General features: G+C 40.0%; 1 protein-coding gene across 1 annotated transcript; it reads right to left on the minus strand.

Annotated features, from left to right (window-relative positions):
- Positions 1-15,891: 15,891 nt before the first annotated feature.
- LOC132637558 (uncharacterized) lies at positions 15,892-41,808 on the minus strand. Its single transcript, XM_060354630.1, has 4 exons — positions 41,101-41,808; positions 40,966-41,032; positions 40,559-40,872; positions 15,892-16,131 (listed from the first exon to the last, which is right to left on the minus strand). The coding sequence occupies exons 1-4, from the start codon at positions 41,806-41,808 to the stop codon at positions 15,892-15,894; spliced, it is 1,329 nt and encodes a 442-aa protein (XP_060210613.1).
- Positions 41,809-72,089: the final 30,281 nt, after the last annotated feature.

Consider the following 72,089-nt stretch of genomic DNA (forward strand, 5'->3'; position numbering starts at 1 on the left):
ACCACGAAAGTTCGGTGATCATACATTCCTGGCCAACCAAGGCTCAGTGTCACACATACCTGGCCCTACCAAGGCTCAGTGTTATCCGTACCCAACTGCAGTGGTGTGCGCGCGTTACGTAAGCATACATACATATACATCTATACACATACTACCCGGCCATACAGGCTCGGGGTTCATAGTAGCCATACATAGGCACACATACATATAGGCTCATAAGCATCTTTACTATTATCATCAATATCATCATCACTATTATCATTATTACTATTATCGTCATTCATCACATTTATCTTTATAGGCTTACTTTTCATACAGGGATTTAGTACAATTGTGGCGTATCAAAAAATCGTGAGCTTACTAGCTCGGAAGATCAATTCAGTTGGAGGATATCATAGTCTCATAGAAGATTTAGATATTTCGCCAAATAACCGTGCCTTATGAAAGAAGGGTTAGCCTTACATACCTTTTCCGTTCAACTATTCAACACTTGCGCGTTCTCCTCCAATGCTAGCGTTTCTACCTTCATTAAAGTCATACTATCATTAGAATCGATAGCTAGCATATGTGACTAAAGCTAGAGAAAATCGGACAGCATCTCCTCTATTTATACGACATTCCTCCATAACGTACATCAACTCCCAAACGTCAATAATACATTCACAATACCATAACATTAGTCATTATTCATCCACATTTCTTAGTTTACCTTTAATCACCCATATCCATGGCTATAACACACGACTGCGTCCATTTACACACATTATTCATCTCATGTTCTCAACATCATTCATAACATATTTACATCACAACACATCAAGAATCATAACTCAATTCAAACTATTTCTCAAAATGGCACTATTCCACATTCATGACCCATTTTTCCATACCTTTCTACAATCCAAGTATTTCAACTTTTAAATACCTTAAACAACATAGAAATATCATAAATCTTACCTTAGATGTCGTAGGAACAAGCCTTGGTTGATAATACTCCACTTGAGCAAAAACCCTAGTTTATCTCCAATGAGATTTCTTGACTTGAATGATCTTTAATGGGTTTCCTTACACTTGATTCACTTGGTTTATGTTGTTGATCACTAATAATCCTTGAATTCTTGTGGAATAAATGTAGAGAGATGTTTTAGAGGGAAGGGGTGTCATGTAGAAGTGAAATGAAATAAGACTTGGTCTCTTATTTTGTTATATCCCGTACCTTGCACATTCGGATATTTTAAGGTAATTGCGACAAGTTAAGGGCAAGGCTATATTTTGATCTTGTATAATACACAAGTTGTTTATGAAAATATTTGACGTGGAAATATTAAGAAAGGCTAGGGGTAAAAAGGGAAATTCGCAAGAGGGCTCATGGAAATATCGAGGAAGGCTAAGGGCAAATTTGGAATTAGGAAAATAATTTTTCATGAATTGCAAAAAAAAAAAAAAGAGTGAGCTTGAATTTATGGGCCAAGTGGCCGGCCAAATGAAGTGGGCTAAGTCCCACATGGGAGCCCAATATTAATAGATAAAAGATGATAAATATAGCACATTTCTCATTCTTCATCCTTAGAATTTTCAAGAAACATGGAGAGGAAAAACATAAGAGGCTATTCGGCCAAGAAGCAAGAAAATTGAAGGCTTCAATTTTTATCCAAAAAATTATTTTCTTCTAGCATTCCTACTAATTTGAAGGTCCTCTTTAACGTGGGATAATTGTTGGAGCAAGTAGACCACCCTTTGTTGCAAGTTCATAACTCTAGCCAAGTGAGCAATTAAGGGAAAAAGGTAAGAATTAATCTTCTTTTATATATTATGGGTGATTGTGTATGTTGTAGTATGTAGGAATGGGTGAAATTCATGAAAATAAAAGGATGTATGTTGTGGCCGTGTAGATGTGTGTTGTGTAGGAATGATGAATCAATTATTTTATCTAGTGTTTTGGTTGTTGTTGTTGTGGATTCTATGTTGATAATGAAAGTTTGATGATTCTAGTTGAAGTTGTAAGTGTTGGAGAGTTGTTTAGAAGCTAATGCGACTATAGTGTCACTTTTTGCATTTATGGAAAATAATGTTGCTAGCATGTGAATTGTTGGTGAGGTCCATGAATTTGAAAGAAGGAAATGTATTGTTGTTGTGTTTTGTTGCATTAAGAAGGTTTCGGGTGGAATGGAGTTTGGTTGGATTGTTTTGAATATTGTGCGCATTGTTTGAAATGTTCTTGAATCTTGTTTAAATGAATTTGGAATAGTATTTGAGTATGTGAGTATTGGCGCTGGTTTGATTGTATGTAGTTGAAGTGAATGTAAACGAAATGCCGTTGAATTATGTTAAAGCGTGTTACTAATGTTAGAATATGTTTCAAATTGATTGTTGGTATTGTTGGATTAATTGTTGGTATGGTTGTTGATAAATTTGGCCGATTTGAATTCTCGGGGTGGTTGTATTTACAGGGGAGGTGCTGCCGAAATTTCTGTAGACAAGTGCTAGCTTAGGATTGAATTCCTAAGTACTTTTAGCTAACGTTTGGTATTTAATGACGTTGTTGTAGATCTTGCAAAGCCAAAGACTTAAACTCGGATTAGCTTAGGAAGCGGGTAAGGTATGTGAGGCTTACCTTTCTTTCTTTTGGCATGATCCTTGTGAAACGAACAAACGATATGTATATGATTCCAAAGAAACTCCTATTCTTAGAGCCACTAGGATGGCTAATATTCTTGACTTGCATAAGCTATTTCATATGGTTTGATGCGTATCTATGATGTCCGAAGTTCTATTTGATATGTTCCCGAATGGCATTCGAGAAACAATTGATATGACTAATGTCTTGATTTTCAAATGATGGCACGTTTGATTATTCCGTTGAGTCTTTGATATATTTTGACACGTACATATAGTTCCAAAAGTTCTATGTTGATTTGATCCATGGCGATATTCGAAAGGTACTTGATATGATTATTGCTTTGATTTTCCAAAAATAGCTTCTGAAACGTTCATAGAAGGTTTTGTACTAAAACGTCCGTAACTTTTTCATACTAACTCGGAACGACTTGATACGTGGTTATGACTCTCAAGTGTCGATTTATGTACGTATCCATCGAGTCTTAAAATTTATTTGATATGCATATAGTTTCTCACTACTCTGCTCGGACATGTGTCATTACCTCTTTCACCGAGTCCCGGGCCGGTATGTATCGTGCGTATGATTCGCCGAGTCCCTTGCTTGAGGGCCGGGTTCCATATATATAAATTCCGGAGTATGATGTGTCCGGTTTCCCGGGTACCGTGTATATGTTATGGAGTATGATGTGTCCGGTTTCCCGAGTCCCTTGCTAAAGGGTCGGGTACCGTGTATATGCTATGATGTGTTATGTGTTACAGAGATGTTACGGAGATATGAAATCTTCTGGAGTATGATGTGTTATGGCGCCAAAGACAGGAGTGGCGACCATGTTCCTGTGCCCTATGCATGATTTTGATATGCATCATTTGTGTTTCAAAAGTAAGCATTTCGGTATACTGATTTGTATTCATTTTCCACATTCCTTATTTCAGTCATAATCCTAGTTATTGTGTTCCATGCTTTACATGCTCAGTACATATTTCGTACTGACCCCCTCTTTCTTCGGGGGCTACGTTTCATGCCCACAGGTACAAACATTCACGTGAGTGACCCGACAACTTAGGCCATCTAATCTGCTGCTTTGGAGTGCTCCCTTGTTCTGGAGCCTACATTTTGGTACAGACTCTTCCGTTGTATATATGTATGTATATATTCAGGGGTACGGCGGGGCCCTGTCCTGTCATATGATTCTGTTGTCTTTGTTAGAGGCCTGTAGACATGTATATGGGTCATGGGTCCTTATGGTTCAGTAATGTCTGTGTGGCTTGCGTCTAAGCGGTTCCATTTGCTATGACAGCCTTAACAGCCTGTATGTATGTATATGTTTTGGGCGATATGTTTTACGACAGCCTTGCTGGCTTCTGTGTGATATATATTTGTTATATGTGACCGCTTAAGATAGTATCTGATCTTTGTATTTATATAAGTCAGTGTACGCCGAATCTGGATTTGCCATTTGTATGCCGGTTCTGGTAAGTAGGTGTGTATGGGTGTCCAGCTCGGGCACTAGTCGCGGCCTACGGGGTTAGGTCGTGACAAAAGTGGTATCAGAGCGGTTCGTTCTCGGAAGGTCTACAGGCCGTGTCTAGTAGAGTCTTGTTTGTCGGTGTGTCGTGCACCACATCTATAAACAGGAGGCTACAGGACATTTAGGATGTTACCCTTCCTTCTTATCTTAGATCGTGCGATAGAGCTGTATTATTAGGATGATTCCTTCCTAACGAATTGTTATATTTTCAGCGATGTCTTCGACAAAAGCGACAGCCGCCTAGAAGGGCAAGTCAGCAGCAGCTGGAGAAACTAGCCAGGCCCAGAGAGTTACCAGGGCCATTGCTCAGCCTGTGCCTGAGGTTGTGCCCCCGTCAGCCGGTTCTGCTACACCGCCATTACCAGAGGGGATTGGAGCAGCAGCAGCTGCAGATCAGGGGGCGGCTCCACCGCTAGCTCCCGGGGTTCCAGTACCCGACCGAGCCTCCAGCTCCACAGCCAGGGGCGGAGGATTGGGCCATGATAGATGCGGTCCAGTTGTTGACTAGACTAGTAGCGGGGCAGGCTCGCAGACACGGACAGGGAGGTGATTATACAGACAGACATGACAGCTTAAGGGTTCGTGACTTTTTGACTTGTAACCCCCCAAAGTTCTACGGGTCAAAGCCCGAGGAGGATCCCCAGGACTTTATTCGACAGATGCAGCGTACGCTGAGATTAGTCAGGGCTTCTGAGACCGAGTCTGTCGAGCTGGCTTCATATCGGTTGCGTGATGTAGCTGTTAATTGGTATGAGTCCTGGGAGCTGTCTAGGGGTGAGGATGCTCCCCCAGCGGTGTGGGCCGAGTTTACAGAGGCTTTTCTTGGACACTTTTTGCCTCCCGAGGCGCGACGAGCTAGGGTTGACAGATTTCTACAGTTAAGACAGAAGGGCCGAAGCGTTCGAGAGTATAGCCTAGAGTTCGACTCCTTGGCTAGATATGCGCCCACCATCGTAGCTGATATGACTGATCGGGTGCATCGACATGTGATGGGGTTGGATGATTGTCTGATTGATAACTGCATGGCAATGGCCTCTCAGCCCGGAACGGATATTGCACGGGTACAGGCGTATGCCCAGGGTATGGAGGATCGACATAGAGGGCGTCAGCCCGACATAGACTATGACAGGGGCCAGCCCAAGAGGGCTAGATCAGTTGGATATTCTGGGGAGTCTCGAGGCATGCAGCCTCAGCAGCAGTATAGCAGATACCCTTCTCAGCCCGCACGGAGTACCTCCCCACAGTTTACGGGCAAGAGACCAGATAGGCCAGAGTGTTCAGGAGTAGGTCAGAGCTCCAGGGCTTCGGGTTCGCAGGTGGACAGAGGTTCCGGTCAGACGGGGCCACCCATACTTCGGTGTCCTCATTGTAGGAGGCATCACCCTAGAGAGTGTTATCGTGCCACTGGTGCTTGCTTTTCTTGTGGCCGTCAAGGCCATACTATGAGGGAGTGTCCGTATAGGGGTAGCCCAGGTGGTGCAGCTCCGCCTACTGGGTCAGTTGCTGGTTCATCTTCTTCTGTAGCTATGCGCCCTACGGGGCAGGGTATGCCGGCACCAGCAAGCCATGGTAGGGGCCGCGGCAGAGTTCCCAGTTCTAGCGGTCCTTCGAACCGCATCTATGCCTTGGCTAGTCGACAGGACCAGGAAGCGTCGCCAAACGTGGTTACAGGTATATTGTTATTCTACTCCCGAGATATATATGCTTTGATAAATCCAGGCTCTATTCTATTATATATTCCCCCCCCCCCCCCCCCCCCGGGTTGTTAGTGGAATTGGGATAAAACCCGAATTGATAGAACCGTTTGAGGTAGTCATACTTACAGATGAAAAGTTAATATTGAGGATTTAACAGGTTAACACGGTAATTGCATAGTCAAAAAGGAAAAAGGGACCCTCTTTAGGTCAGAGTGAGATACGTTACGAGGACCTTCTGGAAGTTATTAAGACCCCGACTTGCCCTAGGTTATGTGATAAAGGTCGCACAGGGAAATGAATGCGATTATACCAGCATTAACGCACCGAAATGCATTAAAGTTTCGAGGTTAAGCGTGCTAGGGTGAGAGAAATTTTGGGATGGGTGACCCCCTGGGAAGTGTACTAAAATTTCCACAAATGTAGATATAAGAGATATATAGGAAGTTAGGGTAACCTAAAGGAAATTAGAGTATGCGGAGTGGTTGGAAACCTTAAAGAGGTCGCGTAGGCTGAGGTGGATCAGACTGGTGAAGAGGAAGAAAGTGCAACATAGCTCTGGAATTAGAGTGAGTTTGAATAGCATTTGGAAATATTTTGCAAGCGAAATGGTAGTAAACATAGATGTATGCATATGACATCCCATTTATGACTGTATCGATCGATAGGTAAATTCCAGCAACCAGTGTTGTGATGTATGGAAGACACTAATTGAACGGAATTTAAGAAACAAAACAGAAGATGTAGTACAGATATTATAAGGTAAACTGATACTGGATCTACCACTAGTTAAGGTTGGAAAGTCCTAATACAACGATATTCGGGAACAGAAAGAAAGCCAGTACGTGAAGGGTAAGGAGCTTCGAAGTATCAGAAATGTCAAAGGAAGGGCATATAGGGGAGTGAAGCCTTAAGAGAGTCGACGGGCAAGCATGAGACTATTTGAGTAAAAATTCGAAGGACAGGTCTGTAAAAGGATTAAAGTGTGGTAGTATGGGACAAAAGAGGAACAAACCCAAGGGAGGTTAAAGGTAGAGAATAGGAAAAGCATATGGAAGTACGAAGGGTGCTTTAACAAGTTGACGATAGGAAACCGATTACTTATCAAAGGAAGGACCAAGATAATGAGTTGACGCAATTGACTAGAAAACCCATGATATGGAATAAGGACTCATGTAAAGATCGAGAGGTTCGATTATAAAGAAGACAAAATGAAGGATAAGAAACGGGCATGAAGGAAAGGACAACTTGGCCGAATCCTCTATTGTGGAAAGGCATAATTACAAAAGGATGAATGCGTAGCCATATCGACATAGTTGCTTCGAACATAGAGGAGCCTTCCTGGAGGGTGACTTAAGAATGGAACTGATTCGCGCATATAAAAGAATATCTTACGAACTTCAGAGCCGATGCTACAAACAACAAGAGAAGAAAGCTATTCCCTAAGAAAGATTAAGGATACTAACGGCTTGATCGAAGGAAAAGGAGAGTAGTTGGGAAGAAAGCGACTGGGAATGGTATTATTGGACACAAAAGACAGGGGTATGTCAAGATGAAAGAAGTAAGCGTCGGAAATGGATGCCCTTGTAAGTATTCCGATTAAATACGAGAACGTAGTTAGCAAGGAGATAGGAATGACAGACCCCGTGACGAAGGAACGGTATGTGATGGCCATAAAAGAGACCCCCCCCCCCCCCCCCCGAAGTGTTACGAGATCCCACAAGACCAGTTTAACATTCGAGGATGAATGTTCTAAAGGGGGGGAGGATGTTATATCCTGTACCTTGCACATTCGGATATTTTCAGGTAATTGCAACAAGTTAAGGGCAAGGCTATATTTTGATCTTGTATAATACACAAGTTGTTTATGAAAATGTTTGACGTGGAAATATTAAGAAAGGCTAGGGGTAAAAAGGGAAATTCGCAAGAGGGCTCATGGATATATCGAGGAAGGCTAAGGGCAAATTTGGAATAAGGAAAATAATTTTTCATGAATTGAAAAACAAAAAAAAAGAGTGGGCTTGAATTTATGGGCCAAGTGGCCGGCAAAATGAAGTGGGCTAAGGCGCACATGGGAGCCCAATATTAATAGATAAAAGATGATAAATATAGCACATTTCTCATTCTTCATCCTTAGAATTTTCAAGAAACTTGGAGAGGAAAAACATAAGAGGCTATTCGGCCAAGAAGCAAGAAAATTGAAGGCTTTAATTTTGATCCAAAAAATTATTTTCTTCTAGCATTCCTACTAATTTGAAGGTCCTCTTTAACGTGGGATAATTGTTGGAGCAAGTAGACCACCCTTTGTTGCAAGGTCATAACTCTAGCCAAGTGAGCAATTAAGGGGAAAAGGTAAGAATTAATCTTCTTTTATATATTATGGGTGGTTGTGTATGTTGTAGTATGTAGGAATGGGTGAAATTCATGAAAAACATGGATGTATGTTGTGGCCGTGTAGATGTGTGTTGTGTAGGAATGATGAATCAATTATTTTATCTAGTGTTTTGGTTGTTGTTGTTGTGGATTCTATGTTGATAATGAAATTTTGATGATTCTAGTTGAAGTTGTAAGTGTTGGAGAGTTGTTTAGAAGCTAATGCGACTATAGTGTCACTTTTTGCATTTATGGAAAATAATGTTGCTAGCATATGAATTATTGGTGAGGTCCATGAATTTGAAAGAAGGAAATGTATTGTTGTTGTTTTTGTTGCATTTAGAAGGTTTCGGGTGGAATGGAGTTTGGTTGGATTGTTTTGAATATTGTGCGCATTGTTTGAAATGTTCTTGAATCTTGTTTAAATGACTTTGGATTAGTATTTGAGTATGCGAGTATTGGCGTTGGTTTGATTGTATGTAGTTGAAGTGAATGTAAACGGAATGCCGTTGAATTATGTTAAAGCGGGTTACTAATGTTAGAATATGTTTCAAATTGATTGGTTGTATTGTTGGAATAATTGTTGGTATGGTTGTTGATAAATTTGGCCGAGTTGAATTCTTGGGGTGGTTGTATTTACAGGGGAGGTGCTGCCGAAATTTCTGTAGACAAGTGCTAGCTTAGGATTGAATTCCTAAGTACTTGTAGCTAACGTTTGGAATTTAATGACGTTGTTGTAGATCTTGCAAAGCCAAAGACTTAAACTCGGATTAGCGTAGGAAGTGGGCAAGGTATGTGTGGCTTACCTTTCTTTCTTTTGGCATGATCCTTGTGAAACGAACAGACGATATGTATATGATTCCAAACAAACTCCTATTCTTAGAGCCACTAGGATGGCTAATATTCTTGACTTGCATAAGATATTTCATATGGTTTGATGCATATCTATGATGTCCGAAGTTCTATTTGATATGTTCCGGAATGGCATTCGAGAAACAATTGATATGACTAATGTCTTGATTTTCAAATGATGGCACGTTTGATTATTCCGTTGAGTCTTTGATATATTTTGACACGTACATGTAGTTCCAAAAGTTCTATGTTGATTTGATCCATGGCGATATTCGAAAGGTACTTGATATGATTATTGCTTTGATTTTCCAAAAATAGCTTCTGAAACGTTCAAAGAAGGTTCTGTACTAAAACGTTTGTACCTTTTTCATACTAACTCGGATCGACTTGAAACGTGCTTATGACTCTCAAGTGTCGATTTATGTACGTATCCATCGAGTCTTAAAATTTATTTGATATGCATATAGTTTCTCACTACTCTGCTCGTGCATGTGTCATTACCTCTTTCACCGAGTTCCGGGCCGGTATGTATCGTGCGTATGGTTCGCCGAGTCCCTTGCTTGAGGGCCGGGTTCCATATATATAAATTCTGGAGTATGATGTGTCCGGTTTTCCGGGTACCGTGTATATGTTATGGAGTTTGATGTGTCCGGTTTCCCGGGTCCCTTGCTAAAGGGTCGGGTACCGTGTATATGTTATGATGTGTTATGTGTTACGGAGATGTTACGGAGATATGAAATCTTCTGGAGTATGATGTGTTATGGCGCCAAAGACAGGAGTGGCGACCATTTTCCTGTGCCCTATGCATGATTTTGATATGCATCATTTGTGTTTCAAAAGTAAGCATTTCGGTATACTGATTTGTATTCATTTTCCACATTCCTTATTTCAGTCATGATCCTAGTTATTGTGTTCCATGCTTTACATGCTCAGTACATATTTCGTACTGACCCCTTCTTTCTTCGGGGGCTGCGTTTCATGCCCGCTGGTATAAACATTCACGTGAGTGACCCGACAGCTTAGGCCATCTAATCTGCTGCTTTGGAGTGCTCCCTTGTTCTGGAGCCTACATTTTGGTACAGGCTCTTCCGTTTTATATATGTATGTATATATTCAGGGGTACGGCGGTGCCCTGTCCCGTCATATGATTCTGTTGTCTTTGTTAGAGGCCTGTAGACATGTATGTGGGTCATGGGTCGTTATGGTTCAGTAATGTCTGTGTGGCTTGCGTCTAAGCGGTTCCATTTGCTATGACAGCCTTAACGGCCTGTATGTATGTATATGTATGTATATGTTTTGGGCGATATGTTTTACGACAGCCTTGCTGGCTTCTGTGTGATATATATTTGTTATATGTGACCGCTTAAGACAGTATCTGATCTTTGTATTTATATAAGTCGGTGTACGCCGAATCTGGATTTGCCATTTGTATGCCGGTTCTGGTAAGTGGGTGTGTATGGGTGTCCAGCTCGGGCACTAGTCGCGGCCTACGGGGTTGGGTCGTGACATATTTAATGACTTAAAATCTGATTTGAAATGAACAGTAGTGGAACGTGCACAGTGGTCGTAAACCCAGTTTACGGGCCGTATTCCAGCTTACGGGCCGTATTCCGTGGTCGTATTTAAGAATATCAGAACCAGAAAGGTATGCTGGAGTCATGGTGATTTACGATCACGGTTTACGGGCCGTATTTCGATTTACGGTCCGTATTCCAAGTCGTATTTAACCATTTGAACATTTGGCAGAAAGATGAAGTTTTGGAAGTTGAAATACGACATGGCAGTTTACGCCCGTATAACACTTTACGGTTCGTATTTCATTTTACGATCAACTGGCCAAAGTGCAAATCTAGAACTTTCCACCTTTTCAGAACCTATAGTTAGTCATTATGGAGCTTAACCTATCTCTTATTGCAATTGCCTTTGGAATCTTGCTTAAGGCCATCAAATGTTATTTCTTACTCATGGAAATATCGAATACTCATACTCCTCGCTAGTCCACTCACTTGTGCAATGACGGAAGATTTTCCGAGGTGTAACACAATGCCACGTTTCTACCTTCAAGAGGATTCGCATTAACGTTAGTTAATTGACCATAAAAACGTGTTACTATTTCTAGGAAAAGTTGGGCAGCACGTCCTTTGTTTATACTACTTTTCCCATATTCTATATCAACTCCCAAACGTTCATATCAACATTCACAATATCGCAAACAACAATCATTATTTATCTACATTTATCACAATTCACCATTTCCCTTCAATTCTCCACAATTATGGTTATAGCTCATTATCACGTTTTCTCTTATATAATACTTATTCCATGGTCTAAATGTCATTTATAAAATATTCACAATCACAACTTACCAACATTCATGATTCATCCCAACCACTATTCAACAATGACACTATTCACTCATTTATGACCCATTTTCTATGTCTTTCTATAATTCAAGTGTCTTAGCCTTCCAATACCTTAAACAACATGGTATGGTGATGAAACTTACCTTGGATGATGGATGAAAAAACCTTGAATGAAAATACTCTTCTAGCACTAAAACCCTATTTCACTTCCCTTGGGTTTTCTTGAGGTAGATGAACTTTTACTAAGTTTCACACACTTGTTTTCATGGATTTGAAGTAGTTGATCTTGGTTTTCCTTTGATTTCTTGTGGATGAAGAGTGGAGAGAATATTCTAGAGGTTTCCTGACTTGTGGAGTGAAAAATGAAATGAAAATGAAATGAGAGAGGTCCCTTATATTAAATGTTGAACCTGTCCTGATCAACTTATACGGACCAACATACGGTCTGTATATTTTTCAACGACCGTATGTTTGGTCCAGTGGAGTATGCCAGTCTGGGCTGAATCTACGGTTGGACATATGGTCCGTGGATTTTATACGACCAGTATGTCTGGCCGTATAATGTCCAGCTGTCCGGGACTTGTTCTCGTCGACTCGTTTGATCTCTGATCCTTATGGAACCTTCTTGGCACTTGTTTAACACCTCAATACCAATCTAAGGGACTTTATCACTCGTCTCCAAGACATCATTATGCCATCATTAACTCGTCGCTCGTAATTCTTACCCAACACGCGACATATCCTTTACTTTCTTTGCCAAACTTCTTCCTTTACATCTAATGTCTTTGAATCTTGGTTAGGGTCGTCAAATGCTATCTCTCACTTCTCTGAATCATCGTATACCTCGTGTTCCTCAGTAGCCTATTTACTGTACATTAACGGGGAATTTTCCAAGGTGTAACACTCTCTTCATCCGACGCCACCAATAGTGCTATGTCAGGTCACGATACATCTTAGTAGCCCCCGGATGAATGGAATAGCGAGAGCTACGAGCCTCAGACAAGATCAACTGAACCAATTCACCAAAATGAGGAACGCACACGCATCGTCTAATCCTCAGAATGCCCTCAAAATCAATCAAGTCCTCCTTGGCCTCACATTTCAAAACACTATCTCGAATCTTGCTCAAATGGGCATCCTTAAACTGATGAGTCCTGATCCGATCCAATAAAGACGACCTTGCCTCTATACAAGCCAAAATCCTGCTTGGGCTTGAAATATAGAGACGAACGAAACTGTTGTCCAGAGTTTGAACCTCCATGGCCAACAGACGCTCGGAAACAATTAATCGAGCTACACTTCCCATACTCACTGGCTTGAGACTCAAGGCATCAGCTACCATATTGGTTTTCCCAGGATGATACAAAATAGAGATATCATAGTCCTTCAGGAGCTCCATCCATCGGCGCTGCCTGGAATTAAGATCTCTCTGGGTAAACACATGCTGAAGGCTACGGTGATTGGCGAAAACCTTACAATGGACATCGTACAAATAATGCCTCTAAAGCTTCAAAGCGAAGACTACGACCAACAACTCCAAATCATAGGTAGGGTAATTCTTCTCATGAACTTTTAACTGATGGGAAGCTTAAGTTATAACTCTACCCTTCTACATCCACACCGCACCCAAACCTATACGGGAGGCATCACAATAGACAGCGAAATCCTTACCTTCCACAGGTAAGGCTAGAATCGGGGTTGTAGTTAAAAGAAACTTGAGCTTTTGAAAGCTCTCCTCACAATCATTCGTCCACTAGAATGGAACAACCTTCTGAGTCAATCTGGTCAAGAATGAAGCAATGGTTGCAAAACCCTTCACAAAGCGACGGTAATAACTGGCCAAACCCACAAAACTACGAATCTCTATAACAGTATTGGGCCTCGCCCAACCCTTCACAGCCTCAATCTTCTGGGGATCAACTATAATCCCCTCCTTGGACACCACATGGCCCAAGAATGCTACAGACTCCAACCAGAACTCACACTTAGAAAATTTAGCAAACAGGCTATGTTTCTTCAACAACCCAAGAACAGTACGGAGATGGCGCTCATGCTCCTTTCTACTCTTGGAATACACCAACATGTCATCAATAAATACAATCACAAAGGAATCAAGAAATAGTCTAAAGATGTCGTTCATCAAGGTCATAAATGTAGTTGGGGCATTGGTAAGCCCAAAAGACATCACTAGAAACTCGTAGTGGCCATATCTCGTCCGAAATGATGTCTTCGGAATATCCTCCGACTTGATCTTCAACTGGAGATAGCCGCTGCAAATCAATCTTCGAAAACAACGAAGCACCCTGAAGCTCATCAAATAGATCATCAATACAAGGCATAAGGCAATTGTTTCAAATAGTGACCTTGTTCAACTGGCGGTAATCAATACACATCCTCATGGTCACATATTTATTCTTCACGAATAACACAGGAGTACCCCAAGGGGAGACGCTAGGTCTAATGAACCCTTTGCTCAACAAATCCTATAACTGCTCCTTAAGCTTCCTCAACTCAGTAGGTGCCATCCGATATGATGAAATGGAAATAGGACGAGTGCTCGGATCCACGTCGATACAAAAATCAAGGTCGCGATCGGGTGGCATACCCTGCAGATCTGATAGAAATACCTTCATGAACTCGCTCAGAATAGGAATAGACACAAGGGGTGGAGATGCAACAGTCATATCACGAAAATGCGCCAAATATGCTAAACAACCCTTACTTACTATCTTCTTCGCCCGAAGGAAGGAAATAATCTTCTTCGGGGTAGAACTAGGAGTACCTCTCCACTCAAGCCTAAGGATGCCCGGTATGGCTAAGGTGAATGTCTTGGCGTGAAAGTCCAAGATCGTATGATAGGGAGAAAGCCACGACCTACCTAATATAATATCAAAATCCACCATATCGAGAATCATCAAATCTATCCAAGTGTCAAAGCCCATAAAAGTAACCAACAGGACCGATAGACTTGATCAATAATCACTGAATCTCCGAACGGAGTAGACACATGAACAAGTATATCTATACTATCATAAGCCAAATCCCAACCAATGGCATGAAATGCAGATACATACGAACAGGTCGATCCAGGATCAAATAATACAAATGCTGCTCTATGGCGGACAGAAATGGTACCTGAAATCACAATATCTGAGGCCGCTTCCTCGGGCCTACCAAGAAATGAGTAACAATGGGCTCCACCACGCCTAGTTTGAGATCCCCCTCTCGTACTCCGAGTACCACCTCTAGCTGGTTGGGACCCACCTCTAGAACCATTGGAAGTTCCATAGCCGTACTGAGCACTGCCTCTCTGAGAAGTCCCACCTCGACCACCAGATGATACAGGAGTGCTCGGCGGCTGATAATCCCTCCTTGGTCGGGATATCTCCTAGCAAAATGCCCAACCTCTCCATACGAAAAGCAGGTAAGAGGAGTCGAATACTGAAACACGGAAGTTGAAGACTCGGATGAAGTAGCCCTGTCCACTGGTTTGGAGAACGAACTCTCCGGAGCTCTCTGCCTAGGTGGCTCACTAGAGGAAGACGGTAACGCTGAATGCACGGGACGACCGGAATATTGCTGACGTGGCCTCGAAAACTGACTAGCGCCCCTCGAACCAGAACCCCCAAAGCAACCAGTCTGATGCGGCCTCTTGTCACCACAACCAAAAGCACGGGCCTTAGTGCCCTCAACTATAGAAGCATACTCAATAATGGACTGGAAAGAAGCCCCCATAGACTCCATATGAAGACAAAGAATCTGTAGAGAGCCCACTAGTCCTCTAACAAAGCGCCTGATGCTATCGGCCTCAGTAAGGATCAACGGAGTAGAATAACAGGCAAGATAAAGGAAACGAACCACATAGGACTCCAAAGACATGCCTTTTTGCTCAAGGTGTAAAAACTGCTCCCTACATGCCTCTCTCAAAGATCAAGGCACATACTTCTCAAGGAAGGCCCGATAGAACTGAGTCCAAGTCAATGTAGGAGAACCCTCTGGTCTGCACGCCACGAAATACCTCCACCATGTCTTCGCTTCGCCGCTAAACTAGTAGGACATATAATTAACACCGTAGGTCTCCACTATCCCCATATGGTGCAGCAACTCATGCATATCAAGAACAAACTCATAGGCATCCTCAGACGAAGTACCAGAGAACCTCGGTGGCTCTAACTTTCGGAATCTCCCAACTAGATCCTGATCAGCAGTAGTCATAACAGCGCCCTCTATGGGCCTAATATCCTCACCAGGGGTGGGTATCGCATCAATGCGAGGAGCTATAGCTACGGCAGGATGTGCCGCCCGTGTAGGTCTCTGCTCAGGGGTTTACGCCCCAACCCTAGTCTGTGAACCCCTACCGGGTGTAGTAACACCGGATGCCTCCTGCTGGGCATCAAGATGAAGCAATACTCTAGCCATAGTATCATGCATGGCCTGATCAAAAGTAATCTCAGGTTGTGTCTAAGCTGGAGCCACATCTTCGGGATCAGGGGACGGAGATCTCTCTTGCCGCTGTTTTACCGCCGGAGCTCTACCCCTAGCTGGGGCAGCCTTGCGGCCTCTCGCTCTGCTGTGCCCTCTGGCTGTCGCTCGCCCTCGGGTGCTAGCCGCAGCTGCCGGCTCTGGCACCTGACCTCGGGCCATTGTAGCTCGAGTTCTCACCATATGTGAGAGAAGAGCATCTAAGGGAAATAATACAATCTAGAATACTAAAACATAAAATGTCTATGTCTCACAATAAAATAGGACATGTGATAGGAAAGTCTTCAAGGTCAGCGGATCACCATGCTAACCCTGGAAACTCGAGAGAAAACTGAAATGTCGATCAACCACGAGTCACGGAAGTGGATCCGACCTGCTACTTCGTATTCATAAAAAAATGTAGCAAGTGCAGGTCAGTACAAACAACAGTACTGGTAGGCATCATCGTCCGACTAAGCATAGCTAACACAATTCAGATAATAAAGCAGATAAGAAAACAAACCAATCAAGAATAAGATAGTATAATCTATTCCAAGTATCCGTCATCGCCTATGTAAATCATCTAATCCCAAATGCGTCAAGTCTGAATATATCCAATCCAATCCAACATCACAATACACTTACCAAGCATTTCAATCAAATCATAATGCAATGCAATGCAATAATAGTATAAATGCAATGCAATGCCATGCAAATACGGTGTACACATGTGCTCCGAACGGAAATATCATCGTCCCAGTAACACAACCCAGTGTGACTCGCAAAGTCTAAGTGCCAACCGTCTCGAATCTTTATCCAACAAACCAACGGGACCCCAAATCTTTGCCACAGGGGGTTCTCACCGGCACCACCCTAGGGGACTCATGAAGTCCATGCACTAACAACGATCTCAAAAATAACATCGGATATAGGCCATGCAATCCACGATTTCGGGATAAACATCGGACATCGGACTCTCACGTCACTCAAGTAAAAGAGTTCTCTCAAATATCAATTTATCTCATCAACGATTCCAGGATGAACATCGAACATCGGCCTCTCACGTCACTCAAGTAAAACTGAGCCCAGCTCATCAAGTGTTTTATCAATGTCATCAATATCACAACAATGTATCATGAAAATGAGAGTACGTACAATGCATGAACCACATAAATAATCATGCTCAGTATCTCAAGTACTAACAATGGGTACGCCAACAATATGTCTGAATCAAAAATACTGATAGTGGGTATGCCAATAATATGACCGAATCACAAGTACCAATAGTGGGTATGCCAACAACTTATCCAAGTAAAATACCAACAATGTGTATGCCAACTATATCATAATAAAAATTATAAACAGAATTCAATATCTACTAACTACTCGTGGCATCAAGCCGGCACAATAGAACAATCAAAGCACACATAACGGGGTGGCTAGTCCCATCACACAATAGGGCCCAACCTAAGGAAATATCCAACCCGACTTCATACCCGAAGGGTCACATGCTGTCTCTGACAATATAATCTAAATATGTGCTTCCCTATCCGAAGTCTCACCAAAGGTAAGGCATAACATACCCGGATGGCCGAACCACAACAACAACAACTCACTTCTTTGCTTTGCCCTTCCGCTGAACCTCAGAACCAAAGTAATCTAAGCATAATCGAGTTCTAGTTTAGAAACCATGAAGAATGATACTAATATTGCTACTATTCAAATTAGGTCAATTCTAGCACTAGAAATTGGGGATATGGGCCCACAAGGGCAAAACCAAAAATTCTGGAGAAAAATATCAAATTAAGCACTTGGTGATCATAACCCAACCACTAATTGTTGATTTAACTCAAGGATTAGCCCAATTTCTCTTTGCAAGAAAAACCCCCATATTGGGTATCAACCCTAACTCTTTGATTTCGAAATTCAACACTAGGAATGTAAGATATATGATTAATAAGCTTAGATTCATCAAAATCTAACATAAGCAACATCAATTTTTCATTACCAAGCCTAGACAAGGTGTTCATCAAACCCTCTTCCAACTTCCATCATTGAGGGTTTATTAAAGGGAACGGGAAATCTAACATGATTATGATTTAAGGAAGAGTAAAGGAATAAGCAAGATTTACCTCCAAGAATCTCCTCCAAATATCTCTAAGAACAGTTCCCTCAAGCTCAGATATCGAAATGGGAAATAATGAGGGTCTAAAGGCTTTTAACACTTCATTAATTTTATAAACTGCCTATCGCGTGCTTCAAAGGCACTGGGACTGCCCCAGCGGTGCCGCTTCAGCAGTCAGTCGAAGTGCTGGCAAAATGCTATACCCCGGAACTTTGGGTTGTTGAGCAGTGAGGGCACTAACGCAAGTTAAGGTGTACATCATGTCCCTACAAGTAAGAAGGTGTACTTAATAATCCTAATTAACATTCCAAAGAAGTTAGAGGCAAGGGAGAAAAGTTTGTTAAATGAAACTTCACTGTAGTTCTGCGAAAAGGGGGTTCAATGGTCGTTCTTTGTAGCGTCGGACGGGCCGACGATTCGTCGGTTGTGCCGTAGAATTGAGCTAGAGCGAAGACCATTTGACGAAGAGATCGACGCTCCGTCGATCAGCGCGACGAACCGTCCTTCTTACCGTAGAATGAGAGGAAATGACAGATTGCTCACTGGAAATTTAATGACTTCGACGATCAGATCGACACCCCGTCGATCTGATCGACGCTCCGTCGAGCGTACCGTATATCTCGGTCGGGACTGAATTCATGAATTGATATAAGGACCCCTCCTTCTTTTTATTTCATTTCATCTCACTCCTCCACATATCAAGAAACCTCTAGAACCTTCTCCATCATTCATCCACAAGTAATCAAAGGAAATCCATGATCAACTACACCAAAACCATGAAATCAAGTGTATGAAACCCATTAAAAGTTCTTCTAAGCCAAGAAAACTCAAGAGAAGAAAGTTAGGGTTTTGGTGCAAGAAGAGAAGTTCCACTCAAAGGTTGTTCATCCATCATCCAAGGTGAGTTTTATGGTATTTACATGTTATTTAAGGTGTTGAAAGTTGAAACACTTGGATTGTAGAAGGAGGTAGAAAATGGGTCATGAATGAGTAAATAGTGTCATTATTGAACAATAGTTGGGAGGAATTATGAATGTTAGTATGTTGTGATTGTGAATATGTTATTAATGACACTTAGACCACGGAATAAGTATTATGTATGAGAAAACGCTTTAATGGGCTATAACTATAATTGTGGAGAAATTGAAGGAAAATGGTGAATTGTGGTAAATGTAGACGATTGATGATTGTTGTTGCGACATTATGAATATTGTTATGAACGTTTGGGAGTTGATATAGAACGTGGGGAAAGTAGTAGGAACAAAGGAAATGCTGCCCAATTTTTCCTAGAAATAGTAAAATGTTCTTATAACCGAGTAACTAATGTTAATGCGAATCCTCATGAAGGTAGAAACGCGAGAATCGAAGGAGGACGATCAAGCGATAGAATAGTTAAACGACAAAGGTATGTAAGGCTAATCCTGTCACGACCCGACTAGGGGCCGTGACGAGTACCCGTGGCTAATCACCGAGCACCACTCATTCTATTGCTCATCATACTCAGAATACACTTCTTTAATATGCATATGCTCATAATCATAGGAAAAACTATTTTTCATTTGAGAACATAGATACTTTTATAGACATAAGCCTTTCGGCTATCAAAATAATATTATATATACAATAGTAACCTCGTGAGACCATATAACCCACACTGCGTATCTACGAGCCTCTACTAGAGTGCTAGACATAGGGACGGGACAGGACCCCGTCGTGCCGAAAATATGCATATGTACACAAAAGAATAATCAAGGCACCTCCGGAACAATGGAGTGCTCTCAAATTAGCTACTAGCTCCTACGAGTCTGGATCAAGATCACCTCCCTGTCTACTGTGTGCATGAACACAGTGTCCAAAGAAAATGGACGTCAGTACGAATATTGTACTAAGTATGAGAGGCATAAACGATAATGATACGTCAATGAAACAAAGGAAACATCAATAAGGACCATCTGTATCTAACTGTCAAATTATAAAGGAAATAAATCATGCTGTCTTACTCATACTCATCATCATATCATAAATGCATAAATGTATAAGTGTAAGCTGCCTGTCCATATAGGTACGGTGTGATAATAAGTAACCTGCATCCAGGCCTCCCGCGTCTGGGGTGTAAGCTGCCCACTATAGTAGTGTGTATGTATGTCTGCCCGTCCATATTGGTACGGTGTAATATCATCAACATATACTCATCATAATGCATGTATAATAACTCCAAGATAGCTATACTTAATTGAGGTGACATAAGGTCGTGAACCCCCGATTCCATTATGGGCATCTATAAGTATCCTGCCTCACCTTAAAGGAAATAGCATGTAAGGTGAGTGTATACAATAACTGACATCATTAACTTAATAGTATTCTACCTCACCTTGAAGGAAATATATGTATAAGGTGAGTGTATACAATAATGAGATCATTAGCTCAACGGTATTCTGCCTCACCTTGAAGGAAATAGTATATAAGGTGAGTGTGTACAACAAACAATATCATTAACTTTATAGGAACATCATATCATGAACTCTAGAATCTTTAGACTCAAGCTTATCATCATCATTATTGGGCTCGCAACATATCTCTTATCTCATATAGCTATTCATGAACGTGAACTATTAGCTTTCCGGAATGTAGGAGATTCATGGAAAAGAAAGAAGAATCATACCATCGGATTCATGCCATAGAAACAAAGGACTAGCCTCACATACATTTTGCGTTTAACTATTCTATCGCTTTCTTGTTCTCCTTCAATGCCCACGTTTCTACCTTCAAGAGAAGTCGCATGAACATTAGTTAATCGACTATGAGAATGTGTTACTATTTCTAGGGAAAATTGGGCAGCATTTCCTTTGTTTATACAAATTTTTCCCATATCATATATCAACTCCCAACATCCCTGACAACATTCACAATATCGCGAACAACAACCATCATTCGTCTACATTACCCACATTTCACCATTTCACTTCAATTTCTCCATAATCATGGTCATAGTTCATTATTGCATTTTCTCACATATAATACTTATTCCATATTCTAAATGTAATTCATAACTTATTTACAATCATAACATACCAATATTCATACTTCATCCCAAACTACTACTCAACAATGACACTATTCACTCATTCATGACCCATTTCCTATATCTTCTACAATCCATGTGTTTCAACCTTTCAAGTAACTCAATTAATATGTAAATACCATAAAACTTACCTTAGATGGTGTAGGAATAATCTTTGGGTGGAAATACTTCACTTGAGCAAAACCCTAGTTTCACTTTCCATGGAATTTCTTAACTTGGATGAACTTTGATGTGTTTCTCACACTTACCTTTGTTGATTTGATGAAGTTGATCATCAATTTCTCATGAATTCGTGTATATTGAGTTTGTGGAAGGTTCTAGAGAGCTATTGGGTCTTGGAGAGAGAAGATGAAATGAATTAAATGAACTTAGGATATTATTTTATAAATGCAAAAGCTGTCCCGACACCATTATACGGACACTTATACGGTCCGTATAAATTTATACGGTCCGTATAAGTGACCGTAAAACTTCTCCAGTGATCATCCCATTCTGTGTCGATTTCACGGCACATTATACGGTTCGTATAAATTTATACGGTCCATATAAGTGACCGTGAAATCACCCCCCTCCACAACTTCATTCTGTGACAATCCTACGGTCCATTATACGGACCGTATAACATTTTACGGACCGTATAATCGACCGTATAATTCATCCTTCCCCTGATCATTTTCTTGTCAGTTCGTTTGATCTCCAATCCTTAGGGAAACTTCTTAGCACTTGTTTATCACCTCATTAACAATCTAAGGGACGTTATAACTGTCACGACCCAACCCCGTAGGCCATGACTGGTGCCCGACATGGACACCCGTATACATACTCTTTAACTATATGTTCATTTCACATCAAACTCAATATGGGTCTTATAACGATCTCATCATGAAATAATACGCAAACCGACAAGGCTGCCATCATATAAAAATATCATAAGCAAGCCGGCAAGGCTGCCATCATATGGACGAATATCATATCACAGAACATCGTATAGACATAGCTGAATAGAACTCATACACAACCCACACATATGTCCACAGACCTCTAAGAGTATCAACAGTAACGTAACATATGACGGTATAGGGCCCCGTCGTACCCTTAGTCCACATAGGCATATAAATATATATCCGAGAAGGATTTGTACCAAATTCTGGACTCCGGAACAATGGAGTTCTCCAAATAGCAGAGGGGAAATCTTAAGCTGTCGGATCACCAAAGCGAATGTCTGCACCTGCGGGCATGAAACGCAGCCCCCCGAAGAAAGGGAGTCAGTGCGGAATATATACCGAGCATGTAAAGCATGAAATACAGAAAACGGGATCATAATTGAAATAAGAAGTACAGAAAATGAGTACAATAACCAGAATACCAAGTACTTGCTTTCGAAACATAAATCATGCATGTCAATATCATATATCATATCCGGCCCCATTATGGGACTCGGTGAACATGGTCGCCACCCCGTCTCTGGCGCCATAACACAGCATAACTTCAGAATATAATATATATCTCCGTAACACAGCATATCTCCGTAACACAGCATAACTTCATATCACAGCATAACTTCATAACACAGCATAACTTCAGAATATACATACATATATATATATATATATATTGTACCGGGCCCTTTAATGAGGGACTCGGCGAACAATACAGTGAAAGTGTGCACGATTATATACCCGGCCCGGGACTCGGTGAAAGATATATTGAGATATGCACAAGCAGAGTAGTGAGAAACTATATGCAATTCAAAACATTTTTAAAGACTCAATAGAATAGTCAACACGAACCATCGTTCGCAATTTCAAATAATAGTCATCTCATATACCTTTCGGATGTCCCTGTGGATTATATCAAAATGAATCTTTGAAATCATGTGTACACATTAATATAGATGAATCAAAACATAAGTTATGGGAATCAAAAATCAATAGCCATCCTAGTGGCTCTAGGAATAGGAGTTTCCTTTGGAATCGTATATATATCGTATATTCATTTCACAACGATCATGCCAAAAAGAAAGAAGGGTTAGCTTCACATACCTTTAGCGTTTATTCGTCACACAATATGTATACGCTGCCCACTAATACTTCAACCTATATTAAGATGCCAACAACTACGTTTAAGTTACGGGGAGATTCAAAACGTATTCTAACGTTAGTAACTCCTTTCTAGATGTTTAGGCGACGTTTACTCTTGTATCCAAACCAAGTACATATAACCAGCCCAACATCAATAATTATATGTTCAATATCAATCCGGACAGCCCACATAATATTCCAAACAGCCCACATTCACAACATGCAATAACGATTCACATACGGCTACTACATTCTCAAGTTACTTCTAATAGTTCGTAGCCTTAACGTTTGCATGTAACAACTTATAACAGCCCATCCAACATACAATACAAAGCATAATCTTAATTATCATTAATCTTCCAAGTTCAATAACAACAACGTGTCAAAACAGCCCGCACCTTACAATGCTAGATAATAGTGTACATGCGATTATGACACATCCAATTTATTCTTGTTAATCTATAGTCATATTATTTCGTCGAAACGATTCTATAACAGCCCAACCACTATGACAACATGATGTATAGTCTTAACTATAATTATTTTTTCCAACTTGATGAAAACAACAAGTCCAAAACAGTCCATTACCACAACATATCCAAAACAGTCCAACAACATGTCCAAAACAGTCCCTAAACAATGTTCGGAATTCTTGCAAACGTTTACGAACATACTAAGCAAACCACATATCATTCTTACACATTATTTCATGTCTTCTTTTCATATAATTTCAGTAGTTTATGACCAGCTATCCACACGACAAGTACAACATCAATTCATACGCAACTAAGCTACATCGTCATTTCTACAATTCTTACAACAACTCACAAACGACTTTAGTTTCAACTCCAACAATTAAACACCTTCATTCCATCATAAAATTCATGATAATAACAATCAAAATATCATGTAAAAACAGTTCACTAACTTCCTCACAAAACAGTCCACAAACGGTTTCAACATGCTTCAACATCACTTCACATAAAATCATAGATTCAATCATTTTCATACTAACATAACTTCACCTTTAACCTTCCAATTCTTTTCATTTTTTTTTTACCATGAGATCTATGATAGTAACAACCATATTTATTAAAGAAAATCAGTCTATTAATTCCACCAAAACAGTCCCTACGGCCAACTAACATTCCAACACCAACTTTCATGATTTTATGCATGCGATTCATGTTCATCAAGTTACAACCATACTTCAACTTCAACACATATAGCCCCATAACTACTATCATGTTCCAACATCAACACACATCATTTCATGTATACAACTTATATTTACTCATCTACATCACCCTTAATACAAGCAAAAGAAAGTAAGATCTTACCTTGACAACTTGACTTCTCTACTTGGCTAACGTTTGTGACTTGAGATGAAAATTGTCACGACCCAACCCCGTAGGCCGCGACTCGTGTCCGAGCAGGACACCTTACGTACCCAATAACCCCAAACCAACATATAAATTAGATACGCATATATAAAAGCCAAACGGAGTCGCAAGCTATCGTACATAAGCAGATGTAGCGCACGAAAGCCGATAAGGCCGTCACAAAATACATATTCTCAGAACATATATACACAACCCACGTATGTGTCTACAGACCTCTACAAACAATACTAACAGAAATATAAGACGGGACAGGGCCCCGTCATACCGCTGAATAAACATATACATATGTGATAGAAAAGTCTATACCAAAATATGGCTCCGGACAAAGGAGCACTCCAAAACAGCAGAGCAGATATCCTAAGCGGGTGGATCTCTGAAGTGGGTATCTGTACCTGCGCGGCATGAAAACGCAGCCCCCGAAGAAAGGGGGTCAGTACGGAATATGTACTGAGTATGTAAAGCATGAAGTACAGTAAACAAAATCATAACCGGAACAGAAAGTACAGAAAATGAGTGCAAAGTCCAGAATATCAAAATTCATACTTACATTACATAAATAGTGTATGCAGAAACATATATCAAATCCGGCCCCAATACGGGACTCGGTGAACAGAACGTGGCACCACCCCATCACTGGCGCCACAACACATCATACTTCAGAGTAGGGAATAGCTCCGTAACATATCATAACATATTAGATGGCCATATCATATCATATCATATCATATCACCAACATCAGAACATAGATGTACATGGCACATCATACTCCGGACCCATGTACATGTCATACCTGCCCCCTCACATCGAGGCACGGTGAATAATGTAGTAGAATACGCTTGATAACAAATCCTGGCCCGGGCTCAGTGAAAGAAGCATTGAGGCATCCACGAGCAGAGTAGTGAGAAACCAAATGCAGGGTAAAGTATAAAAACATTTACACAGACTCAATCAAAGAACCCAAACAACAGATCATTAGAAAGACGTCAGACGATAATCGTAGTGCATACCTTTCGGATGTCACGGTGGATTATGTCAGAACAGAACTTCCGGATTCGTGGTACATATCAAAACATTTCATAGGACTTAATGGAATATTTCAAACAGTTGTCGTTTAGGAATTAGAAGAGCAGCCAAGCGTTTGCTTTAGATATCGTTCGGAAATAATTCAATAGCATAATAGAAGTGGATTCGGAAATAGTGGGGCCCGCCTCGAGTCAACCGAGGTGGCGGGCACAAATTATGTGTAATAAACTTTATGGAGTCACTTATGAGGGTTTTAAGGTAATCAGATTTTATTTACACAAGTTCTAGGTATTTAGACAACTTTTCTAACCATTTGCAACAGAATTAGTTCAATTCCACTGAATGGAATAAGGACAAGTTTAGACGCAGGTTCCCGAAGAGTAGAGTAGTCCCCGAGGTCTAGATTCAAACCTAATACATCTAGGACATGCCAAGAGAAGGAAAGGTGGAGCTTTACATACATTTCTTGCATTTTACGCTCGCCAAACCTCAAATCCCGTTTCGTCCGAAACCTACAAATGGTCACATCTACCAAATGTTACTATAAGGCTTTTGGCATCCAATCTTGAATTAGTACTTGTCTACCGAAATTTCGGCAGCACCTCCCCTATAAATACGACACCCCGAGCATTCAACTCGGCCAAAATAATTTAACAACAACCCAACAACAACACCAACAACAACAACAATCACTACAAATCACAATATGTCACAATTAGACTTCTTTCCAACATAATGCAATAGCTTTCATTCCGACTTCGCATTTTCAAATCAATACCAACATGCTCATATTCATTACTAATCAAGATCACTACAATATAATTCGGAAACATTTCATATAATTTCTACAATATATTCACAAGATATACAAAATATACAAACTTTCCATCAAAACCATAATTCATCCGAAACTTCTAATTTTCGACATAAATATCCATAACACATTTTCATCCTCCAATTTCATTAACAATAATCATAATTCGTGCCTTAACAATTTCATTTTTCATAATTACATAAATTTACCATAAAATCACAAAACTTCCCATAACAACTTAACAACCAATCTTTCATGCTAATATGGACTAGCATCCTTCTAAATTCACCAACCAACATAACAATTCACATATAGCTATTTCATAATTTTTATTTCCGTAATGAAGTCGAAATTAATACTAACAACATCAATAGCAACATCCTCCACATTCTACAAGTTAACTACATTTATTTTCATCCAAAATTCTCTTCAAATCTCATTCCATAATTCACAATACCAACGGACGAATTTATATCGCTATTTTTCCCGTTCTAATCCGTTAAAACTTTAAATAATCTTGTTAGCAATGAAAAGGAGCCTTATCCATACCTTAAGAATTCAGCCACCACGTTATCACCCTCCTCCTTGGTTGATTTTTAGCTCAAATTGAAGACAACGCGACATACAACACTTTTGTCTTCATGGGCTTCGGGATTCGGGGCTCGGATTTTGATCAAAATTGATTTTTCTTCTTTCCAATGCTCTTTTCTCTCTCTCTCTCCAGAACTTTCTGGTCTTCTTTGTATGAATAATGAGGAGAAAGACCTGAAATTTCATTTAAAAGGGTGTGGGTAATGGGCCTAACCCGGTTGGGCCCGAGTTGGGCCTAGCCCACTGACCTTTCGACCTTAAAACGTCCATATCTCCTTGTCCCGACGACACCTGGGAACCCACGACCTATGGTTAGAAAGCTAATTCAATTATCTACAACTTCTATTTCCTGGTAATGTTCCCAATTCAAAACTTATAATACCATTTTTGCCCCTCAAAGTCAGGTCACCCAAAAACGTTTTCTTAAAAAATTTCGTTTGGAGGGCTTCCACTTTGATTTGGCCCAAGGGTCCTTCATGAGTTGTGTTTAACTTTACATATGTGATTCATATAACTTGTCACATGTTCCAAAAAAATATCGATGTGTGAGCCCCACCCCAGCAAATAATCCGACGTTCAAAAATACGGGATATAACATCCTCCCCCCCTTTAGAACATTCGTCCTCGAATGTTCAACTGGCCTCATGAGGTGTTATAATACTTCGGGACGGTCCCTCATATAGTTATACTTCAAAAGGTCTCTTTCTTTCCTTCAAAATTTTTCAAATGTTACAATTGCCATCCCCTTTTTCGTACTCACTTTCTCTCCATTCCCGAACATCGTGATACTAGGACTTTCCAGCCTTGACTAGTGGTGGGGCTAGTATCTGTCTACTTTGTAATATTTGTACCATGTCTTTCGCTTTGTTTCTCAAATTTTGTTCAGTTAATATCTTTCATACCTCGCGACACTGGCTGCTGAGGTCCACCTGCCGGTCGGTACAGTCATGAATGGGGTGTCATATGCACATTTATACCTTTGCTACCATTTCGCTTACAAAACATTTCCCAAACGCTTATTTAAACTTACTCTCATTCCCAAGCTGCATTGCGCTATCTTCTTCCTTACCGGCTTATCTTGCCTTAATCTACCCGACTTCTCGAGGGTTTCTAATCACTTCACATATTCTAATTTCTTTTAGGTTACCCCAAATTCCCATCTGTCTCTTATACTCACACTTATGAAAATTTTAGTATACTTCCCAGGGGTCACCCATCCCAGAATTTCTCTGGTCCTAGCACGCTTAACCTCGAAACTTTAGTGCATTTCGGCACGTTAACATTGACATAATTGCATCGACTTCCCCACACAACTTTTCTCACACAGTCTAGGGCAAGCCGGGGTCTTAACAATTTCTGGATAATTATCGTAGCGGGTCCCACTCCGCTCTAAAGAGGGTCTTTTATTTCTCTAACATAAGGAATTACCGAATTAGTCCTTTAAATCCTCAACATTCACCTTTTTATCCATAGAAATAGTTACCTCTCACGATCCTATTACTTCGAATCTTATCCAAATTCTATCAGTAATTAGGAGGGAAAATATACCACAAAATAGAGCCTAAACCTGTCAATGTATATATATTTCGAGAAAAGACCGATAATATACCTGCATTCGCGTCTGGTGGCGCCTCCGGGTCCTGTCGACTAGTCAAGGCAAAGATGCGATGCGAAGGGCCGCTGGAACTGGGAGCTCCGCCACGGCTTCTACCGCGGCCTACTGGTGTCGGTGTACCTTGCCCCGTGGGGCGCATAGCCACAGATGAAGATGATGAACCAACAGCTAACCCCGTAGGCTGAGCCATACCACCCGGGCCGCCCCTATACGGACAGTCTCTCACAGCGTGGCCTTGACAGCCGCACGCAAAGCAGGCACCTGTAGCACGATAGCACTCTCTAGGGTGGTGCCTCCTGCAATAAGAACATTGAGGCATAGGTGGCCTCGACTGGCCAGAACCTCTGTCCGTCCGTGAGCCCGAAATCCTGGAGCTCTGGCCTATCCCTGAATGCCCTAGGCTATCAAACCTCCTGCCTGAAAACTGTAGAGGTGTACTCGGTGCCGACTGGGAAGGATGTCTGCTGAACTGCTACTGCTGCTGCTGCTGAGGCTGCATACTCCGAAACTCTCCAGAATACCCAGTCGATCTGGCCCTCTTGGGCCGGCTCTCATCCTGACTCCTATCGGGCTGACGCCCTTTATGCCGGTCCTCCATGCCCTGGGCGTGCGCCTGTATACGGGCAATACCCATCCCGGACTGAGCGGCCATCACTAAACAACTATCGATCAAATAATCATCCAGCCCCATTATATACCGGTGCATCCTATCAGTCATAGTAGCTACCACAGCAGGTGCATACCTAGCCAATGAGTCAAACTCCAGGCTATACTCCCGGACACTCCTACCATTCTGTCTCAATAGCAAAAATCTGTCGGCCCTAGCCCGCCGTAGCTCCGGAGGCAGAAAATGGCCAAGAAAGGCCTCAGTAAACTCGTCCCATACTGCTGGGGGAGCGCCGTCACCCCTGGACAACTCCCAGGACTCATACCAGTTAGCTGCTACATCGTATAACCGGTACGAAGCCAACTCAACTGACTCAGTCGCAGAAGCCTTAATCAAGTGTAACGTGCGCCGCATCTTTCTGATAAACTCCTCTGGATCCTCCTCGGGCTTTGTCCCGAAGAACTCTGGTGGGCTACAGGTCAGGAACTCACGAGCTCTCGAACTGTCACGCCTGTCTGCACGGTCACCTCCCAATCTGTGCCTCTGAACCTACCCTGCTACCAGTCTGGTCAACAACTGGACCGCATCTCTCATAGCCCGATCCTCAGCTCCTGGCTGTGGAGCTGGAGGCTCAGGTACTGGAATCTCGGAAGCTGGCGGTGAAGCCGTCCCCCGATCCGCAGCTGCTGCAATCCCCTCTAGGTGTGGCGGTGTAGAGGAGCCCTCTGCCTGGGGCAAAATCTCAGGAATAATATATGCACGGACCCTGGTAGTCCTCTGGGCCTGGCTAGTCTCCCCCGCTGCCACTGACTTGGCCTTCTGGGCCGCCGTCGCCTTTTTCGGAGGCAAGACTGCAAATGTAACAATTCGTTAGGGAGGAATCATCCTGATAACACAGCTCTATCGCACGATCTAAGACAAGAAAGAAGGGTAACATCCTAAATGCCCTGTAGCCTCCTGTTTATAGGTGTGGTGCACAACACACCGATAAACAAGACTCTACTAGAAACGGTCTGTACACATTACGAGAACCAAACCGCTCTGATACCACTTCTGTCACGACCCAACCCCGTAGGCCGCGACTCGTGTCCGAGCAGGACACCTTACGTACCCAATAACCCCAAACCAACATATAAATTAGATACGCATATATAAAAGCCAAACGGAGTCGCAAGCTATCGCACATAAGCAGATGTAGCGCACGAAAGCCGATAAGGCCGTCACAAAATACATATTCTCAGAACATATATACACAACCCACGTATGTGTCTACAGACCTCTACAAACAATACTAACAGAAACATAACACGGGACAGGGCCCCGTCATACCCCTGAATAAACATATGTGATAGAAAAGTATATACCAAAATATGGCTCCGGACAAAGGAGCACTCCAAAACAGCAGAGCAGATATCCTAAGCGGGCGGATCTCTGAAGTGGGTATCTGTACCTGCGCGGCATGAAAACGCAGCCCCCGAAGAAAGGGGGTCAGTACGGAATATGTACTGAGTATGTAAAGCATGAAGTACAGTAAACAAAATCATAACCGGAACAGAAAGTACAGAAAATGAGTGCAAAGTCCAGAATATCAAAATTCATACTTACATTACATAAATAGTGTATGCAGAAACATATATCAAATCCGGCCCCAATACGGGACTCGGTGAACAGAACGTGGCGCCACCCCATCACTGGCGCCACAACACATCATACTTCAGAGTAGGGAATAGCTCCGTAACATATCATAACATATTAGATGGCCATATCATATCATATCATATCATATCACCAACATCAGAACATAGATGTACATGGCACATCATACTCCGGACCCATGTACATGTCATACCTGCCCCCTCACATCGAGGCACGGTGAATAATGTAGTAAAATACGCTTGATAACAAATCCTGGCCCGGACTCAGTGAAAGAAGCATTGAGGCATCCACGAGCAGAGTAGTGAGAAACCAAATGCAGGGTAAAGTATAAAAACATTTACACAGACTCAATCGAAGAACCCAAACAACAGATCATTAGAAAGACGTCAGACGATAATCGTAATGCATACCTTTCGGATGTCACGGTGGATTATGTCAGAACAGAACTTCCGGATTCGTGGTACATATCAAAACATTTCATAGGACTTAATGGAATATTTCAAACAGTTGTCGTTTAGGAATTAGAAGAGCAGCCAAGCATTTGCTTTAGATATCGTTCAGAAACAATTCAATAGCATAATAGAAGTGGATTCGGAAATAGTGGGCCCGCCTAGGGTCAACCGAGGTGGCGGGCACAAATTATGTGTAATAAACTTTATGGAGTCGCTTATGAGGGTTTTAGGGTAATCGGATTTTATTTACACAAGTTCTAGGTATTTAGACAACGTTTCTAACCATTTGCAACAGAATTAGTTCAATTCCACTGAATGGAACAAGGACAAGTTTAGACGCAGGTTCCGAAGAGTAGAGTAGTCCCCGAGGTCCAAATTCAAACCTAATACATCTAGGACATGCCAAGAGAAGGAAAGGTGGAGCTTTACATACCTTTCTTGCCTTTTACGCTCGCCAAACCTCAAATCCCGTTTCGTCCGAAACCTACAAATGGTCACATCTACCAAATGGTACTATAAGGCTTTTGGCATCCAATCTTTTATTAGTACTTGTCTACCGAAATTTCGGCAGCACCTCCCCTATAAATACGACACCCCGAGCATTCAACTCGGCCAAAATAATTTAACAACAACCCAACAACAACACCAACAACAACAACAATCACTACAAATCACAATATGTCACAATTAGACTTCTTTCCAACATAATGCAATAGCTTTCATTCCGACTTCGCATTTTCAAATCAATACCAACATGCTCATATTCATTACTAATCAAGATCACTACAATATAATTCGGAAACATTTCATATAATTTCTACAATATATTCACAAGATATACAAAATATACAAACTTTCCATCAAAACCATAATTCATCCGAAACTTCTAATTTTCGACATAAATATCAATAACACATTTTCATCCTCCAATTTCATTAACAATAATCATAATTCGTGCCTTAACAATTTCATTTTTCATAATTACATAAATTTACCATAAAATCACAAAACTTCCCATAACAACTTAACAACCAATCTTTCATGCTAATATGGACTAGCATCCTTCTAAATTCACCAACCAACATAACAATTCACATATAGCTATTTCATAATTTTTATTTCCGTAATGAAGTCGAAATTAATACTAACAACATCAATAGCAACATCCTCCACATTCTACAAGTTAACTACATTTATTTTCATCCAAAATTCTCTTCAAATCTCATTCCATAATTCACAATACCAACGGACGAATTTATATCGCTATTTTTCCCGTTCTAATCCGTTAAAACTTTAAATAATCTTGTTAGCAATGAAAAGGAGCCTTATCCATACCTTAAGAATTCAGCCACCACGTTATCACCCTCCTCCTTGGTTGATTTTTACCTCAAATTGAAGACAACGCGACATACAACACTTTTGTCTTCTTGGGCTTCGGGATTCGGGGCTCGGATTTTGATCAAAATTGATTTTTCTTCTTTCCAATGCTCTTTTCTCTCTCTCTCCAGAACTTTCTGGTCTTCTTTGTATGAATAATGAGGAGAAAGACCTGAAATGTCATTTAAAAGGGTGTGGGTAATGGGCCTAACCCGGTTGGGCCCGAGTTGGGCCTAGCCCACTGACCTTTCGACCTTAAAACGACCATATCTCCTTGTACCGACGTCAGCTGGGAACCCACGACCTATGGTTGGAAAGATAATTCAATTATATACAACTTCTATTTCTTGGTAATTTTCCAAATTCCAAATTTATAATACCGTTTTTGCCACTCAAAGTCAGGTCACCCAAAAACGTTTTCTTAAAAATATTCGTTTGGAGGGCTTCCACTTTGATTTGGCCCAAGGGTCTTTCATGAGTTGTGTTTAACTTTACATATGTGATTCATATAACTTGTCACATGTTCCAAAAAAATATCGATGTGTGTGTCACACCCCAATTCCACTAGGGTGTGATGGGCACCCGGCCCCATATCCGGAGCCGAGCGAACCCACAGACCTTTGGGACATACAAAATCTTATTAGGCTTTTAAATCAAATAAAATAAAATATATAATAAACTCTCAAAATATGCTTGTTCGATGCTTTCCGAATCAAACAGAATCTGTGATCATACATAATTTAACACATAATAAAGAATGACATATCGGCTGATGAAGCCGCATACATAACTGACGTACTATACCCACGACTCTGTCTGCAAAGCCTCTAACATCAATCCAGAAAAACATACGTATAAACTCTGACTCGGCAGCACTCCAGGAGCAAATGGAGCTTGCCAACTCTGCCGGAACATCCTCTATAATAACTTCATATCATCTGGGTGTACCTGCGCGGCATGAAACGCAGCCCCCGAAGAAAGGGTGTCAGTACGGAATGTGTACTGAGTATGTAAAGCATGAAGCATAATAAACAAAATCATAACCGGGACAGGAAGTACAGAAAATGAGTGCAATAATCAGAATATCAAAAATGCTTACTCATATAACATAGATAGTGCATGTCAAAACATATGCCATATCCGGCCCCATTATGGGACACGGTGAATAGAACGTGGTCGTCACCCCGTCACTGGCGCCACAACACAGCATAACTTCAGAGTAGGGAATATCTCCGTAACATATCATAACATATCAGATGGCCATATCATATCAGATATCAGAGTGTGCACATATCATATCATATCATCAAATGTCAGAATATATGTACATGGCACAGCATAACTCCAGAATCCATGTACATGTCATACCTGCCCCCTCGCATCGAGGCACGGCGAACAATGCAGTGGAATACGCGTGATAACATATCCTGGCCCGGGCTCAGTGAAGGAAACATTGAGGCATCCACGAATGGAGTAGTGAGAAACTAATGCAAAATAAAATATAGCACCTTTACGGAGACTCAGGAGCATAATTCAGATGACAAACCATATGACAGAAGCGGAGCAGTAATCATAGTGTATGCATTTCGGATATCACAATAGCATATGTCAAAATAAGCTTTCTATAATCATTTTCATGTTTCAAATTATATTATGGGACTTATCAAAATAATTCAAACGAATGTCATATAGTATTTAGGAGAGTAGCCAAGAGTTTCCTTTAGATTGTTACTCCAAAATAAGTCAAACGGAACAAATCAGAAGAATCCGGGAAAAGTGGGCCCACCTCTGGTCAAATGAGGTGGCGTACATAATTTACGTATGTTACACTTCATAACATCACTTATGAAAGTTTTAAGCTAGTTGGGTCCTATTTGTGCAAGTTCTAGACATTTAGGCACTTTTTCTGACTATTCGTAACATATTCAATTCAATTCTACTGAATGAAAAAGGGGTAAATTTGGACGTGGATTCCGAAGAGTAGAGTCGTCCACAAGGCTCGTATCAAAGCCTATCATACCTAGGACATGCCAAGAGAAGAATAGGTAAAGCTTTACATACCTTATTCGCTCCTTGCGCCTCTCCAAACTCAATTCCCGTTTCCTCCAAAATCTACAATTGGTCACGATTACCAAATGTTAACTATAAGACTTTAGGACTTGAATCTTAAATTAACACTTTTCTACAGAAATTTGGGCAGCATCTCCCCTGTAAATTCAACATCCCCGAGATTTTTACTCGGCCAAAATAATCAACAACAACACCCACAACAATACCAACAACATCAACAATCACTACAAAACACATTCTAACATAAATATTCTTTCCAACATAGTGCGACAACTTCCAATCTAACTTCGCACTTCCAAACCAATATCAATGTTTTTATATTTATTTACTAATCAAGATCATTCCAACACAATTAGGAAGCATTTCATATCATTCTACAAAATATGCAAAAATTCCACCAAAATCCATAATTCACCCGAAAACTCCTCAAGGTGCAACAATAACAATGACAACACATTTTCTTTCCTTCCAAATTCACAAACTACACCAACAAATTTACATGTTAACATTATTATCCATACAATATAAGAATTCATACTAATGTCACATTGACTTCTTCAACATCCCTTCAACAATTACAACTTTCTTTCAAACCATCAAATCTTTATTTTTAGTATAGAATCTACAACAACCACAATCAAGATACTAAATAACATCAATAACAACATCCTCCACATTCTACAAGTTAACTACATTTATTTTCATCCAAAATTCTCTTCAAATCTCATTCCATAATTCACAATGCCAACGGACGAATTTATATCGCTATTTTCCCGTTCTAATCCATTAAAACTTTAAATAAACTTGTTAGCAATGAAAAGGAACCTTATCCATACCTTAAGAATTCAGCCACCACGTTATCACCCTCCTCCTTGGTTGATTTTTATCTCAAATTGAAGACAACGCAGCGTACAACACTTTTCCCTTCATGGGCTTCGGGATTCGTGGCTCGGATTTTGATCAAAGTTGGTTTTTCTTCTCTCCAAAGCTCCTCTCTCTCTCTTTCCAGAATTTTCTGGTATTTTTGGTATGAAAAATGAGGATAAAGGGCTAAAATCCCACTTAAAAAGACATGGTTAATGGGCCTAACCCGGTTGGGCCCGGATTGGGCCTAGCCCACTGACCTTTCTGCCTTAAAACGTCCATATCTCCTTATCCCGATGTCACCTGGTAACCTACGACCTATGGTTGGAAAGATAATGCAATTATCTACAACTTCTATCTCTTGGTATTTTTCCAAATTCCAAACTTATAATACCGTTTGTGCCCCTCGAAGTCAGGTCACCCGAAAACATTTTCTTAAAAATATTCGTTTGGAGGGCTTCCACTTTGATTTGGCCCAAGGGTCCTTCATGAGTTGTGTTTAACATTACATATGTGATTCATATGACTTTTCCGATGTTCCAAAAAAAAATCTCGATGTGTGGGCCCCACCTCAGCAAATAATCCGACGTTCAAAAATACGGGATACAACACTATCAATGCGAGTTTAAATTATGTAGCAACAACATGATTGTCAATTTTTTGAGGAAGCATGTGTCATGCTCATGCTCTGAAAATGCGAGATATAACACTGTGGGCCCCACCCCAGCAAATAATCTGACGTTCAAAAATACGGGATATAACAAAAATGGTTCTTGTTGCTCCAAAAACTATCTTCACGTTCTAGGGACGTTCTAAAGGGTTGAAACACCTCAGAAAATAATTTTTGGATCAAGACTCAAAGGGCTCAAAAATCAGCCAAGGTGGCCGAATGCTTCTCTCTCTAGATTTAGGTTTTTCTTCCTTTGTGTTGTGTAGTTGAAATGAATGTATTTTATGATTTCCTTAGTTATTATTGGGTTCACTATAATGCCTACAAGTTGGACACAACACATGCTCCATCATGACCATGATTCACTCCATTAACGTTACACCAAAACTCAATAATTTTCTCACAACTTTCGGCCATAAGCCTCTTGGCCGAACCCCTTTGTCTCTCCCTTCTTTTTTCTTTTCAATATTTTTACAAGACAATCTCATGTGTGTTGAATGATTCATACACCACCCTTTGTCTATTGTAATCATGCCAAGATGGATGAGCAATATTTAATGTGAAGTGATCCCTCCACCATGTTATGTCCTCCTAAAATAATGTATACTTTCATAAAGTAGTGGATGCCCAAATATTCAATTGTAGGCTTCAACTTTTTCCTCCTCAAATTTTCCAGCCCTTGGCCGAATTTCACACTTGATTATAAGTGTATTTTGTTGTCCACAATATATTGAAAATGTAGTGGATGAATCAACATTTAATTGCACATTTGTATGTCTTCCATTTGCCTTATTTTAGATGACTTTGAGTCATCCTTTTTACCTTGGACATTGTTGCTCTTGTTGGCTCCTTATTGTCACAAATTTTTACTTAACACCACAATTAAGTAATTCCTAATCTCCAATAACATTTTTTATACTAAGCGAAATTTATAACCGATTAGTTCTAGTTTAGAAATTAAAAATTCGAGGTTTCTGTCTCACATCGATTCCTTCGCGAATAACTCGACGTATAAAATACGGGGTCTAACATTAACTCTTCTCCAAGGTACCATTTAATTACCGTTAACTCGTTACTCGTAATTTCTTTCCGATACACATCGTATGCCTTGCCTTCTCTCGGCAAACTTTCTTCTCTTATCTCAAATGCCTTTGAAATCGTAATTAGGGTCATCAAACGTCCTTCCTTCCTTATTAAAATATCGTATACGTCGTGCTCTTAGCTAGCCTATTCACTGTACGTTAATGCGGAATTTTTCCAAGGTGTAACATTCTTCCGCCCTTGGGAACATTCGTCCTCGATTGTTAAACTATCCGGGAATTCTACAAAAACTTTGCCAGAGTTTCTCCTGTAATATGGCACTACCATCCTGTCACAACAACCAAAAATAACAATGCCTCACAGGGCCACAACATAATAGCAACAGAATTTGGCCACACACGACCTAAAAGCATAAAAGGAAAACATACATACCTTATGATCTTGATGTTTCGTCTCAAATGTTTTCCGGGGCTAAAACAAGTTCGGACACTTGGATTTCATATTTTCTTCCGCTTCCCGAGTCATTCTTCTTGGTTGTTATTCTACCATAAGACCTTAACTGAGGCCACTTCTTTATTTTGAAGTCTCCTTACTTGCCTATCTAATGTGGCAATGGGTACCTTTTCATAGATCAACTTTTCTGTTACTTGAACATAATTTACTGGCATGATCCTAGTAGGATTTCCAACAAATTTATGAAGCATCGAGGCATGGATGGTAGATCTAACTTATAAGCCACCTTGCCTATTTTGCATACAATCTCATAAGGCCTAATGAATCGGGGACTAAACTTCCCTTTCATTCAGTGATCTTATTGCATTCGTAAGTTGTCACACCCCAGGGCTACTGTAGTAAGCGTATAGCATGCACTTATGTCATATTCAAAGTAATTATCCTATTTATCCCTAACAATAATCCCAACTCAACATTTCAACTGAATTTACCATATATTTTCCTTCAACTGACCGGGGGTATCACGTCCACACTATTCTTGTTTACCTCTTACTCCTCCTTTTAAGTACCCACTTGGTTTCATTGGCGATGTATAATTACTTGCAAGTTACATAATTGTTCTTGCGCGATTCGTGTACATACACATCCATACATATACATGTATCCATATCTGCATCCGTATTCATAATCGTACTCATTTACATATCGTATCCGTGGTCATATCTATATACATATCCTTTACATAGCATGCTCGACTACGAAGGTTCGGTCTTTCGCATACCCGACCATGACTAGGCTCGGTGATCATTCACACTCAAAAGTCTTTTATCTATCTGTAGCAACTTATCTAGTCGTGCTCTCTTCCTTCCTTTATTTTTCCCTTGATTTTCATATCTTAGGTTCTCCTATAGGAAACATTAGGTCCCTTTCTTAATTGTCGCTCATAAATTGCAATATCATTACTTACGACTTTACCTTTAGTGCCTTTGCCTCTTATTCGGGTATAACATCACCATCTTTACAATACCCCTTGATTCATTTGCTCTCAATATCACGTTTGTTCAAGGTCTTCGGGAATGGTTTCCCGTACAGTCTCAGATGCTTGCTCAATTTATGTTCGTTCATTACTAGTCATTCGACTCATTTCTACGTGACTCTCACTCTTTGTTTTAGAGTCTATATCTGTCACATCTTAGGATCCATCATTTCAATCTCTAAACTTGTATCTTCTTTATTCGCTTCTCCCCTTTAAGGGTTTACTTGTACCATTCTCAAATCTGTTGCCTCACCTTCAAATCTTGAATTCATATACCCCTCACTATACTACATCTTATTCAGGTCGTTTCTCATAGTCTATAGCTACAATAATTCATATATGAAGTCTTAACATACTCACCTTGCAGTCTTGTAACCAAATAATACAATTAATATAGCAATCTGAACAAGGATGTATTTTCACTTAGCTCATCTGGTAGTTATGAGTCAATATCTAACTCCGCTCCAATTAACAACTTTCTGCCCCATAGGGATGCTCACAATAGTAGGAGGTCTAGTTATCCATACCATCCATATAATGTCACTTGCCCTCTTCTTCAGTGCTCAAAGTTCACTTGTAACGTCATCTTTGTTTTCCAGGGTCTAAGTCTCATATGCCACTAATACCCCTCACGCCTCACATTCTTATACTCTTGTTTTGCACTCAACACTGATTTCAAGACCAATCGTAATCATATTATATTTTTCGTTGGTGATAGATTTACTCTATCGCTTTATCGTCGTACGGTAAACCCATAACTCGTGATCATCTCTTTCTTTTCAACTCTTTACTTCATGTACTTTACTCGCTCTAACTTGGTATAGGATATTCATAGGAGATACATTTTTCTTTTAGTCATAACACGACTACTTCTTAAGTGCGTGTACTTCGTATATTTCCTTTTCTCTCTATTCTCATTCTTATTCCTTTACATTCCTTCCTCCTTAATTAATCTTATTTCCTCCCCTTTTATAGTTAATCCTTTATTCTTCACATGAGGAACCCTATTCCTAACTTAGTACCGCTTTGCCTTTTAGAATATACTGCCTTTGTACAATCCATTCGTTTTGCTTTCGAGACTTCTTCTGTTCATCCTGATCATCCCCTATAACCCTTATTGTGTTGATTCTCCTCCTGATAATCATCCTATTTCGTTATTCATCTTTCTGTAGTCTTGGTCTTTTACATCCAGCTAAAGATATCACTCATACTCCTGATTATACCAATCACAACTACTGCTACTTTGCTTTTTGTTTTTTTATAAATTGTGCTCTACCAGGCCAAGCCTGTTAGAACTTTTTATTGATAAATGAATAATGTAAAAAAGCAGTCTATTACAGCATGTCTATAATATGAACTAGCTAAAATTAAAAAACTAAGAGATTGTTCTCTAGTTCTATCATGTATGCCTAAACTAGTATGTCCTATGTGATCATGTTGAGTCAGCTTTGATGATAGCCCATGTCTGTGCACACACCATATGATTATCCATATATGTAGCATCATTGTTGATGATCAAGCTGTTGAATCCTCCTTGTTCTAATCCTCAGCTGAGGCAATTGTAATTTGTGCATATTGAGAATTCTTCTTCCTTATGATGGCATGAGTATAAAGTCATGTACTTTAATCCCTGTATGATCCAAAGCCTGATTTGCTAGAAAGTCTACCAAACTATTGCCTTCTCTGAAGATATGATTAATCTGTACCTGCATTGCTCTCATATCCTGTTTGATCTGTTCAATCTGATTCCTCAGTTCCCATGGAGTGATCCATGTATCTTGTAAGATGTTTAGGAGGACAAGTGAATCAGTCTCCAATTGAACCTGTTGAAAGTTATGTTCTTTATAGAAATTCAATGCCTGTTTTATAGACTCAGTTTCGGCTTCCATGTTTGTTGCTATTCCCATTTGCTGTGCTTCGGCATAGACCAAATCCCCATTACTATCTCTGATGCATAATCCATATGAACTGAGCCCAAGATTGCCTCTACTTGCCCCATATGTATTGCATTTTAATCTCCCTGAAAGTGGCATTCTCCAAACCACCTTAGCATAATAAACTTTTGGTTTATATCTACTAAGGTGGGGATGCATATTTCCCAATCACCAGATACATTCTGCAGCAATGGGAATCTCTTCCTTGTCAGTTGATGTAGTATGTGTTGTACTTATTGTTTCAGCCTGTAGAAAGACACAGATCCTCCATGTTTAATGGAGTTTCTTCTCTTCCATAATGTCCACATGATCACTGCAGGCATTGCTCTATACATAGGCTGCAATTTTAGCTTTATCTCAGCAGACCACCATGCCATGATCATTTGATGTAGACAAACTCCATCAATGGGGATACCTACACAAGAAGCAAAGAACTTCCATAACTTGACAGCTATGGAAGATGTTAGAAATAAATGGCCCATAGTTTCCTCCTGATGCTCCTCACAGCACCAGCATCTTGATGGTATATTGATCATCATCTTTTTTAATATATCATCTACAGAGATTATCCCTTTCCACACTCTCCACATGAAAAAACTTATTTTTATTGGTAGCCCTTTCTCCCACATGAACTTATAACGTGTTTTTTTGCTCTCTCTGTGTCTGAGAAACTCCCATGCAGATTTAACTGAGAATCTGCCATTTGTTTCCAGCATCCAACATGGTTCATCATCTTCTTCTTCAACTGGTACTTTGATATTTTCCTTGATATGCTGAGCCAATTCCTGATCTAGAGTGACTTCCATGTTCCATTCCCCATTCTGCACAAACTGTCTAACCTCTATTTTTTCTTCTCTAGCAGCATCAGGAATGATATAATATAGTGCCCCCAGCCTTGTCCAATTTTCATACCAGAAACTTGAAGTTCCATTTCTCAGATACCAAAATATCTGTGGCTCAACTGCATCTCTTATATTTACCATTTTCTTCCATGTGTGAGATCCTCCTCTCTCCAATGCCATAGTAGGATGCCATTTCTTGCATTATTTGTTCAGCATGTAGCTACCCCATAAGCTTCTTCCACATCTGAAATTCCACCACAACTTAGAAAATAAAGCATTAGATATATCAGTTAGTGATCTAAGACCAATTCCTCCTTCATCTTTTGGTAGACATAATTTGTCCCATGCCACCCAATGTTTGCTTTTCACCCCTACTGTATTGCTCCAAAAGAATTTGGCAAAAATCTTGTGCAGTTGCTTTATCACCCCAGAAAGAGGATTCATAGCTGATAGTAAATATACTGGCATGGTTTGCAACACATGATTGACCAGCACATATCTACCTCCAAAAGATAGCAGTCTGTTTTTCCAAGACTGAATCCTTTTCATCACTTTTTTGATCAAATCCTCATAATATATCAATCTCCTTCTTCCACAAAAAACTGGACAGCCTAAATATGTGAAAGGAAAGGATCCATGTCTCATCTTAGTATGTCTTTTAATCCTGCTATTAACTCTGGCTGAGGCCTTGTGATGAACATAGTAACAACTTTTATCAGTATTGACCAGCTGTCCTGAAGCCTTCTCGTAATTCCTCAATCTCCTCATCATTTTCTTTAAAGAATATCCATCCCCAGAACAGAATAATATTGTGTCATCAGCATATGATAGGTGATTGATTTGAGGACTCCATTTTGGCATTCCATAGCTTATGAAACTTGGCTTCTCATGTAACTTATTCAGACTCCTTGTTAAGACCTCTGCTGCTATAATGAACAATGTAGGAGAAAGTGGATCACCTTGCTTTACCCCCCCCCCCCCCTACTTGATCTGATAAAACCATGACTTTGACCATTGATTAATACTGAATACTAGTTGTTTGAAAGCAATCTCCATACTAAATCAATGAGAACTTCTCCAAACCCAAACTGTCTCAATACTTTAGTCAAAAAAATCCAGGAGAGTCTATCATATGCCTTTGCCATGTCTAATTTGATCACCACATTAGTATGTTTAGCTCTCAAGTTAATATCTCTGATGATCTCCTGTGCCAGTAATATGTTTTCTGCAATGCTCCTTCCTTTCACAAATCCTGTCTGATTGTGAGAAATAATATTAGGAAGAACCTTTGCCAATCTATTCTGCAGTATATTTGACAGTATCTTATTGGAGAAAGAGTTGAGACTGATAGGCCTCATATCACTAAAAGTAGTAATCACCTCCTTCTTTGGTAACAAAACCAAATTAGTATGTGTGATGAATTGTGGTATCTCATATCCACAAAAGAAGGCTCTAACCATTTGAATCACATCCATCTTGATAACCTTCCAACACTTCTGATAAAACTGTCCTGTGAATCCATCAGGCCCACTAGCACTGTCCCCATTGAGTGAAAACACAGCCTCCTTTACTGCTACTTTGCCATATCACTTTTCTCTGATTTTTTTTTTTAATTTGACTTGCCCCTTTTTGCTGGCTATCATTTCTATCATTAAGGAATCCCTATGCTGGACTTTCCCCTAACAAGGTCTTTTAAGCTTTCTCATCTACCGCCCCGTGGCTCGCTTACTGGTTTCACTCTTGTAGTCACTCTTTATTCATATAGAACATGCTACATCCTTAGTCGTGTCCTCGCTATAGTTTGTAGTACAGTTCGTGTTGTGCTCTCATTATACCTTGATCATAATCAACGCTATAGAGTGCCGCTTCTTGATCCCATTCACAAACTCTCTTACGAAATAGAATAAATCTCGTGAAGTAAGCACACTCAACGTGTTACTCTTTCTAATCAGTTCTATTACGCTTACCATATAAATTGTTTTACGAACGTACCCTCATTCATCATAACCCTTCGTATTCGTACCTCTGTCTCCGGGTACTGTTACTTTATTTACTAGTAAACTTATCGTATCTTACTCGCACTTATCCGTCCAATCAATACCCCAGTACCACACTCTATTGGAGTTACCCTTTCTCTTCCATGTCATGTTTTAGTACTACCAAGCATTTCTCTTTACCGTATCAATGTCGCTCTTATAACTACTGTTACTATCAATTCAATAGTATTTAACTCATCTCGTGTAGTTGTTAATGATACTCCTAACTTAGTATCGTCCTGCCATTACCTTGTTGCACGACATCTCTTCTCGTTAGAACATGTCACAAGCTTATATCTTATCTTCTTTAGATTCTAGGAAAAATTTCGGCAGAGTTTCTCTTGTAAACATAACAATCCCAAACCTGCACATAGCCCAGAAAACACGTCCGATGTCTCAATAGGACATATATCGGAACACACATAATACGTAAACGAACAACACGAGATCACTTACCATTAAAGGATATAAATAATAGTGCTTGTCTCATAAGTTGTGCCGGCGCCCGCCGTCTAGGATTCCAATATCTATATACATACACATATTATTGATATTCACTCCCTGTCAATCAGCTTACTCGTATCTCACGATCCTGGCTATCACTAGGTTACTAACAAATATAGCCATCTCAAATTGTCGGATTGGCTCAGATTTTCACTTCAACACAATCATCACAACGGGGGTGATACATGACAGCATAGGATCCGAATCAATCGATGCACATATATCATAAGAGGATACTAAAAATATACCTGGAATAATATCAGGGAAAGACTCAGGATCCTATCGCTCAGCTAACGCATAGATATGATGCCGGGATCCACTTGGACTGGGTGTTCCTCTTTGGTCTCTATCACCACCTACTAACATCTGTGGCCATGGCCTTGGAGGGCGTACCGACGACGAAGAGCCAGCTATCACTCCCGTAGCCTGAACCTTACCTTTACCACGCCTCCATGGGCAATCGCATATGATATGGCCTGGCCGAGCACAGGTATAATAAACATCCGAGCCAAAGCGGCACGGTTCTCAATGTAACCTGCGACACCGAGTACATCGTGGCACCGGGGATCTTGTTTGACTAGAACCACTACGAATCCGAGAACTGGAAACTCTGAGACTCTGGGGTGACCTAGAATAAGTAGACCCATAAAATCCGGGTGTAGAAAACTGCGGAGGAGCACCACTTGTCGAATGGACTGAGTGCCTAAAGAATTGTTGCCTCCGATCACCCCTAAACTCATGATCGAACCCCGAAGAATTAACTCTCTTTCTCCAACCCCTGTTCCACCTCCTATTAGCTACGCTTATTTGTCCAAGCTCGCAAGTCTACATTTAAGAGGATTTACACAATCATTAGACTCATCGTTATACGCTTGTCTTAGTCCTTCAAATAAATTCATTTATAATCTGCCGAAATTTCGGCAGCATCTCCCCTGTTTATATGCCTAGCCCAGAATTACAATTCAGCAACCAATCAACAACAACAACAATACCAACATCAACAACACTATTATCCATACCAATATATTCCATAAACATCCCTCACGATGTTTTTCAACATACAACAACAGCATACACTTTCTTCCATCCCAATCAAGGAGTATAATATCATCAACACACCAACAATGTTAGATAAAAATTTTATACGCCTAAATCAGTCCATCCACACGGCCACAACATGTTCAAAACAGCCCATAAACACAACAACTACAACACAACACTTTATGACCTTTCCTCCATAACTATTTTCATTTTTAAGGCTTGCTAGACCTTCAAATAAACTCAACATAAGAGATGGGATGAATAACATACCTTATACTTGAAGAAACTCAGCCACATCAACTTTCTCCAACACCAAACTTAAGTAGAAGCAAGAACAATCACCTTTCACGGACTAGTTTAGCGTAATCTTGTTAAATTCTTGATTTGTCGGACTACAATGTTTGGGGGAGGTGTGGAGAATTTTCTAGGAATCTTTGGAAAGTTATTATGCTGAAAAAAACTGGTTGATGGGGTATTTATATCCCCCCTAAGTCGGTTCCACCGACTTACTCATGTGGGGCCCGCGGAGCCATTTTGGCAGCTTAGGGTCTTGCTCTTAAAATGGCCATAACTTTTGATCCCGATATGGTGCGAGGGCCCACAACCTACGGTTGGAAAGCTCTTGCAATTATCTACAACTTTCAATCTTTGTGTTTTTCCAAATTCCGAACGTATAATAGCGTTTTGTCCCCTCTAAGTCAGGTCATCCGAAAACGTATCTTTAAATCATCCTTTTGGAGGGCTTATGCCCATATTTGGCTTAAGGGTCCTTCTTAGGACTTGCTCAACTTCACATGTACTACTCATATCACTTTTCATATGTCCCTTACAAAATTCCGACATGTGGGCCCCACCTCAACTTATGGTTACGAGGGCTATCATCGAGTAATCGTGTTAACTGATTTACTCCATAGAATCTCCAAATGTCATATATATATTCTTATGCTCAGGTAAAATAATCTTCATCCCTAATCCTTGTATAACTCTGCTCTCCCTTGAGCTCATACTAAGCCGTCCACAGTCTTGATAACGCGAAATTTTCCAGGGTGTAACATCCTTCCCCCTTAGAAACATTCGTCCTCGAATGTTGCAGTATTGCCAACTCACAACACCATCTTTGATTCCTTAGAGCTGTTATTCTTCCCTTAGGGCCCGATTACCGTTTTCTTAGACTTCAACTTGGTTCAGTTTCTTCTCATCCTCCCTTAACTCTTTCATTGCTTCCAGTCAGTTTCTTCCACTTCTTTGTCGTCATGTACATGGTCGGAAATTAACTAGCACCTCGCACTCGTTTTGTCTCCAGTATTGTAGTCTTGCTTATCGTGCTATAAATATTCATCGGCCTGTAAGTACTCTCTTCTCTTTTCTTTTCTTTGTTAGTAGGTAGCTACCTTTCTCTCTCTACGGCGCCCTCTTTGCGTTTACTCCTTCTATGCCATCTCGGGCTATCCTTTTTGTACCCGTTGATCTTAGACATACGTCGTACTGATTCCTTGTAGTTCATTAGTCAGCTTTATTAGTCCCTACATCCTTGTGTCACGACTCGACTCGGGGCCGCGACGAGCACCCGGTGCTATCCCACGACGAGCCAACGTGGCCGACAAAATGATATACAAAACATACGCCGACAAGGCTAAACACATCTACCCACACACACACATGTCTACGAACCTCTAAGAGTATAACATATCACATTAGCGGGACAGGACCCCGCTATGCCCATAATTATATACACAAAAGAATGAGTACCCAAAAGATATGGCTCCGAAGGAAATGGAGCTCTCTATGTTATCTCCGAATAGGCGGCTATGGATCAAGTCTGTCTCCCTGTGCACCTGCGGGCATGACGCAGCGTCCACAAACAAAAGGACGTCAGTATGAAGAATGTACTGAGTATGTAAAGCATGAGCAACATCAATAAATAAGCATCATGAACAACATATGAAATAACATAGGAGGGGGGAGACAATAATATCATCGTCATAGCGCTTACCTGCTTTTCGTAGGACTTTCCATTTTTCATACGTATTTGTACACCTACGTCATCATCCGTATTCCATAATAGTACTCGTACCCTACTTGTGCTCATATTCGTATACATGTCCTCATTCGTATTCTTATACATAGTCTTATCACATTCATAGTCATATTATATACATAGTCATTTCATATACATGGCATTTACATAGCATACCCGACCTCATAGGATCGGTGTTTCATACATACTTGGCCAACCAAGGCTCAAGGTTACTCATACCTGGCCCTACCAAGGCTTCAGGGTTATCCGTACCATCTGTAGAGGTGTGCGCGCGTTTCGCAATCGTATACATACTTTATACATATTCATATACATATATCCTACCCGGCGTTATAAGCTCGGGGTGTCATTATAGCCCTTCATAGGCACATGTAAGTATAATAGCCCGTAGGCACCTTTAGCATCATTATTATTATCATCGTCATGACTATCATCATCATTTTCGCTACATCTATATCTTATGCTTACTCGCCATATGGGGTGCGTAGTACAATCGTAGCACATATCGAGGATCATGAGCTTATGAGCTCGGAGTGTCAATCGTTTGAATACAACATACTCATATAGAGGATTTAAGAGTTTGGCCAAGGAACCATGCCTTATGAAAGAAGGGTTAGCCTTACATACCTTTTCGTCGGACTATTCTACACTTGCACGCTTCCTTCCAATGCTAGCGTCTATAACTTCATTAATATCATAACGATGGCAATTAGTCATTCACATTATCCACATTATCTAGATTCCTTAATTTGCCTCTAATTCACCCATATTCATGGTCATAACATCCAACTTCGCCCATTCGTCTAAAGTGTCTAGTTTATGATCTTAGTACCATTTATAATGCATTCATATCACAACACGACAACATTCATGATTCAATTCAAATTATTCCTCAAAATGTCACTATTGATCATTCATGACCTACTTGACCATATTTTCTACAATCCATGTATTTCAACTCTACAATACCTTAAACATCATGTAAAAATCATGAATCTTACCTTAGAAGTTGTAGGAACAAGCTTTGATTAATAATACTCCACTTTGAGCAAAACCCTAGTTTTTCTCCATTTGGATTTCTTGACCTAGATGATCTTTGATGATGTTCTTACTCTTGATTCACCTTGTTTTATGTTGTTGATCCTTAAATATCCTTGAAAACTTGTATAATAAATGTAGAGAGAGGTTTTAGAGAGAAGTGGTGTAATGTTGTAATGAAATAAAATAAGTGTTGGTTCCCTTATTTAATGAATTGCAAAAATCTGTGCTGGGTGAACAGTGGTCGTCCATGGAGGTTTACGGTCTGTATTCCACTTTACGGACCGTCCCTCGTGGTCGTCTTTAACCATCTCCAGAACCAAAAACTTTGGCTGCATGCATGGTAATTTACGACCATGGTTTACGGGCCGTAAATCACTTTACGGTCCGTCCTCCTGGTCGTATTTTACCATTTCTCAACTGGGCAGAAAGTCGAAGTCTTGCATGGTAATTTACGACTGCCAGTTTACGGACCGTATACCAATTTACGGTCCGTATTTTGCACTTTACGACCACTGGGCAGATTTCAAATCTGCAACTTTTCATATCTCTTAGACTTCTCATTTTAATCACCCACGTCCATGCACATGCATTGCTCACCCTATATCTCATCTTAACTTAGCCAACTTTCTCATCTCACATCGGATACCTTCGAAATCTCGCCTAAGGTCATCAAACGTCGTTTCTTGCTCATGGACCTCATGCACTCATACTTATCACTAGTTCGTTCGCTTACGTACCAACGGAAAATTTTTCTGAGGTGTAACATTCTCCCCCCCGTTAAGAACATTCGTCCCCGAATCTTAAAGTGCTCGGGAGTTCTACAAAACTTTCGCCAGAGTTCCCCTTATAATATGGCGCTACCATCCTACCACAACAACCCATAATATCGATGCCACATAGGGCCACAACATAACAACATAAAAAGTTTGGCCACACATGACCCAAAAGCATAAAAGGAAATATACATACCTTATGATCTTGACGTCTTATCGTGGGCTTCTTCCAAGGGCTGAAATAAATGTGGGTATTTGGATCGCATACTTTCTTCTGCTTCCCATGTCATCTCCTCTCGTTTACTACTTCTCCATAGAACCTTAACCGAGGCCACCTCCTTGTTTCTAAGCCTCCGTACTTGCCTGTCTAATATGGCAATGGGTACCTCTTCATAAGTCAATTTCTCTATCACTTGCACGTCATTTACTGGGACGATCCTAGTGGGATCTCCAATACATTTTCGAAGCATCGAGATATGAAATACTGGATGGACTGACTCCAATTCTGGAGGTAGATCTAACTCATAGGCCACTTTGCCTATTTTGCGCACAATCTCATATGGTCCAATATACCGGGGACTAAGCTTTCCCATTTTGCCAAATCTCATAACGCCTTTCATTGGCGACACTTTCAAGAATACCCAATCCTTCACTTTGAACTCCAAGTCTCTTCGACGATTATCCGCATAGGATTTCTGATGACTTTGGGCTGCTAACAACCGATCTTGTATAAGCTTGACCTTCTCTATAGCTTGCTGGACCAAGTCTGGCCCTATCAATTTAGTTTCTCCGGTTTCAAACCACCCAATTGGGGATCTACACTTTCGCCCATATAAAGCTTCATATGGTGCCATTTGAATGCTGGAATGATAACTATTATTGTAAGCAAATTCAATGAGTGGCAAATGATCATCCCAATTCCCTCCAAAATCTATCATACATGCTTGTAACATATCCTCAAGAATCTGAATAGTACGTTCAGCTTGTCCATCGTTCTGGGGATGAAATGCCGTGCTAAGGCTAACTCGGGTCCCTAAACCCTCTTCGAAAGACCTCCAAAACTTAGCTGTAAACTGAGTCCCTCTGTCAGAGATAATAGATACCGGGACGCCATGGAGTTTTACTATCTCTTTAAGATAAAGCTTCGCATAATCTTCTGCCTCATAGGTCGTCCTGACCAGTAAGAAATGAGCTAACTTGGTGAGTCTATCCACAATCACCCATATGGAATCATACTTACGTCGAGAACGGGGTAAGCCTGAAATGAAGTCCATGTTAATCACTTCCCACTTCCAAGTTGGGATTTCCATAGCTTGCAACAATCCACCCGGCTCGGGGCCGACAAGGCCAAACACATCTACCCACACACACACATGTCTACGAGCCTCTAAGAGTATAACATATCACATTAGCGGGACAGGGTCCCGCTATGCCCATAATTATATACACAAAAGAATGAGTACCCAAAAGATATGGCTCCGAAGGAAATGGAGCTCTCTATGTTATCTCCGAATAGGTGGCTATGGATCAAGTCTGTCTCCCTGTGCACCTGCGGGCATGACGCAGCGTCCACAAACAAAAGGACGTCAGCACGAAGAATGTACTGAGTATGTAAAGCATGAGCAACATCAATAAATAAGCATCATGAACAACATATGAAATAGCATAGGAGGGGGGAGACAATAATATCATCGTCATAGCGCTTACCTGCCTTTCGTAGGACTTTCCATTTTTCATACGTATTTGTACACCTACGTCATCATCCGTATTCCATGATAGTACTCGTACCCTACTTGTGCTCATATTCGTATACATGTCCTCATTCGTATTCTTATACATAGTCTTATCACATTCATAGTCATATTATATACATAGTCATTTCATATACATGGCATTTACATAGCATACCCGACCTCATAGGATCGGTGTTTCATACATACTTGGCCAACCAAGGCTCAAGGTTACTCATACCTGGCCCTACCAAGGCTTCAGGGTTATCCGTACCATTTGTAGAGGTGTGCGCGCGTTTCGTAGTCATATACATACTTTATACATATTCATATACATATATCCTACCTGGCGTTATAAGCTCGGGGTGTCATTATAGCCCTTCATAGGCACATGTAAGTATAATAGCTCGTAGGCACCTTTAGCATCATTATTATTATCATCGTCATCACTATCATCATCATTTTCGCTACATCTATATCTTATGCTTACTCGCCATATGGGGGTAGTACAATCGTAGCACATATCGAAGATCGTGAGCTTATGAGCTCGGAGTGTCAATCGTTTGAATACAACATACTCATATAGAGGATTTAAGAGTTTGGCCAAGGAACCATGCCTTATGAAAAAAGGGTTAGCCTTACATACCTTTTCGTCGGACTATTCTACACTTGCACGCTTCCTTCCAATGCTAGCGTCTATACCTTCATTAATATCATAACGATGGCCATTAGTCATTCACATTATCCACATTATCTAGATTCCTTAATTTGCCTCTAATTCACCCATATTCATGGTCATAACATCCAACTTCGCCCATTTGTCTAGAGTGTCTAGTTCACGATCTTAGTACCATTTATAATGCATTCATATCACAACACGACAACATTCATGATTCAATTCAAATTATTCCTCAAAATGTCACTATTCATCATTCATGACCTACTTGACAATATTTTCTACAATCCATGTATTTCAACTCTTCAATACCTTAAACATCATGTAAAAATCATGAATCTTACCTTAGAAGTTGTAGGAACAAGCTTTGATTAATAATACTCCACTTTGAGCAAAACCCTAGTTTTTCTCCATTTGGATTTCTTGACCTAGATGATCTTTGATGATGTTCTTACTCTTAATTCACCTTGTTTTATGTTGTTGATCCTTAAATATCCTTGAAAACTTGTATAATAAATGTAGAGAGAGGTTTTAGAGAGAAGTGGTGTAATGTTGTAATGAAATAAAATAAGTGTTGGTTCCCTTATTTAATGAATTGCAAAAATCTGTGCTGGTGAACAGTGGTCGTCCATGGAGGTTTACGGTCCGTATTCCACTTTACGGACCGTCCCTCGTGGTCATCTTAAACCATCTCCAGAACCAGAAACTTTGGCTGCATGCATGGTAATTTACGACCATGGTTTACGGGCCGTAAATTACTTTATGGTCCGTCCTCCTGGTCGTATTTTACCATTTCTCAACTGGGCAAAAAGTCGAAGTCTTGCATGGTAATTTACGACTGCATGTTTACAGATCGTATACCAATTTACGGTCCGTATTTTGCACTTTACGACCACGGGGCAGATTTCAAATCTGCAACTTTTCATATCTCTTAGACTTCTCATTTTAATCACCCACGTCCATGCACATGCATTGCTCACCTTATATCTCATCTTAACTTAGCCAACTTTCTCATCTCACATCGGATACCTTCGAAATCTCGCCTAAGGTCATCAAACGTCGTTTCTTGCTCATGGACCTCATGCATTCATACTTATCACTAGTTCGTTCGCTTACGTACCAACGGAAAATTTTTCCGAGGTGTAACACCTTGTCACCATCTCTCTTACCCTTACATTCCGAGTGTTTATCCAACATGACCTTACCGCTAGTGAACCTAATGGTTATGTTCCTTTCCAGTCTAGTATGTCCTTCCCCCCTTATTAAGGAGGTCCTTATACGCCCATAGCCTTCGAGTAACTGTCGTCTCTCTCGGAGGCTTCGCTCACTCATGTTTCTTACTTTTTTTTACTTTATCAACACTTTGATCTCCTTACCTTCCGTATTTTCACTTCCTTTTTTTTTCCCCAAATGTCATTGCATTAGAACTCTCCAAACCTATCCGGTATTGAAAGTAAATCAACTTCCCTGGTAGCGTTCTTTTGTCACTTGCACTTTATTACCCTGTTCGACTAATGCTTTCACGATACTGCAACGCCGGTTACCGGGATAAACATACCGGCTGGTACAGCCATAGATAGGATATTATATGCATACATATGTACACTTTCTAACACCTCGCTTGCATGGTATTTCCAAGTGCTACTTAAACTCATCCTAATTTTAGAGCTGTGATGCACCTTCTTCTTCTTCACCGATCTAGTCTGCCTCGTCCTATGCGACCTCTTAAGGTTTCTAACCACTCCGCATACTCTAATTTCCCTTAGGCTACTCTAGCTTCCCATTTGTCTCTTATATATGAATTTAGAGGACTTTTAGGATACTTCCCAGGAGGTCACCCATCCTAATATTTCTCTCACCCCAGCACGCTTAACCTTGAAACTCTGATGAAATCTGGTGCGTTAATGCTGGTATGATCGCATCCACCTCACCGCATGACCTTCATCACATAATCTGGAGCAAGTTGAAGTCTTAGCAGATTCCAAAACATTCTCGCAACATATCTCCCTCCTTTAACAATTACTATTTTAGCCTTTTCAATCCCCAATATTCACCTTTCACCTATGTGTATGACTACCTTTTATCCTAGATTTTCGAATTCCCATTCGTGGCGAAAACATCTTGGTCACCGTTACTTGTAAATACTCGGTTATCAGCCTCTTTGGATTTTCGCTCGCCACTCTTATATAATAATCTACAGCAGAACTCGTTTGTCGACTTTCCCTGAATCCCCCAATAGGCCTTGCTCCTACTAAACCTCGAATGTAACCCATTTTAATCCTTCGGACTGCTAATCGTCTTTTTCACAATTATTCTTCATGCAATGCCAAATCCATAACTCCTCTAAAACACGCATCCCACTTATTGTCTATTTACGATATTTCCTTTCCACGCTTCTTCCTGTTAGGTGTACCTAACTAAATGACCTGATTTTGAAAAATTCTGGCAGAGTCTCCTTTACAATTCTTACTATCCAAAACTTGCATGCAGCAATTACCAGCAATGCCTCACAGGGCATATATATACACGACATATCCCAGCCACCCAGGGCTCCCAATTTCAGGTAAAAGAACAAAAATATCAAAACTTACCTCTGTGACTTCCCATATCATCACTCACCTTCTACCGTTGATATTGTGCTTCTGCTGAGATCAAAGGTTAGTATAAGGGATCTCATTTCCTATGACTTGGCTCTATCACACGATCTAAGACAGAAAGAAGGTCAATGATTCCTAAATGCCCAACAACCCCCTGTTTATAAGTGTGGCCGGCTTCACACCCATAAACAGGACTCTACCGGACATGACTTTGCAGACAACCCCTAGGACGAACTGCTCTGATACCAATTTGTCACACCCCAATTCTGATAGGGTATGATGGGCACCCGACCCCTTACTCAGAGCTGAGCGAACCCGCTGGTTCTCGTTATGTTCATAACCTCACTGGACTCTTAAATCACGAAATGAAATGCATAATTAAAACTTGTCAAAAACATTCTTCCATCGTTCTCAAATCAAGTAAAATCTGTAATCATATGAAATTTGTAACATAATGCATAATGGTACGTCGGCTTGTAGAGCCGCTTGCAAGACTGACATGCTATATACGTGACTCTGTCTGCAAAGTCTCTAACATAATTCAATATACCATAACATAGATACTCTGACTCGGCAACACTCCGGAAGGAAATGGAGCTCACCAATCCAGCTGGAACATCTTTTAGCAATATCCTCTACTCATCTGTATACACCTGCGTGGCATGAAACGCAGCGTCCACAAGAAGGGACGTCAGTACGAGCAATGTACTGAGTATGTAAGGCATGAACAGTGACATAGTAAGAAATACCGAACATGGAAAATAATATAGTGGGCGTATGGGGATAAAGTAATATAAAAGAGATCAACCTATGCCTGTTAATGTCCTTTTAAGGCGAATGTCGTGCATGCTTAGCTTTTTAAGAACTTTTCCATACATATCCATATATAACATACATACATATGCATTCACATACACTTACACTTACTATACATACAATTGTCATATCCGTACCCGGCCCTTTCGGGACTCGATGTTATCCGTACCCGGCCCTTTCGGGACTCGGTGTTATCCGTACCCGGCCCTTTCGGGACTCGGTGTTATCCGTACCCGGCCCTTTCGGGACTCGGTGTGATCCGTACCCGGCCCTTTCGGGACTCGGTGTGATCCGTACCCGGCCCTTTCGAGACTCGGTGTTATCCGTACCCGGCCCTTTCGGGACTCGGTGTGATGCCCAACTGATCAGTGGGATGCAATGCATACATGCATACATACATACATACATACATACATATACATAAAAATACATAAATGAAATCAACGTCATCATTAGCATTACCATTATCATCATATCAATCCTTGAAGGATCAACCATCACAAGATGAAATCGACGATGTCATGGGAGTCTCGAGAATCATGAACTTAGGTAGCACTGGAAATAGAATCGTTATCATCGCTATATCTCACCTCGAAGGAACGAGTAACATGAGGTGAGACCATCAACAATAAGTACGGTTAAGGGATTAATGGAATGGCTCAATAATCTCATAATGCCCTCAAATCATAGCTTCGGAGTTTCCAAAGAAGAGAATCATCATCATCGTCACAATCATCATAGAACATATTCCATTTCATAAGAGGCTTTAAGAGTCATGAACTTCGAGCTTTTGAAAACAAGGCTATTACGGAAACATTTATGGAATAATAACAAAGGAATCATGCCTTTGAAAGAAAGGGACGAGCCTTAACATAACTGTTCCACCTCCTACTAGCTACGCTTATTTGTCTAAGCTCGTAAGTTTACATTTAAGAGGATTTACACAAGACTCATCGTTAAACGCTTGTCTTAGTCCTTCAAATAAATTCATTTATAATCTGCCGAAATTTCGGCAGCATCTCCCCTGTTTATATGCCTAGCCCAGAATTACAATTCAGCAACCAATCAACAACAACAACAATACCAACATCAATAACACTATTATCCATACCAACATATTCCATAAACATCCCTCACGATGTTTTTCAACATACTACAACAGCATACACTTTCTTCCAACCCAATCAAGGAGTATAATATCATCAACACACCAAAAATTTTAGATACCATTTTTATACGCATAAATCAGTTCATCCACATGGCCACAACATGTTCAAAATAGCCCATAAACAAAACAACTACAACACAACACTTTATGACCTTTCCTCCATTACTATTTTCATTTTTAAGGCTTGCTAGACCTTCAAATAAACTCAAAATAAGAGATGGGATGATTAACATACCTTATACTTGAAGAAACGCAGCCACATCAACTTTCTCCAACACCAAACTTAAGTAGAAGCAAGAACAATAACCTTTCACGGACTAGTTTAGCATAATCTTTTTAAATTCTTGATTTGTCGGACTACAATGTTTGGGGGAGGTGTGGAGAATTTTATAGGACTCTTTGGAATGTTATTATGCTGAAAAAAACGGGTTGATGGGGGTATTTATAGCCCCTTAGGTCGGTTCCACCGACTTACTCATATGGGGCCCGCTGAGCCATTTTGGCAGCTTAGGGTCTTGCTCTTAAAATGGCCATAACATTTTATCCCGATATGGTGTGAGGGCCCACGATCTACGGTTGGAAAGCTCTTTCCATTATCTACAACTTTCATTCTTTGTGTTTTTCCAAATTCCGAACGTATAATAGCGTTTGGGCCCCTTCAAGTCAGGTCATCCGAAAACGTATCTTTAAATCATCCTTTTGGAGGGCTTATGCCCATATTTGGCTTAAGGGTCCTTCTTAGGACTTTCTCAACTTCACATGTACTACTCACATCACCTTTCATATGTCCCTTACAAAATCCCGACATGTGGGCCCCACCTCAACTTATGGTTACGAGGGCTATCATCGAGTAATCGTGTTAACTAATTTACTCCATACAATCTCCAAATGTCATATATATGTTCTTATGCTCAGGTAATATAATTTTCATCCCTAATCCTTGTATAACTCTGCTCTCCCTTGAGCTCATACTAAGCCGTCCACAGTCTTGATAACGCGAAATTTTCCAGGGTGTAACAGTCGGCCTGTCCATATAGGTACGGTGTAATATCATCAACATATACTCATCATAATGCATGTATAATAACCCCAATATAGCTATACTTTATCGATGTGACATAAGTTCGTGAACCCCCAATTCCATTATGGGCATCTATAAGTATCCTGCCTTACCTTAAAGGAAATAGCATGTAAGGTGAGTGTATACAATAACTGACATCATTAACTTAATAGTATTCTTCCTCACCTTGAAGGAAATATATGTATAAGGTGAGTGTATACAATAATAATATCATTAGGTCAACGGTATCCTGCCTCACCTTGAAGGAAATAGTATATAAGGTGAGTGTGTACAACAAACAATATCATTAACTTTATAGGAACATCATATCATGAACTCTAGAATCTTTAGACTCAAGCTTATCATCATCATTATTGGGCTCGCAACATATCTCTTATCTCATATAGCTTTTCATGAACATGAACTATTAGCTTTCCGGAATGTAGGAGATTCATGGAAAAGAAAGAAGAATCATACCATCGGATTCATGCCATAGAAAGAAAGGACTAGCCTCACATACCTTTTGCATTTAACTATTCTATCGCTTGCTTGTTCTGCTTCAATGCCCACGTTTCTACTTTCAAGAGAAGTCGCATGAACATTAGTTAATCGACTATGAGAACGTGTTACTATTTCTAGGAAAAATTCGGTAGCATTTCCTTTGTTTATACAAATTTTCCCCATATCATATATCAACTCCCAACATCCATGGCAACATTCACAATATTGCGAACAACAACCATCATTCGTCTACATTACCCACATTTCACCATTTCACTTCAATTTCTCCATAATCATGGTCATAGTTCATTATTACATTTTCTCACATATAATACTTATTCCATATTCTAAATGCCATTCATAACATATTTACAATCATAACATACCAATATTCATACTTCATCCCAAACTAGTACTTAACAATGACACTATTCACTCATTCATGACCCATTTCCTATATCTTCTACAATCCATGTGTTTCAACCTTTCAAGTACCTCAATTAATATGTAAATACCATAAAACTTACCTTCGATGGTGTAGGAATAATCTTTGGGTGGAAATACTTCACTTGAGCAAAACCCTAGTTTGACTTTCCATGGAATTTCTTGACTTGGATGAACTTTGATGTGTTTCTCACACTTTGTTTTGTTGATTTGATGAAGTTGATCATCAATTTCTCATGAATTCGTGTGTATTGCGTGTGTGGAAGGTTCTAGAGAGCTATTGGGTCGTGGAGAGAGAAGATGAAATGAATTAAATGAACTTGGGATATTATTTTATAAATGCAAAAGCTGTCCCGACACCATTATACGGACACTTATGGGGTCCGTATAAATTTACACGGTCCGTATAAGTGACCGTAAAACTGCTCCAGTGATCATCCCATTCTGTGTCGATTTCACTGCACATTATACGGTCCGTATAAGTGACCGTGAAATCACCCCCCCTCCACAACTTTATTCTGTGACAATCCTACGGTCCATTATACGGACCGTATAATCAACCGTATAATTCATCCTTTCCCTGATCTTTTTCTTGTCACTTCGTTTGATCTCCAATACTTAGGAAACCTTCATAGCACTTGTTTATCACCTCATTAACAATCTAAGGGATGTTATTATAACTCTTCTCCAAGGTACCATTTAGTTACCATTAACTCGTTACTCGTAATTTCTTTCCGATACACATCGTATGCCTTGCCTTCTTTCGGAAAACTTTCTTCTCTTATCTTAAATGCCTTTGAAATCTTAATTAGGGTCATCAAAAGTCCTTCCTTCCTTATTAAAATATCGTATACGTCGTGCTCTTAGCTAATCTATTCACTGTACGTTAACGGGGAATTCTTCCAAGGTGTAAAAAATCCCTTCCTTCAAAGGCATGAATCTTCCAAGTTTTTCCATGATTCTCCTATATGATGGAGCTTATGAGTTCGTAGATATACCAAAATACATTCGAGCATGATAATGATAATGATGAGTTAAAGTATAGAGATTCGAGAGTTCATGGTATGATGATCCAATAACGTTAATAATGTCATTATTGTTAACACTCACCTTATACACTATTTCCTTCAAGGTGAGGCAGGATACTCATAAATGTCCATAATATAATTGGGGGTTCACGACCTTACGTCACCCCGACATAGCCATAGTCGCTTTTAAAGCCTAATGTATGCTCCTAATGATAAATGTGAAATGATGCTAAGTCATGATATGTCTATAAGATGATCAATAATGCTATCTTATAATATGCTTATGTATGTATGAAAATATTGAGTTATGATAAGATTATGATATGTTCATGAGATGTGTATTAATGATAGGTTATGATTGACTACACGACGATACGATTCCACCGTGCCTAAATGGTCGGGCATGTCACCGCTAAGGTGGGCTGCTATGTTTACACCGACCCTAATGGGTCGGGCATGATCACCACTAGTGGGCGGCATATGATGGTTACCCGGACGCGGGTTAACGATGAAGATTATGATGAGATGATATACGTGATGTGATGACATATATACCATGATTATGTAAAATATGATATATGTACGAAATGTATTTGCCTATGAAACTTATGCAGGTTATATCCTTCTCTTATGGCTCATAATCCTTCTATTATATTTGTTTCATTCCTATCTTACATACTCAGTACAATGTTCGTACTGACGTCCGTTTTCTTTGGACGTTGTGTTCATGCCTACAGGTAGACAGGGAGGCGAGCTTGATCCAGACTCGTAGGAGCCGATAGCTGATTGAAAGCACTCCTTTGTTCCGGAGCTGCTTGATCATTCTTTTATGTATATTTGTATATGTTTGGCACGACGGGGTCCTGTCCCGTCCATATGTCTAGTACTCTAGTAGAGGCTAGTAGATACGTAGTGTGGGTTATGTGGTCTCATGAGGTTGCTACTATGTGTATGTATATATTATTTTGATGGCCAAAGGGCTTAAGTATATAAAAGTACTTATGTTTTTTAATGAAAGATGATTTTCTTATAATTTTGGTATGAAATTGATAAAGGAACGCTAAATGAGTATAATGAGTAATAGAACGAGCGGTGCTCGGTGGTTAGCCCCGGGTACCCATCGCGACCCCTAGGCGGGTCGGGACAAAAATGGTATTAGAGCAGTTTAGTCCTAGGGAGTGTCTACGAGCCGTGTCTAGTAGAGTATTATTTATGGTGTGTTACGCGTCACGCTAATAAACAAGAGGCTACAGGGCATTTAGGAAAAGTGACCATCTTTCTTCTTATGAGATCGTACGATAGAGCCGTGCATAAGATTTTATCCTCCCTAATAGTGTGTTGTGATTTTAGAATGCCGCCAAAGGAAAAAGCTACAGCCGCCCAGAAGGGCAAGACTACGGCAAAGAGGCGGGTAGAAAGAGAGCCTCCGATGAATATAGAAGAGGGCGAATCACATAATGAGGCCCTATCAAATACTTTGTCCACCCCGCCTAATGTGGAAGAACGAGGAGGAGCTCCAGCTCTAACTCCTCCACCGAGTGTTATGGGTCAACAAGTGACCGAGGCCATTCACTTATTTACACAGTTGGTTGCCGCTCAGGCACAGCGCCAGAATGCGGGCCCAAGTGATCGGTCAACTAGTACTCGAGCCCGTGACTTTATGAGTTTGAATCCTCCGAAGTTTTTCGGGTCGAAGCCGGGTGAAGACCCGCAAGGTTTCATAGATGAGATGTTGAGAACATTGAAAATTATTCATGCCTCCGAGACTGAATCCGTGGAGTTAGCATCGTATAGACTCCGAGATGTGGCGGTATTATGGTATAATAATTGGATAGCATCGAGACAAGAGAATGCGCCTCCACCCGTATGGCAAGAATTTGTAGATGCTTTTATCCATCACTATTTGCCACCCGAGGTCCACCGAGCTAGAGCGGATAGAATTCTAAATTTGAAGCAAGGAAATATGAGTGCCCGAGAGTATAGCATGCAATTTAATTCTTTGACTGGATATGCCCCGACTATGGTGGACGACATGGGAAATCGGGTACATAGATTCGTGAGTGGTTTGGGACCACATTTTGTTCAAAGATTTCTTGACGGCTTCGTTGTAAGAAGGGATGGATATTTTCCGAATACAAGCCCATGCCCAGAACTTAGAGGGACGACAGAAACCATAAATGAGTGATCGTGATATTGATAGAAGGCAAAGCAAGAGGGCCAGATCTATGGGGACAGGTAGAATCTACTTCAGGTGTCACTCAGCCCCGTGTATATACTTTAGCCGGACGACAGGATCTTGAGTCCTCCCCGGATGTGGTTACAGGTATATTGTCTATATTCTCCCGTGATTGGTATGCATTGATAGATCCGGGTTCTACATTTTCTTATATTACTCCATATGTTACTGGTTGTATTGGGGTGAAACCTGAGCCAATCAAACCTTTTGAGGTATCTACTCCTGTTGGTGACCCCGTGATAGCTAGACAAGTGTATAAAAATTGTGTAATTGTGATATGTGATCGCCAGACCAAGGCTGACTTGATTGAGATGGAAATGCTAGATTTTGATGTAATCATGGGTATGAATTAGTTGGCATCATGTTATGCTAATGTTGATTGCCGAATGAAAGTAGTTCGATTCCAATTTCCGGGAGAGCCCGTGCTTGAATGGAAGGGTAATACAACCTCTCCAAAAGGTAGGTTTATTTCCTACCTTAAGGCAAGAAAGATGATAGCCAAAGGCTATATTTATCATCTAGTCCGAGTTCATGACACCGAGGCAAAGTCGCTAACTTTCCAATCTGTTCCGGTAGTGAATGAATTTCCAGATGTATTCCCAGATGAACTTCGAGGTCTTCCTCCAGAAAGAGAGATTGACTTCGCCATTGACGTGTTGCTGGACACCAAGCCTATTTATTTTCCTCCTTATCGAATGGCTCCAGCAGAATTAAAAGAGCTAAAGGCGCAGTTGAAAGATTTTCTTGAAAAGGGGTTCATTAGACCTAGTTCTTCACCGTGGGGAGCACCGGTCTTGTTTGTGAGAAAGAAAGACAGATCCCTACGAATGTGCATCGATTATAAGCAGTTGAACAAGGTGACGATAAAGAACAAATATCCCCTCCCAAGGATTGATGACTTATTCAATCAGCAACAGGGTGCCAAGTGGTTTTCTAAAATAGACTTGAGGTCGGGTTATCATCAAGTGAGGGTTAGAGAAGAAGATATTCCCAAAACAGCTTTTAGAACGAGATATGGCCACTATGAATTACGAGTAATGTCTTTTGGGTTGATTAATGCTCCGGCAGTGTTCATAAATTTAATGAATAATGTGTTCAGGCCACTCTTGGACTTATTTGTGATAGTATTCATTGATGATATTCTGGTGTACTCTCACACAGAATCAGAACATGCAGATCATTTGCGAATTGTTCTTGGCATTCTTCGAGCCCAAGAATTATATCTAAAGTTTTCAAAGTGCGAGTTTTGGCTGGATTCTGTAACATTTCTGGGCCATGTTATTTCAAATGATGGTACTCGAGTCGACACCCAGAAAATTGAAGCTGTGAAGACTTGGCCAAGGCCAACGACGCCTACAGAAGTTCGTAGTTTTCTGGGATTGGCAGGTTATTATAGAAGATTCGTAGAGGGCTTCGCATCTATTTCAGCTCCATTGACGAAGCTAACCAAGAAGACATCAAAATTTCAATGGAATGATGTTTGTGAACGCAGCTTCCAAGAGTTGAAGGACAGATTAACCTCAGCTCCAGTTTTAACACTTCTATAAGGGCCAGATGGTTATGTGGTATACTGTGATGCTTCCGGTGTTGGGTTAGGTTGTGTGTTAATGCAGTATGGTAGAGTCATTGCTTATGCTTCGAGACAGCTGTGGAAACATGAAAAGAACTATCCAACCCATGATCTTGAATTGGCTGTAGTTATTCATGCTTTAAAGATATGGAGACATTACGTGTATGGCGTACATGTTGAGATCTATACAGCCCACAAGAGCCTTAAATACATTTTCAAGCAGAAGGAGTTAAATCTGCGGCAGAGGTGGTGGTTAGAATTGTTAAAAGATTATGATGTGAACATTTTGTACCATCCCAGAAAGGCAAATATGGTAGCCGATGCGCTTAGGCGCCGATCAATGGGCAGTTTATGTGAAGTTCCTCTGGAAAAAGAAAGAGATGGTTCACGAGCTCCATCAATTAGCTAATCTTGCGGTGCGTGTATTTGATTCAGGTAGTACAGGGATTGGTATTAATAATCCTATGGTATCGTCCCTGAATGTGGAAGTGAAAGAGCATCAGTATGAAGATCCTAAACTGTGCCATTACAGAGAAATAACTCATGAAAAAGAGAAGTCTCCATTTGAAGTTTCCATAGATGGAATTCTTAGATACCGAGGCAGGTTATATGTGCCGAATGTGGCAGAATTACATCGAAGAATTCTAGAAGAAGCACATTATTCTCGGTATTCTATTAACCCAGGTGCAACCATGATGTATCATGATCTTAAACTAATATATTGGTGGGATGGCATGAAGAGAGACATAGCAGAATTTGTAGCCCAATGTCCAAATTGCTAACAAGTGAAGGTCGAACATCAAAAGCCAGGAGGATTATTTCAAGCCATGGAAATCCCTACTTGGAAATGGGAGGTGATCAATATGGATTTTATTGTGGGATTACCTCGTTCTCGAGGCAGGTATGATACTATATGGGTGATCGTGGACAGATTAACAAAAGCAGCTCATTTTCTTCCGGTTAGAACCACATACTCAACAGAAGATTATGTGAGGTTGTATCTTAAGGAAATTGTGCGAATTCATGGTATTCCACTATCCATTATCACAGATAGAGGAGCGCAATTTACAGCCAAGTTTTGGAAGTCATTCCAAGAAGGATTGGGTACTCAAGTAAGGCTCAGCACGGCATTCCATCCGCAAGTTGATGGGCAAGCCGAACGTACTATACAAACCTTGGAAGATATGCTACGAGCATGTGTGCTGGATTTCGGTGGTAGCTGGGATGATCATTTGCCTCTAATCGAATTTGCATACAACATTAGTTTTCATTCCAGTATTCAAATAGCTCCGTATGAAGCTTTATATGGAAGAAAGTGTAGGTCCCCAATCAGATGGCTTGAAATAGGAGAAGTACAGTTAATAGGCCCTGAATTGATTCAGCAAGCAGTGGAAAAATTCAAGGTGATCCGAGAACAATTATTGACAGCCCAAAGTCGCCAAAAGTCATATGCGGACAATCGCCGACGAGACTTGGAATTTCAGGTTGATAATTGGGTATTTTTGAAAGTGTCGCCAATGAAAGGGGTGATGAGATTTGGCAAGAAAGGGAATTTAAGTCCTAGATACATTGGACCCTATAAAATTATCCGCAAGGTGGGTCATGTAGCCTATGAATTGGACTTGCCTTCGGAGCTTGAATTAGTTCATCCAGGCTTTCATGTCTCAATGCTCCACAAGTATGTTGGAGATCCCACGAAGATTGTTCCAATAGATGATGTGCAAGTGACAGAAAAGCTAACCTATGAAGAAGTGCCTATTGCCATCCTAGACAGGCAGGGACGAAGACTTCGAAATAAGGAAGTAGCTTCAGTTAAAGTCTTGTGGCGAAACAACAACCGAGAAGAAATGACTTGGGAAGCAGAAGAGCCGGGCATGATCACCACTAGTGGGCGGCATATGATTGTTACCCGGATGCGGGTTAACGATGAGGATTATGATGTGATGATATATGTGATATGATGACATATGTACCATGATTATGTAAAATATGATATATGTACGAAATGTATTTGCCTATGAAACTTATGCAGGTAATATCCTTCTCTTATGGCTCATAATCCTTCTATTATATTTGTTTCATTCCTGTCTTACATACTCAGTACAATGTTCATACTGACGTCCGTTTTCTTTGGACGCTGTGTTCATACCCACAGGTAGACAGGGAGGCGAGCTTGATCCAGACTCGTAGGAGCTGATAGCTGATTGAAAGCACTCCTTTGTTCCGGAGGTGCTTGATCATTCTTTTGTGTATATTTGTATATGTTGGGCACGACGGGGTCCTGTCCCGTCCATATGTCTAGTACTCTAGTAGAGGCTCGTAGATACGCAGTGTGGGTTATGTGGTCTTACGAGGTTGCTACTATGTATATGTATATATTATTTTGATGGCCGAAGGGCTTAAGTATATAAAAGTACTTATGTTTTCTAATGAAAGATGATTTTCTTATAATTTGGGTATGAAATTGATAAAGGAACATTGAATGAGTATAATGAGTAATAGAAAGAGCGATGCTCGGTGGTTAGCCCCGGGAATCCGTCGCGGCCCCTAGGCGGGTCGTGACACAAAATACCATTGATTGCTCCATCGACAGGGCTACCGCTCTAGCGGTGCCGCTGCCACGGTGCTGGTGTTGCCAAAGCGGGCACCAGACACCAGAAAACTTCTTGAGTTTCACAATTTGATCCAATTTTTAACTAGTTTCTGAGGACATCTGCTCAAATACCATACACATAGACACGCATAAAAACGCGCTACGGACGCGTCTGTGGCCTCGAAATTCCCAATGGAGGTCTCATTGACCGAGTCAACCCCCGATGTCTTAATTTGAATTTCCTAACCCAAGTCCCAAAATGCATCTGAGTGCATTGGGAACCTAACTAAATACACACCCAAGTTCTAAACGACTATCCGGACCCCTCAAAATTGACGAAATTTTTAAAAAGGTTCGTTTACGCAAAAGTCAACTTTTGGTTAACCATTTTTCACTTAAAGCCTATATTTCACAAACGTTACCCGAATCTAGTCTAGACACCTCGAGAAGCGTGACAACAATCCCCTCAGATCAAAAGTGAGCTAATCAATGCTCGAAAACGGGCGAAAATGCGAAAAAGAAAATAAGGACCAAACAGGTCATTACAATAAGAATCTATTTGAACAATAAAAGTGACTAGCAGGTAGAGAGAGAGCGGGAGGGAGCACCAACACCTTCCTTCACTTTACTTCGTTGCTTTTGTGATTATGTTTTTCTTTACCAGGAGCCTTCCTCACTAAAACTAAAGAGATATAAGGAAGATTAGGCAAAACTGAAATTTTTCAAAAAGTAACGGTTGTGTAGTGTTGTTTACGTCCATCGTTTTCGTTGTGCTTTTGGTTATGTCCATCAAGGTTCCATGTCATTTGTAGGTTTTTAAATTAAATGTTTTTGGAAGAATATTTAGTTTCTATCGTAGTGAAGACTGGAGATGTTTATTTCCGAGCCACTAGTTTAATTGGATGATAAAGTAGTTGCATTTCGAGATATTAATCTCTCTGCATTCAGGTTCTTCAAATTTTCATTTTATTTTCACCTGAATTCAGTATCTTTTTTAATTCAATTAGTTACTAAGACTCAATGCTAAATTAGTTTACGTCACCTTTATGAATCTTCATCACAATTTAACTATTTTAAGCTGGCGATTTGGACCTTACTATGCTTTGTGAAGCTCATAAATAGGAGTTTTGAATTCAACATTAACTTCTTATAAATTATGATTGGTTTTTTTGTGCTTTTTAGTTAACTGATTAGTACAAATGCTTTGTTGTGCATTATTGTTTCTTTTAATTGCATTACCAAGAACTTAAGGAGTTTTATGCATATTGTATTATATTGGTGTAGGGACATAGGAATACTTATTCCCTTGGTCTGTTGTTAATTAATATTCTACAAGTGAATTGTTTAATATTCGTATTTTGCATAAATTCACATGTTTGTGGAACTGTTTGAGTACAAGCCTAGAGTACCCATCCAAATCTTGTAGCTACCGGATTTCATTACTTCTGAATAATTGAACATTATCTTATTGCATCTAAATGAAACAAAGAAGAATTTATTTTAACAGTAAAGGTGACTCTTACTTGGTTGTTATGCTTTACTTTGTTACTATTATTACTAGTTATGGTTTTCTACAAGAGCCTTTATCACTTAAAATAAAGAGGTATTAGGAAAAATTTCTTTATGTGCTCTCATTTAAAATAAAGAGTTTTTTTAATTTAATAGTTTTGTGCTCTCATTTATGCTCATTTCTTAGGTTTTTAATAGAATTAAGAACCTCTTCCATGAAGTAATCCAAAATTTCTTTTAGGTTAAATTTTATATATTGCATGTAAAAGTTTAAATGGAGAAAGAATACAATATAGACCAGTTGCAGTATTTTCGCTCTCGTATATGTCCATGTTAGCAGAAAATGTATGTGATGAGATTTTCTTTTGGAGCTTGAGTGAGTTTTTCTTTTTATTTTTAAAAAATATACATAGTAATGACTTGTTTTTGTTTTTTTATGATATTTGCTAATGGTTTGTGTTTATAAGAAAACTTGAGTTTATCTTTCTGGTAATGTAACATTGTTCATTTATATATTTGTAAAACTATTGTCAGAGATGTGTTGTTTCTTTTTGTTAAAGTTTGAATCTGTTACATGTTTTCATGGGTATATATTGCTATATTTTCTTAGAGCTTCATTTCTCATATAAATTAATTTTATTTTTGATGAAGTTTCAGTCTTTAAGGAGATATTTGTTTGGTTTTACAAAGTGGGTTGAGTTTTTGACTTCAAAGGCTTTGTCTTGTACATACTGATAACTATTTTTTAGTTGAGTGTTATTTATTCTTCTTCTTCAGGTTCTGTTTTTCTTCTACTGTTGCTTTTAATTCAGCTTCTATTTTTGCAACCTTCCTTCCCCCCCCCCCCCCCCCCCCTTTTTCTATTTCTTCTTTTGCTCCTACAACAGCTGCTGCTTCTGCAATTTTTTTTTCTGCTTCTTCTTTTTCTTCTGCAGCTGCTGCGACTGTAATATTTTAAATTTACGAGTATTAAATTTTAATTATCCTAAATAATTATTTTATTTAGTTATATATGTATTTATAATACTTAGTTTCTATTTTGGATAGAGAGGGAGTCTTTTGATATTTTAAATAAAATGAGGGTTTTATTTGATTTTTTCTTTTAACAAAGGGAAGGGGGAAGTTTAATGAAATAAACTTTACACCACCCCCCCCCCCCCCCCCCTAGATTTTATTTTGTTGTTGACCCGTCTTTTGTTTTTCAGCAAAGGCGGTTTAGGGTTGGGGTTTCTTTTCTTTCGCCACCGCGACACGGTGGTTTCTGACAAAAATTGAAAGGGCTTTATGTCCTTCCACTCGTTTATGGTGGTTCCAGGTTCAATTGCGTTAAATTTTTTACAAGTTGCACTAGTTATACCGTTTTTTATGGATGTTGCTCGGGTCACCCATACGTGTGGTTGCCATGGGCGGGACCTCGAGTCCCTTGCCAGCTTGTGCACCACACGCGACTATATGTGGACCTAGGGTAATTTCCATGAGGGTCCGCTGGGTTTAGGTACGAATTTGAGGATTTTTATCCCCTTTGTACAATTATGCTGTTATATTTGTTGTTTGTTTGTCCTATATGTGACTAGGTGTGCTATGCAGTTATTTGTTCCTAAATTTTAGGGATTTTGAACGAGAATTTTGTACAAATGGGTTGGATTTTTGTTTGCTTGTGTGATGTGTACAAAATCTGAATTGAGGATAGTACTAATTGTACAATTTTGCAAGATTCTTATCCTATTGTGCCTAAAATTCGAAATGTTTGATGTTTTGGGGGAGAAATCTATTTTGGAATATTCCTTCCCATTTTTTACCCCTAAGATTGTGGGATTGCCCATAAATAGCAAGTTTCTATTCCTTTTTAGGGGTCCAGAATTTGATAACCAAAAGCACCTGTTAAGCCTATTACTCTATATAGAAATATACCATGCAATATACACCAATATACTACATATATACAGTACAATATTAGTAACTGATATACATATATATACTACATTTATAACATACTATTAAGGGAGAATACAAACTGTTTTTTTTTTTTTTTAATTCTTGAAAGAGAGGGTTTAAGGACTTGCTTGGTGTTGAGACTTGGACTCTAATCTCTCCTTTGATCTTTAGGTTAACCCAAAAAGAGGTACTAGTCTATCCTAACTATTTTACACTGTTTTCCTAGCTATTTAACACTGTTCTTGTGATATACAAGCTTGTTCCTTATCTGTTTGCAACCTTGATTATTCCATACTGTGTTCTATAGCTCTATTATGTTGTCTTATTGTTTTTTCTTGTTTTAAATCCTGCCTAGCCTAGCTTTTGTTCTACACAACTATTGTGTTGTTTCATTATGTTCAAACCTATTTTAGTCTATATTATGCTTACATGACCATGCCATGATGATCATGTTGATATGATTAGCTTTGAAACTGTCTAAGTGTATAAAATGGTATGATGGACTTGTTCATGTGTTTCTAAGTTATATTCAATGAAGTGTAGAACTTAAAAAAAGAAAGAAGGGTTATTTACTTGAAAGAACTTGTTTTGATGACTAAAGTTACTGCTACATTGTTTTTTCTTTAACTCTGGGGTGACCTGGTTTAGTTAGGGGTCTTGAGGTGTTCTCTATTAGTATCTGGTTGGTTTAAGTTGCTTATATCTAAGTTTGTTTGCCAGCTTAGTGTTCTTTATGATGTCATAGTTACCTGCTTAATCCTTATACTAGTTGCCTTCCTGAAATCTTATGAAAGTTAACCCCTTATGATTGGTGTCCCTTTGAGTTTGAATTCTTGTTCAGTAATTCCTGAGGTCTTTGTATATTAGATCATTTAGAAGTTGAGAATGTAAAAGACAAACTGATTAAAGTTTTTTTTTTCTTCCAAAGTGTGGAATCTGTTAGTGTGTGACCCCCCCCCCCCCCCCCCCCCCCTCTCTCTCTTTTCACTTGTTATGATCATCTGAAAACTAAAAATGAGGGCTAAAAATTAAAGCTATGTTCATATGATCCTGTTCATGCGTGTCATGCCTAAGATTTCCCCCACTTGACCTAGTATTACCTATTTGATCCATGTTGTGTGCATTGACTATCCATGTACCTTAGACAGTGCCCTGGATTCTTGTTTGAACTTGAAGTCCTCAGGACTAGTCATGTAGGAATCTCTGTACATCTGCACTTTTTTTGATTAGTTGATTCACATTTTAGAACTTAAGGTACCCCTCCTATGTTTACTTGTGAACCCTTTAATTGTTAAACCACTTGTGTGTCACTGTATGTCCATTCTGAGGAGGTATTAGGATCATTTGACTCTATGCCTAGTTTGTTGTGTCTATTCTCTATTGACTTTGTCCCTGTGTGCTTACCTGAATTGAAACCATGCCTAACATATTTCTTTGGACCTAGGAGAACATCATGTCCCTTTTCAATAGCCTTTGGTTGTTTTCTAAGCTGTTAAGTGCCTTATTTGTACCTTGTCTTGCTTGGGTCAACAACAGAGGTTGCCTAAACTTTTTTAACCTCCATATGTTTCTTTGGGTAGTTGTTTGGACCCTGCTACATTCCTGAACTTCATTCTGGTTTTGGATAGCACCCATGTACCCTTTTACCCAAACTTAAAACTTTACCTGCTATAGGATCCCCCATATGCAAATTCTGAAAAATGCACTATTGTCTTATGTTTCCTGTCTATTTATTTTGAACCTATAATTTGTCTAAAACCATTTCTGGAACTTGCTGAACTTAAAACTAGTGTGGTAAAGGGACTACTGTCCTACTTCTGTGATCTCAATTAGCTACTTATATACCTGAAGGGAGTTGGAACTTGTCTATCTCAATCACCTAGTTTTAGTTTCCAAGATTGGCTAATCATAAAACCTTGTGACCTGCTTGCTTTGTATATCACATGCCTTTGTGTGGGCTTTGAATATTGAACCATGTCTAATGTTCATCTGTTTTAGGACCTAGGCCAGAATAATCATGCACCTTAGTCTAAAATTATGGAGCCTGCACTTATTATGTGCATCCAGACCATGTTAATCCTTTGAATGACCTGCGAGTCAACTATATGACACTCACTTAGAAACCTGGAACTTATGTCTTACCTTGTGCTATCCTTGCTACTTGAAAGCCCCCCCTTTTGCATTTGGCTGATGTTTTTCCTACATGAGGTCTGGTTGTTTTTTCTAGTCAGCTTGACTTGCTGTAACCTCCCTGTTTGTTGCCTGTTTATTTCCTGCCTAGATTTTGAGCCTGTATGGGTGTTGATTATCTGTATTTTAGTTATGGATTGTTGCTGTTTTGTGGCCATCTATGTCTGGTTATTTAAATTCCAAGTATAGGGAGGGTATGCCCTTTAGGGTGGTTTTGCTCTCTTCAACTCTGAGGGTATATATTACTGAGTATATCTAGTATATTGGAAGTTTTAACACTTAGAAAATTTATAAGAAAAGCCAGTGGTATATCAGGTGTATACCATGTATATTACAAGCTTAACACTTAGAGAATTCTTGGAACAAAGGGGTTGTATACTGGGAGGGTATATCTTACCCTCACGGGAATTTTGAAGAAAGCTAATGGTATATCAGTTGTATACCATGTATATTGAGAATCTACACTTAGAATCATTTTAGGATGAAAAGGATTTTGGGCCTTCCATTTGGGCCTAGACACTGCCTGGTCTACATTGGCTTAACACTTAGTATTTTTTTAGGCATGTTCTTCTTCTGGGCCACTGAGCAGTCTTATGTTAATTATTATGGGCTTGGCCCAAATGAGAGTTGTAATTTAATTTTTGGGGTTTGTAATAGTAATTAGTTTAATTTCATTCTCGTATTTAGTTTAATTTTGGACAGGTACTAATGTTGTATACCCGTTTGTATTTGTACACCCAAAAACTCGTTGGTGGGCTTCCACGAGGCACACTAACGTATCTAGATTGAGTCAACCAAATCTCGAACAAAATGGAGCATAATTGGATTAAGGACAAACCGTTGCATAACATCTTCATTTGGGCTTGGTCGGCCTAAATCTCACTCCTTATCATTTACGCAATTTTAATTCCTTATTTTCAAACTAGATTGTATATATATTTGAACCCTTAATTGGTAACCACATAATTCAGAGTC

Source organism: Lycium barbarum, chromosome 4, assembly GCF_019175385.1.
Source record: "Lycium barbarum isolate Lr01 chromosome 4, ASM1917538v2, whole genome shotgun sequence".
Taxonomy (NCBI): domain Eukaryota; kingdom Viridiplantae; phylum Streptophyta; class Magnoliopsida; order Solanales; family Solanaceae; genus Lycium; species Lycium barbarum.

Coding starts and splice junctions, on each gene's coding strand:
- LOC132637558 (XM_060354630.1), bottom strand. CDS start 41,808: ATGGCATTGGAGAGAGGAGGATCTCACACATGGAAGAAAATGGTAAAT. Junction 41,033..41,100: donor TGTATAGAGCAATGCCTGCA/GTGATCATGTGG, acceptor GTCTTTCTACAG/GCTGAAACAATAAGTACAAC. Junction 16,132..40,558: donor AGGATATGAGAGCAATGCAG/GTACAGATTAAT, acceptor TTAGTATTCTAG/ATTGTATTATTTCCCTTAGA.